This window comes from Limulus polyphemus, unplaced genomic scaffold, assembly GCF_000517525.1.
Source record: "Limulus polyphemus unplaced genomic scaffold, Limulus_polyphemus-2.1.2 Scaffold3876, whole genome shotgun sequence".
Classification (NCBI taxonomy): domain Eukaryota; kingdom Metazoa; phylum Arthropoda; class Merostomata; order Xiphosura; family Limulidae; genus Limulus; species Limulus polyphemus.
In genome coordinates, this window is record NW_013669486.1 from 8,930 (window position 1) to 72,034 (window position 63,105).

Here is a 63,105-nt window from a genome sequence, read left to right on the forward strand (position 1 = left end):
ACGTAACGTTAAACTTAAGTAAGGTAAGTTACCTTTAACTTTAAAGTTTTAAAGGGTTTTTAAGGTTTTTAAGTTAGTTACGTACGTACGTCTATATATATATATATATATATATATATATATATATATATATACGGAGGTTGAGTATATCATATTAAAACAATTTTGAAGCCTTACTACATTGTTACAAGCCATGCCACCACACCTGGTAATGCTGTATCTTGATAATAACCCTGCAGTGTATTTTCCGTTGCAAAAGGATCTGTTGTAAGGATGTCACTACTCCCTGTTGGCTTTCCACAATCTATCTTGTGTATGAGGAAATTGATTTCCAGTCTGATTGCACAGAAATTTGTAAGCATTGAGGGACTTGATTGGTACGTCTTCATATGGAATAGCATGAATATCCATTTCTTTCTCCAGCTGAGGTCTGAGACAGTTGAAATTATATGATGTGTACAATTGACTTGTGTTGCTTTTCCAGATGGATATCCTTCTTGATAATGTACTATTGCCTGGTTTATGTTGATTGTTTTTGCAACCAATCTTTGTATTCATGGATTCTCATCTGTTGTAAAACACTGCACTTTGCTAACCACAGCTGGTGCAAGACTCGTTTCAGGTCTCTTTTTTCTGGATGGTCTTGGTGCCAGTTCATCCATATTTCTTTGTTTTCCAGTGCTATTAAGTATGAAAGATATCCCCATCTATGAAATTCTAAATCCATGATATGAACACATTTTAATGAAATGAGTGTATTCATATTTTGCATCTGAAAGGGTTTTTACATACCCTTCCAAAAAAGCAATTAATTCCAAGCAATTTTAAAATGTAGTTCTGATGCATTCCACTATGACATTATATCAGCAGTAGTTGTCATGTGACTTGCTGATTTGCAGGCTTAAAATAATTTTAGTATAATATATTTATCCCTCTGTATAACTAATATAAAATTTAAGTGTAAGATTTTAGCATGCAAGTGTTATAGTTGTGGGCAACATTAATCTACGCTGTAGACTAAAGCTGGGATTGTTTAACAAAAGACTCATTTCCTCTGCTAAATGTTATGCATTTAATGTTACTTGTGTTGTGGTAATGAAACTTACATAAAATATTAATTAAAATTAGTATATAAGCTGAATTTCATTAAGATATTTAATTATATATATATATATATATATATATATATATGTATATTTTAGTTAAACATTTAAATTCAAATAAAACCAAAATCATTAGTTGCATGCAGTGTATATTGTAATTTTACTTTTAGAGAAGTCCTTGTTTACATAAAGGGTAAGATGAAAATTTTGTGCATCCTAAGAATTTTATTGTAGAATGTGATGTTTGTTCACATTTTCTGTTACGTCGTTATGTTGTATGGAGTCATAAACTAGAAAATTGGACCCACTTGTCAGGCTCACCTCTCATTTACAGATTTCCAATAGTTCTCTCTGATGTTTTATACTATATTATTTATAACCAATAGAAAGCCAAGGTTTTAATTTATCATATGATGTATTTTGTCTTCACTTGAAATTTTGTGTTAGATTCTTCAGATCAATGAGTAAGGTAATATTAAAGGTTCTTATGTTAAAACTAGAAATCAAGAAAAATTATGATAGTTATAGGACATTGTTTGATTTGTGCATGTTATCATTCTGTTTTCATAGGTGCATTGTTTAAGTAAATAAAAATTATTTGGTGTACTAGTACCATTAATATAAAAAAAAAAGTAGGTTTACATTTCATCAGTGACTAACAACAAAAAACAAGAGGTCATGGATAAGTGATATATATATTATTTTTTCATATGTTTTACTTATTTATTATTATAAAAGAACTAAAATGTAAAAATTAGAAACTTGTTAGATTAGATTAGGTAAGATAATGAAGAAAAAATTATGAAAATTCTTCACAATGTGTGCTAACGAGCAGTTTGTGAGTTATGTAATTCAATATGGTAACATGAGTTACACATTTGCCAAATGATGTACAACTTGTGTAGCAGGAATATTAGTTAGACATGGGTCAAACAACAATAAAATTAAGTATAAACAGATATAAACTGTTACAAGCTTTAAACTATTGTAGTATCCAGTTACAATTTTCAGTCATTCTAGAAAGGGGTAATTTAGATTTATTTCATATTTTTTATGGTGGTTACAAGGTCAGTCAAATTGACCAAATGCATTAAGAAACAAATAACAGATAAAATATAAAGTTTTACTGAAAATAAAAGTTTGATATTTATTTGGGAGGTTTTAGAGATCATTTAAATTTTACAATTTTCAGATGAAGAAAAGTATTTTAAATGTTAGCATGAAAATCACTTTGCACTTGGAACAGTCAACACTCTGACTTCATATATTCATGTACCAATTTTTAGTAAAATATTTGATTGTGTGCAAAAGACTAGTAAAGTGTACTGAAAAGCTTTCCGAGTTTCATGAACATATTAAAAGTTATAGTATGAACTTGGTCAAATCGACTGAGTGCCCATAGTGAGATGGTTAAAGGGGATTTTGAATCTTATTTTTTGATCAGTCAAGCAATATTTAGAAGTGTACATTTGCTTGTAAAAAAATATAAATTCCTGAGAAAATTCATCATCTTCACACTAGTAAGCACAGCTTTATGTTGTGTCATTATGCAGAATTATGCCTGATAACCTGGTTTGTAAAAACCAATCTTCCTGAAGTGCAGTAAAGGAGTTGGACTCTAACCCAGCATGAAAAATTAACACAAACGGTATAAATCAGGCAAAATGTATTTCACTTTACTAGATTGTTTTTGAGTTTTTTATCATTTAGCTAATGTAGTGGGTTTTTTTCAAGACCCTTAAATGAAAGTATTACTGGGACAAACAGAGTAATTTTGGATGATTGCTATGTTAATATTGCAGAAGTAATTTTCCTGTCATTCTTTGTGTTCCAACTATATTGGATTGTGTGTATTTTGTAGTTTATGACCTTAAATGTGATCTGGATTGAAGTTTATAGCAAAATAGGCCAGTTCTGCATATTTCTATCCATGATTACTTTTATTTTCGAAATATTGTTGGAGGTGGACTTTGATACGGGCTGAAGTATGATTTGACTGATGGTGATGTTGGTTGCCATGGAAAGTGGGCTAGCTGCTGAAAATAGTGATGTCATATAATGCAAGTATGCATTGGTTAATTAATGTGCAATTATGGATTTGTATGTGCTACAACATGAGCATATTTTCCATTACACATATATACCAATTTGTGTATATTTAATTATGTACATGAATGTGATACATGCACAAGTACAGCTTTGCAGGCTGATGAAGAATTTTGGTTTGAAGTATTGAGATGAGATACATTTGATGGAAAACTGAAATGATTAGCTTAGACTGCATTGACATATAAAACATAGGGTGTTCTGTAATTTCCTAATGCAGGTAAAGAATATGAATATTGAATTTGAACATTCATAAGTGTGGAATTTCTTTACTGGTAGAAAGATATATTTTGTGACCTATAGTTAATATTCTAACAAATCTAATACATACTAGGTGAAAAATGTGGTGGAACCATTATTTTCAATATTGCTGGTGAGGGAATATCTTTCAGTTTTGTTGAGATGTTCGTAGATTGTGTAACTCAGACTTTATAAGTTGAAATCACAGTATGATCACTTCAAAATGAAGTAAAATGGTGTATTGATTGTGTTTGAGTACTTTAGTACATTTTTTATTTGTGTGGTTGAACAATTCTTGAACTCTAGCGTATATCACTGAATGTTTTTCTTGGTGTTACTTCAGAACGACGTAGACATAGTTTACGAACTTTGTGTTCATTGTATTCATTATCATAATTTCAGTTTTGTGTAGACTGCATGGAATTTATTTATGAAGTCAGACATGATTTTATTTATTCATTCAGATTCTATTTAATTTTTATGTCAGAAAGCAGGTTGGATTTATGGACAGTTCACAGAACCATCAAGGTGAGAAGCTTTGGTCACTGCTTATAAAAAGTTGGCTTAAGTATTGTTTTCAGTGTATGCTACATGTTGCAGTTTTACATCCCTTTCCCATCTAAACTGGGTCCTGTCATTATGTCAAACAGGTAATGGTGGAAGAACTTGTGTGTCTGAGATGGCGGAGCTTGTTGATTAAAGACTGTTATCAAGGGCCAGGGGTCTGGCCAAGATGGCTGCATGTATATTGCTTCATACAATGCCACATAGATTGCATATCCAGGTGGCCTTTTACTAGTAAAAATTGTGGTGTGGCATGACTGATTGTGATGTTTAACCTTGTATTGCTAGCTGAATTTCTGACTCGTACAGGTTTATTTGCCTTGAAATTTTCAATTTTAATTTTTTAATGGAGTCACGAATCTTGTGAATTGCCTGAGAGTTGATTGTGCTTCAGAGAGGACTACCACCCAACAGAAGACTTCAGCCTGTTATATCAGGAATACACATTGGAAATGAGCATCATATGTGGGAAGCAACTTTGTGGATGACATGTTGCTGTGTCTACCCTATCATCTGCTGATGAGAAGCTGTAAGCTTGTCATGGTCAAATGTATGATAGTAATCCTGGTGAGATTTTGGCAAAACCTAAAAATAATGCCGATCACAACTAGGAGAAGTAACCAAGTGCAAACAGCCCATTGCAACAGCTGAAAATATTGTAAATGTATATATAATATTGAATTTGTTGTTAAATGTATTTATATTTCCTTTTAGCAATTATATATTTTGTATTTTCCTTTATTTTGTATACTTTATAGTGTATGAATAGTTATCACTGTACCTTTATGAATTAATTTTTATTTTCTCGATTTTCAGTTTTGGATTGTACTTATAATTTAATGTTTTTTTTTTATTTATTTTGTTTTGCTCTTACTGTTTGCTGGAGTCTGTGCTAACGATTTTGTTATGAACTTGTGCATGTCATGTGTGGGGAAAAGAGTACAGTATCTTGTGACCTATAGTTAATGTTCTAACAAATATTAAAAACATAATGTCAAAAAACATCTTCAATTATGTACGTTTTGGAATTGCTTCAAATTCCATCATCATCAAAATCCCCTCAAAAAGTTAGTTCACAATATTCTAACAAAAAACAACATTAGCTATTAAGCTAGTAGTTTTTTTTATACAGTCAAAGGTTTAGAAAGAACATATTTAAATGGTAACGATATGATGGAATGTATGATAAAACATGCAGCATATGTGTAATAATATTGTTAAGTGAAATCATTACTAAGAAAGGCTTGAAGTATAATCATTGTTTCCTTAAAAGAATAAAAAATCTAGTAAAAATTATGTTATTATTTAATGCTGGGTGATCATTGAAAATGGAAAGGCTTTGAGGGGCAAACCATTTTTGTGTATTTTCGGTAAGCCATACATAAGACTTGGATGAGAACTTGTGGGATAAAGTTCAACAGAAGTGGTGTTAGAGATGTGTTTACAGTTTTTTTTGTTTTTTTTCATGGGGAAACAAAGTTCTATACTCAAACATCAAGACATATTATCCACAAATTAAGCTTTAAACATTTGTGTAATTTTTATACAGATGTTCTATATGTAGTTATTATTAGTAAGAATTTCTGAGTGAAGTCAAGAAGAGTGTATAATATGTTAATCGCATTATATCTGCTGTATCCAATGCTGATGAGGCCTTTCATCCAATACAAAGGCTTTTCTTGTTAATCAAATGTCAAAAAACTGTAAACAAATATTAATCCTTTTACTCATTTAAAGGTTACAATGGCTAGAAACTTGTATCACTGGCCCTGTATCTGTCCCTCCTGGGAAGGGGTAGTAGATACTTGTACAAATATGAGTTAGGTTTTGTTTTTTTGCTTCCCTATAAATGTTATTTGGAACAGATAATGCTGTAAATTTTTCCAGGTATGGAAAATATTTAAGAAATCGTGTTAAAATACGACTCTTCTTTTCTTTCTTCCATAGCTTGATGAGGCTGGGACTATAAAGAATATTGCAATTGCCAAAGAATTAAATCTTCCACCAGTGAAGTTGCATTGTTCTAGTAAGTAAAAAATTCAAGTCACTATTTCTTTTAAAATTGTTAATTTTACTGGTAAGTTCAGGTACTTTGAGTTTTATGTTTCTGACATGTTAGTATTTATAAATCACCCCCTCCTCCATATCTTATTGTCATTGCATAAATGTAATATCCCAAAAACATTTTGGCCTGTACTTTCTTTCTCTGGTAAAGAATTTTACAGCAGTTAGCATGTACATTGTAGGATCATAGCAATGCACCAAAGCTCATCTTATGCTTATACTGGGCCTTATGTGGCAAAGCAATGGTGTGGTTCCTACAATTAAATGTCATTTCTATTCAGTAACAAGTTTTAATAACAGCTAATTTTGAATTCTGCTATGTAAAGATGTTAAACCATTCTGGTAGAAAATGATGTAAAGAAAGTAATTGGTTCAGTAAGTGCCATTTGAATGAAATTCTTCTTAGATGATGATTTATCTCTCTTTGTACATTAAATATTAAAAGGTACTGAAAAAAAAAGATTTATTAGGTAGAATGTAAAAGAAAAACATTTTGTAAAGAAACATTAATTGATGTTTATTTGAAATAATAAGTTTCATCATTTAACCTTTCCATTACAAAGTTATCAGACAAATATATATGGTCAACATTGATGTTTATTTGAAATAATAAGTTTCATCATTTAACCTTTCCATTACAAAGTTATCAGACAAATATATATGGTCAACATGATTTTATTTCACCACTCTTGATTGTTTTAAGTAATACATGTGTGAGATATAGAGAAAATAACCTGAGAGTTAACTTCAAATTCTTAACCTTTTGGTGGGTTCTCAAAGTGTCTATTATCCACTAAAAATGAAATTTTAGTACTTTTTCAATATCAAAATCCACTTGTTGCACTTTTGCTTGGTGATGTACAAACATGTAGTACTATGGTAGGAAATTCAAGGACATATGAGTATCCTAATTGTCGCACCATGAGGAAAAGTTTTTGTGACGTGGGGTAAATCTACTTGTCGCACCAAACAGCTATAAATGTCAAGTCTGATAAATCCAATAATAGCATCCAAAGTGTTAAAAGATATTGAATCAAAATGTTCTCATGTTAAATTGTAATGTTTTATATTATTCTTTATAGATAAATAATGAAAATGAATTAGTTTTAATCCAAAATGTCATTGTTGTTTTGGTATTTCTGTTAGGCATGCATAATTTCTGAAGTACAAAACTGTAAAGATTTAATATATTTACAAAGAATACAGTAAGTATTATTTCTGAGCACTTGTGTATAATGTTAAAATAATAAATAACACACAACTTTAAAATAGGTACACAATTAAAAACATTTTAATTAAGGACCACTAAAAAGTTGACTCAACATGTTTTGACGTTGCAACGTCATCTTCAGGAGTGAGTTGCAAAACATAATCGTTTCTTATATATTCTTTTTTTTTGTTTGTTATATAGGTCATATGACCTATGTACAGGTCTACAATTCCCACGTGAACAGTATAGAGAATGCCACCCCACATTTTTGCATAAATGTTCACCAGACCTTCATCTCTATTTAATAATACATAATCTTTTTTATAATTAAATGAAACTAGCAGAAACTAACCTTTTTTTTTCTAATTCATGACACTTATTTGTAGGAATAACTTAAGTTCCAGCTAATTACATTACTCCAAGATTTTATGCACTTTCAAAGATACCTAAGATTAATAACAGTTTTAGACCAATAGTGTCGAGTACAGGTACTTTGTCATATCACATAGCTAAACATATATCTCAAAAGTGTTCATTTTTGAGAAATAAAAATAAATATATAGTTAAAAATGCTTTAGAATTTGTAGAGAAAATTAAAAATGTAAAATTAAATAAAGACGATTTGTTAGTATCTTTTGATGTAATATCGCTGTTTACAAAAGTTCCAGTAGAAGGTGCTATCAAGTGTTTTGAGAATAAATTGTTAGAAAATAAAATCCCAGCAGTTTAAACTATAGATATACTTAATTGATCAAAGGTATGTGTGAAAGATCCATTTTTTCAAGTTAACAATAATGTTTACAAACAAAATGAAGGGTTAGCTATGGGATCTCCACTTCACTGTTGTTGTGTGACTTGTATATGGATGTACTTGAAACTAAAGCCATAAACAGTGCAAAATGTAAACCTGATATTTGAATAAGATATGTAGATGACATTATTGGTGTGGAGATATGGTAGTAAGTCAGTAATTGAGTTTGCGTGCTATTTGAATAGAATCGAACCATCTATACAATTTACTTGTGAAATTGAGAAAAATAACAGTTTGTCTTTCCTAAATGTTTTAGTAAAAAGGAATTTACAAGGTAATCTAGAAACATCTATTTTTTGGAAATCCTTTTCTATTCTTATGCCTTCACACCGTGAATCATGTCATACTAGATCACAAAAAATATCTGTGTTTACACTTATGTACACAGAATTTTGAAGATATGTACTAAACAAGAAGACTTAAAAATGAGTTATTGTTAATGAAATTTGTAGCAGTTGAAAGAGGATTTAACCCGAATATTATAGATAGAGCTATGAACAAATTTATTAGTGGTAAAATCCTAGTTATGAAAAAATTAAAAAGTAAGCTTTAATTTTGCCATATATTCCAGGTTTAACTAATAATTTATTATTTAAAGAGTTTAGAAAACAACAAATATTCTATCTTATATTTAAACCAATTAATAAGATAAAGCAAAATTTAGGTAATACCAAAGATAGCATACAGTTAATGGAAAAAAACAGGAATCAATAAAATTGAATGTGAAAATATTTAAATTTGGCAGACTAAACGTAATTTTAAAATATCGTTTAATGGAGACTAAAGAATAAGAAAGAAATAAAATAATTAAAAATTCAGCCATAGCAGAACATGTACATGAAACACAGCATAAGGTATTGTGGGAAAAAAACTAATATTAGCTCAACCAAAAGGCATTATAGCTAATAATATTTGAGAATCCTTAGAAATAATTGAATATAAAAAAATATAATGTATTATTAAATAGAGATGAAGGTCTGGTTAACATTTATGCAAAAATGTGGGATGACATTCTCTAAAATATTCACGTGGGAATTGTAAACCTGTACATAGGTCATATGACCTATATAACAAACAAAAAAAAAGTACATATTAGACACATTTATGTCTTGCAACTCGCTCCTGAAGAGGATGTTGCAACGTAGTGATCGTAGGTTGATCTTTATTAAAATGTTTTTGTGTACCTATTTTAATGTTATTTATTATTTTAAAAATACAGTACTTGTTTACAATTATCCAATATATATTGTTTTAGTGGCAGTGTCAACCAATCAAAATATGTTACACTCATATTATTGATTATTCTAGTGCTAGCTGAGGATGCTATTAAGGCAGCTTTGAAGGACTACAAGGTGAAACAGGAGACTCTAAAAGCAGAGAAGGAAAAAAACTGAAGCTTCAATTTTAAGTTTGCATATATGTTTTAAAACAAAATCCACTGGAGGTTACTAACTCACGGCAACAGTAGCACAAGTTGCCATGAACTGAAACAACTAGTATAGAAAACATGGTTAGTTTCTTTACTGTTATATGAAAGATTTGACCAGATGTCATTAAACTATTTAAAAAGAGTTATTGAAATATACAGTATTTGACAAACCTATCTAAAAATTGTTTTTAATGTAAATATAATTAGACAACATTCACCAGTGAATTTATTACTTTCTGAAAATGTAACAAGTGAACAATTGTAGATTATAAAATACACATTAAAAGCATTTAATTTAAATATCTAAAAAAGTGTGACTAATACTTTTTTCTTTAATTTGTTAAGGGATGTAAAAATACACAAGCCTTATGCTTGAGCCTACCAAATGTTTGAGTTTGAGCTACCATGGAATAATGTTTCCAACAAGCATCTTAGTTCACAAGATAACACATGATCTTATGAGATTTGATAAAATTGGGGGTTGTGTTCAGTATTTACTTTAGTACACAATTATGTTCAGTAGTTTCAAAATGTTGTACAAAACTTGCTGTAAAATGAACAATAAAGAATTAAACTACTCAGAGTTCTTCAGAATTTTTTTATTTCACCTTAATGTTTAACTGAGGACTTTTCAGTTTCATTTTCCAAAAACTGATGGTCTGGCACCACCTTTATTCTGGACAAAATTATGAAAGTGCACTTGAAATTCCTGCGACTACGAGACTACTTCACTGGGCGGCCACAGATGGCATTGCGTGTACACTTTCGGGAAGGGCTACTTGCATTTTAAGTAGGTACATCACTCTCGTGAAAATGTTCTTATAAATATTAAACTAGTGAATCAAAGTGCTTGAATTTTTTCATGAATGTTGCCGAGAATATGTAGTTTAACAAGATACAAATATTTAGTTTTGATTTTTTGTTCAATTTTTTACAACACAGAATGTTGATAATAGTGTATGAAAATTCAAAATATAATGTACATGAAAATAACAGTAAAATTCTAAAATTTGCCACTTTGGAAGCGGTACTACTGCAACATTCTTTGTAAGTACAGTAATTAATAAACCTTTTTCATTTATACTGTACTATTGTATTTCATTAATCATTTAATTTACATTTAATATTTGTTTCATTTAAGTTTCTAGCAGTCCATGGCGTTTTAGAGACACGGGAGAGATATAATTAGTAGGTCAGACGTGTATTGTTGAATTATTATTACGTGACCTCTGTTGGAACCAAGGGTGCACCTGTACTTAAGTAATCAAACTAAACCAACTATAAATGATACAAACATGACAAGACTCAAAAATCTGTGATTACCATTACCTTTCGTCGAGATCACTTTATATCTAATAGTTATCATTTGCTTTCTATAAACAAGAAGTTATTGTCTTTGTCTCACTTGATTTGTTTGTCATTGCAAGTCGAGCCTACCATATTTGCTAATAATGCATAGTAGATGATGTCTTGTTATGGAAGAATATTCCTCTAGTTTTCCAGTAGATATAGTGTCACATAAATATTAAGTACAAAAAGAAAATAACCAGAATATTTGGAAAAAAACCTGTTTTCTAAATGTTATATAAGTTTTTGATTCTTCGAACTGTTTCATATTGTTGACTAACTTTCAACTTTTCAAATGCCCAAGTGATTTTTTACACAACACTACTGTATTCTCATGTAAAGTGTGTGAAATGTTAAAATCTTTCTGAGTAAATATAAAGCTAATAAATAATATTATTCTACCATGAATTTTTTACTGTGATTGGCATATAGTGCACCTCGTGGTACTAAACATTTGAACTATTGCCTCAAAAAGTTATTCATCAAATCACATGACTGTTGTCCAGCTGTCAAAGCCGTTGACATGCATTCATGACGTTACAGCAAAACTTTGCAGATGACAGTTTTTTTGCAGCAGAGTGAAAACACATTGAGTCATTTAACCTAATTACAATCAGTTTTCTCAAACCCTTAAAATGAATGTGGACATATATTATGGCTTAAAACTTCAGTTACTCACAAGTGAAGAGCTGCAGTCTCATTGCAGAAAAGAACAATCAGAGTACTAAAAAGGAGCTGTAAAAGTATTTGAGGAATACTGCACTGCATGGAGGGTGTCTGTGGCAAATTCTGACAAGCAAGAATTAATTCTAGAGATAGAATAAAACAAATACCGGCTGTTTTTTAAGACTTGTAACATAGGTAAATTAATATGTAGAATTATACACAGGCTGCTCTCAACATTAATATACTTTAATTTATTTGCGAGGTTTTGGCCCTCTCGCCAAAGCCTTCAATAATGCATTGCTGCACGATGAAGGATTCAGTAAGAGGGCAGAAAGCTCACAAATAAATAATTTAACACAGAGAACAATCCATGTATAATTTTGCATACAAATATTGACAGATCATTTGTTACCAGTCAGTACTTGTATAATGGAATTTGATGGGGATAATTAAATATGAGCTTTGGAAAAAGCAAAAAATAAAAATTTCAAAGTGCGATGTTTGCAGTTCACATGCCAAGATGCACAACAGAAATGCAAGTTTCAACATTTGTTTATATTTTTTATTTGTGAAATAATTTATTCCATGTTATTAAATTAACTAATTTATGAAAATTTTGAGTAAACATTTTCTTGAAACAGTTACAATTAAATTTTTAACGAGAGTTGTGAAATTTGAAGCGAGTCTTGAGTGATCTTTCAGGCTGGAAAGTTACTTAAAGCAAAATTGTGAGATTGATAAAGAATAACATCCTTTTGCAAATAGTATAAGGGCAATAAGCACCAAATGCAATTTAACAATTTTTCATGTGCACTAGTAACATGTCATTTTTACATTTTGAATTAATCCTCTCTGAAAATACAAGAAAAAAAAACTAATATTTGTACAGCCATAAGATGCATGCATATTCACTTGTATTTCTGTGTATTCTATAAATGTACACGAATGGGCATGCTGATAACCACATGTACAAATTTAAAATTTGGATCTCCTTCAATCTTTAGTTGCTGAGATATAAATTTGTCAAACCCGTGAGAGAAGACCCTCTCCTCTCTCTCTGACTTTTTTGAGACTGTTTACTAATCAACTTTACGTGGCTAATGGCCATGTTTCTAACCAGTAGAAAGATCAGATTTCCCTTTATATGCATTGTACAATTTTGCATTCAGTTTTCCTGCTATTAATCTGCTAGAAACAAAATGTGTGGTCTTTCTTGATCACATTTAGTACTCTAAACAGTAATAGAATTTTTTTAATCTTTTCAAAAATTACTTATAAATTGGATAAACAACATTAGTTGGACATTATATTCTAATGAAAAGACATATTTTGGGGAATAAAATGTTATATACTTATGAGACTCAATTAGGCTTAAGGAGGAACATCAGATATTTTTCATTTGTTGTTAAAGATTTTTTAACAAAAGTAACTAAAATCTAAGAATTATAAGCTTATCAGCTTAGCCTAACAAAACTTCAGTAAAATAAAATATTTAAAATTCTACTAGCTTTGGTGATGGTGTGAAACATGACACTAGATTATGGGCTGTTTACATTAGCTAATGATCTCCACTGTGATTTAATGCTTTTGATGCAATGATTCCTGCTCCAGTGGATACAAGGTATGGAAATAAAACCATAGAGTTAAAAGAAAACATATATGGTAATAGTTTAAGCTGCTAAGATATGTAACTTAGAACTTTTTGATCAATTCTGTAGTCAGTGCAGAGAAAAGATGGTATAATTTTTATTTCATATTTTTCAACATTTCATTTCATTGTACATTGATGATTTCTCTATAGTTAATGTTAGGGCAGAAAAAATGAGAGATAAAATATTATGTTCAACCAAAGAAAATTTTGATATTTACTTTGGAGGTTATGCAAGTGAAATTTTAAAAAATTAAGATGAAAATTAACTTTAACAGACTCAGTAGAGGCTTCAGAAATTCACAGACAAATCTCTAGAAAAACTACTTCTATTAAAAATAGAATTGTAATGTTTACTAAAAACTTAGCACATTTCATTTAGCTACACCCAGCAAATTCAGAATTATAGTATATGTAGTTAAACAGTTCCAAACATTATTCTTACAAGAATAAATTACCCTACAAAATTCATGATAAACGTGTTTCACTTCATTGCTTCTCTTTCTTAAACAGCACCAATGCCTCCATGTTATCCAATCATGCATTTTCATGTACATTTGGGCCACACAAATGAAATAGAAAGTAAAAGCTGGATCTAATTGCAGTTTTGGTTTCATTTCTTGGAAATAGTTGAATGTCTATTGCCACTTATGAGCTTTGTATGATTGGTAGTCTGTTTATCAACAATACGCTAATCCATCATAAGCCTGGTATACAAACATATACGTGACTTGGTTATTGACTTGTAAGTTAAAATGTCCGATTACATAGCTTCAATTTCTAATCTATGTGATTACTTTTTTGCTGGGATTAGAATAATTATTTTTAAGGCAAAGTTGTCTTAACATGAGATGAAACAGCTGTGATTTATATCACCCACTTCAAACTTTAAAAATTATTTTGCTATTTCTAGTTTATTTTCCAGAATATGTTTTAAAATAGACATTAAATAAGTGTGAACAATTTTGGTTCAATCATTACAGTTCATATGATGTACACTCCAAAAAAAATATTTTATTTGTGACAGTATCTACTGCAACATACGTGAAAAACACTTGTACAAAGGTTCGACATATCTCTTTACTTATTGTGCTTTGTTACCTTACTTCTGTCACAACTGACATCACCAAGAAAAATATTTTCTAAAACAAGCATTTGATTCTTATGTCTGACAAAATATTTTTGAAAAACTATCAAAAATAAAAACAATGAAACTGGATGATGGAACAAAAAGCAATTTTTATCTTCAGAAATACTTAGTGTGAAGAAAATGACTAGACAAAAATATACATGAATGATAATTATCAATTACAGAATATAATTAAACATATGTAAAAAGAGTTATTTGTACAATCACAGTTTTAGCCAAGTATCTACAAGTGTTGATGTTTAATACGTTTTTTTAAATTAAACATACTATTCCTGTTTTACTGGTGCACATAATATTATGGTATATACTCTTACTTGTATAAGATAGTGCAATTTTAACTTGGGGTACATTCTGCAATTTAACATCAAACTATGTGCATAGAACCTGGCAAATAAGTCTTAAAATTTTAGCATGTCTTAAACTTCTACTCAATATTGTGGTGATAACTAATAGCAGTTGTGCCTGCAATATCTTTGTTGTGGAAGCCAAGACTGGTTATCATTATTTTTTCCTGTGTAAAGAAATGCCTGTGATTGAACTGCAGTCCAGTCTGTGATCACCCGTGGGTGCATATGACAGCACATGGCTAGATTTTGACTGTCTAAAAATACTGTTAAGGCTGATAAGCAGCATATTAACACAATTTCATAATTCTGTGCAAAATATCTCAAGAAATGCACTACATATTCCATGGACTTTCCCGCTTTTCATGAGATTAAGAGGCTATGAGAGATGGAAACATGTCTCTTGATTAAGTGCAGTAACAGATAGTCTACAAAAAGGATTGAATTGTAATTAGCATGACTTATTATTTTCACCGACTTCTTTGTATATTTTGCATAACATTACGAAATCATTTCAATATGCTACTTATTACCCTTAGTAGTAATTATAGGTGGTTATCAATAGGACCCCCCACAATCTATTGTATACTGAGGAAATATATAAAAGCAGTGTATTTCTGGAGTTTTGTTATGATACTTTACAAGTGATTAAACAATTTATAAAATTGGGTTAACCTTAACATTTAATAAATGATGCAGTTTGTTTCTCTGTAATATCATGTTATACAACTAAAATAAATGAATTAATACAAAACTAACTAGACTTACCCTATTAGCCACAACAACTGTTTACAAGAAATTGCTGGTAACTCACTTAAGACACCACCTATTGTATCATACAATTTTGTACATAGCATTAATTTTCTGTGTGCCTAGACCATTATTAACAGTTTCGAAGATGTAGATAGTGAAGTTACCAGGATTGGACATGCAATTACTTTGAACTTCAGATTCCTCATTTTAAGAGTAATGATATGGTAGATGATGTGTTTTAATGAAGAATAAATTTTACTTCTACCTTTACCAAATAGGTAAGATGCTGATCTAGAAGTACTAATAAAAAATAAGTTTATTGTTTTATTACACTACGAGTAACAAACTGGAAGTTAATATTTTCCTATGCTGAAAATATAATTCTGATAGATATTTAACTTTTCTCACAGTTACAGCTATTCTCGATTTCACTGCCCTCTAGTGTGCAAATTTTTGCTTGCCACTAACCTTGAATTCCCACCTAATTCGATGTGGTTCAGCTGCATTTAAGCATGCAACAAACATTTCTATCGCAGCTAACTCCCTCTATGCAACTGAGGTAAGTATTTATTGGAAATATATTTTCAGTGTAGGAAAATATTAACTTCCAACATAATTACTTACCTCCTTTCACAGTTACAGCTAGAATCCAGCAGGTGGAGGGACTGGTGTAAAATTACCCATAAGAGCACCCTTCAAAAGCATGTGAAGAGCACCACATCTGAACCAGGTATATTCTTTGCCCAAGTGGAGACAAATGGTGTTGTGCTGCAAGACAAGGGTGGAACAAGTTATCCATCCCAAATTCAAAAGGAAGAGGAATGTGTGCAGAGTGGCTAGGGTGCATCGGATCGTAATCGAGATCCATATTGTAAAAAGCAGACCATTCCCAATTCTGGAAATCTAAGGAACATTAGTCCATGAGTGTACGGTCCAGTACAAACATATTTATGACTCAATATACCATGAGGAAGAACCTGTAAGCAGTCTTGTGGAACACCCCATCCCAAAAGTGTGCATGATAGACCTTATAGATCTCACATTGCAAATGCTGTAGATCAATATTACTGTACAGGTACCATTCACCACAGAGCAAAATTCATAACATTTAAAGTAGATCCCTGAAAAAAAAATAGAAACTAAAATATCTTACCCAGTCAGAGTTGTACCAACACATGAAGAATGGCTACAGGGGGAAGACAATATCTGACTGATGAGGAAACAGCCAGATGATGTAAGTAGCACAATACAAAGGTGTGGAGAGTGATCCACATGCTGGCCTGGATAATCTCCTCTAAAGGATGATGGAAATGAGGAGCCAAGAACATCAGGAGGTGACAGATCTGATGGGATGAAATACATAACAATTGGCAAGATTCAGATGAAAGGTAGTGAGTCATGGAAGGATGCTGTGTGTGACACGTAACACTGTAAAGCACGGACTGGACACAGGAGACAATCTGGATCAAAGTGGTCAGAAATAAGGGAAATGGAAGGAATGGAAAAAGAGTGAAGACAAAATCTCTTTCTCTGGCAGATGATGTTTTTAAAAGGAAAGAAGGAATGGGATATAAAAGGCCAAAGGTTTTGTGGTACAAAACGAGGCGAATATCAATGGGGAACAAGTCCGACTGATGACATCCACAAGTCAAAAGGAGAAAGAAATACATGTTCAAGGAAAAGTGATATAAGGAACATGAGGATAACAGTTCGAAGAGAGTAAAGAAAAGGGCATGCAGAACAACATTTAGATTTCAGTCAATTGAGCAGTATGAGGATGATGATGAAAACACATAGACCGAAATAAAAGGGAAATAACTGGAGAGGAAAGGGAGAATTCATGCTGGATAGACCAACTACGGAATAGTCTCCACTCACGTTGATATACAGACATGGATGAGAAACAGTCAGAGTGTGACAACAGGGATGCTGCACTTGTGGATAGGCCCAAACTCCTTGCAAGGGACTGAACAAAAGACATGCATTAAGCCAGAGTGAGGGAATGGCGGGATGAAGTACCCCTGAGTGAGGTTGCTGGAGAGGGACCGGGAAACAGGGAGAGGTAATTCCTAGAGAAGGGACAGAAACCACAGTGGATTTGACCAGAAAGAAGCCACAAGAAGGACTCAATACGGAGTGAATTGGATGAAAGAAATTACTCAGGACAGAAGACAGATGGGAGGGTATGTATAAAGGAAAAGGTCCTTCCAATCCCGGCTGAATGCATCCACAGCCAAAGGATATGGAATTGGGGAGCAAAAGAGAGGAAGTTTGGCATTCAAATGAGTGACAAATGCCAGCTGGGAAGTATCCACGAACATAATCATCGGAATACCTGGGGGTCAAGGGACTATATCATGGGTAGAACCTTGTCAGGAAGGGACAGGCGAACCGTGACGAGCTTTAAGGCACCTTGTATGTAAAAATCTAGCAAATGAATTTGATGACTGTGAGCCCAGAAGAGGATCTCTAGAATGTGGGAACATATGTATCAGGATAGAGTGCCCCCTTTACAGATGATGTAAGGGACAACTGTCAAGTTATTGAAATAACTCATAACTGTCATGCCCTGCAGGGATGACAGAAATTGAACCATTGCTCAACAAATAACAAGGAGTTACAAACAATTGATGTGAAGACCTAACTCCTCCTGAGACTGATGGCCTAACATCTGCTGCATATTGCAGCATTCACCACATCTTCACAACAAGGATTCTTTGAAGATGTGGATATCTGGATGAGGAGGAAGAATAAGTACCCCCCATCCCCTATTGTGGTGTTGTCCTTTTCTAACCACCAGAGGAACCCAGATGGAAGGGATATCTGTAAATTTTGAGGGTTCATGACAGCCATTGTAATCATAATATTAATTTGTGAATTCATAACTATTGACTAACTACCAGTAACTGAGTGAGAAATAGAATTCACAATCAAATAAAGAAATCCAACTCGATAGTGGATTATAAACAATATTTCAAAATGCAAAAATCGGTAACTGAATATTTTCAAAATGCCCAAAAGAAGAAAACAACATTGGAAATGGAGCACTAGATTTTATCACTGTCATGTCAAATCGAGAAGGAGTCAACTGTGATATGAGGGTGTGTCACTCCTATTGGTGGAGGGTTGTTGCATGCTCAAATACAACTGAATCATGTGATATGCATGTGAAATTAGGTGGGAGTTCAAGGCTAGTGGCAAGCAAAATTTTATGCACTAGAGGGCAGTCAAGTTGAGAATAGTTGTAACCGTGAGAGAAGGTAGGTAATCGTATTGGAAGCAGCTGTTCCTCGTACGTGCAGAGAGCCGAGGATTTGTAGAATTAAACTTGGTTAACTATTCATCAGTGTTTTCCAAGATTTGATACTGTAAGACATTGTTGATTACATACATGTTTGTGTATGAAAGAGAGCTTTAAATAGCTGTACTTTAACATGAATTTTATATGTTTAAAGTTTCTTCAAATATTGGCTTTAGTATAGCCATGAATATTTCTTTACTTACAATAGTATCAACTCTTCTCTGATGGGAAATTGGTTAAAAGCTAGTAATTCATTACTGTTTCTTAGGTTCACTCATGTTAGATCATAGGGATCAGAAACCAGTTTTTGGGTAAAAAAGTGGTAAGCCATGAATATTTCTTTACTTACAATAGTATCAACTCTTCTCTGATGGGAAATTGGTTAAAAGCTAGTAATTCATTACTGTTTCTTAGGTTCACTCATGTTAGATCATAGGGATCAGAAACCAGTTTTTGGGTAAAAAAGTGGTAAGAGTAAGTTGTGCCCATGAATACTAATTATTGTTATACAGGCAAGTTATATTAATCTTCATTATGAAGAAACAAGTATGCAGAGATTCCCTTAATGATAACCTTTCACTTAGAACTTCAAATCTTATTTTGAAACAATATTTGTGGATTACAGATGTCATCCTTCAGACATTTATATGACTATTATTACAATTCAAAGTCAGTATACATGATAAAATCTGAGATATTAAATCATGTGACTGTCACTCAAGCAACAGTTCTAATCTTATTATCACACGAACCTATGTAAATTTCAAAAGCTTTGTTTATCTGTTACATTTTCACACCTTGTGAAACTAATGAACTTCTTGATTTTTATGAATCAGCTAAGTATTATATTTACACACACATTCACACAATCTGAACTGTACAGTGTAAAAAAATCCATCTATTTAAAGAGAGACAACTGTGGCATGTTAAAGTGGGCTTTTTAAAAATAAGAAATTTTAAAAATGTAGTTTTGATATTTCTATTTTTCCCATAAAAATGTATCATTCAATTGGATATATATACACACACAAATACACATAACAAATGATCCTTGATAGATGTTATTCGTTAGGTTTTGTGTACCTATAATTGTTTCTCTAATACAATTGTGTTGCTTATATAGGGCCTGACTACAACTTTTTTTCCATTAATTGCATATAAGTGAAAAATTATAAAACTAAAAATGACATATGACATAAAAAAAAACTAATATTAGTAATTCTTTATCACAGTGAATCAGAATATTTTAATTTTTCACAATCATCATGACAAATTGTAGTCTTAACTAATTAAATAATCAAAATAGAAATGATTAAAGGCTTAGCAATGAATGATATTATCCTGTAATGATGAGTATTCAAATCCATGATTTTGGAAACAGGAAACTATAATTTTACTTTAAAAATAATAAAATTACACTATATACATTTTCTCCATTCAGCTGACAGCAAATATTTGACATGTGAACCACTTCAAATCAGATAAATAATACTTTTCTTTCCCGATGATAGGTGTATATTCTAAATGGAACATAATTTTTAAATATCAAGTCACAAATTACAATTAATATAATACTTCTTGTCTGATTCCAGAAAGTAGAAATTATAGACAGACTTATAAGACTAGAAAATAAGTAGAAAATGGTTTCCATTATTCGTTTGAGACCACAATGTTTGTATTTAACGATTCGGCTACTGTCTAGTACTATAAATTGCATCCTTAACCTGCTAATTTTTTTTCCATAAACTTAAAATTACCTTTTCTAAAATGATATAAAACTACAGGTATTAGTAAACAAACAACGGGGAATTGCAATAAAACTGCACATTAATTTTCAAATAATTTTGATTACTTATTATTTCCATTATGTAGCCCACAATTTTCTATTCTCAATAATAAATTTATTACCAAAGGACAAAATGGCAAACTATTATGAAAATAATGCTTTCAGAAGAAACCTGCAACATTGATAATATTCAATTGTGGTTAGAGATTAACAGGCTTGTACTTTAATACGACACGTACTTAGAAAAAAACAAAAATTGTTTTTAGATTGTTTTTCTTTAGAGCAAAGCCACACTGGACAATCTGCTGTGTTCAACACAGGGAATTGAATCCTGGATTTTTGCATTTTAATTCCGTAGACTTATCGCTGTCATACCGGGGGACAACAAAAGTTGTACTAATTTTACTTATTTACTTTTGAAGTGATTTTGAAATGGTTAAGTACCATCTAAATTAAATTTAAACATGCATAGGTAATATATCTTTATACATCATCCTCAGTAGGTGCTCCTCGTCTGATTGGCTACACTATTTCTAAATGTTTCTCTTATGTATCTTGTTGGAGATGCATGAAGCACTGATATTACTATCTTTATTTATGTTTTAAGTTACTAAAATTTAGATAACCTTTAAAAGCGACAGAATTAGTTGTATCATATAATATGAATGATGTTTGCATATACATGCATATATATATATATATATATTAGAATCTATATACAATAGTCTCTCTAACATAAACCAATTATTTAAATGGTTCCTATGATACTACAACACTCAACAAGAAGTTTAAAATAATGTAAATCAAAAGAATAATAATTATCTTGCACACACACAGACTAGCAGATGTGTATATCACAAATTTATCTTACATCCCAGAGTTTGAGCCTGGACGGAAAATATTAACCTTGTATCTATAAAATCAGATCAAGTAACATCATCTATTAAGCCATTTTCTTTGTAATTGGACAGAACTCCATCCTTTTCTTTTTCTTCATAACCTTCTGCTATGAGGTCTTCTGCTAATGCCCAATTTATTTTTCCACCTTCTGTAAATAAATAAATAAATAAAAAAAAGAGAAAGCATACTTTGAATGTGTGCATCATTTCCAGAAATCTGGGTAATATATCCCACTTTCTACTTTTTTACATTGTTACAAAATCTAGCTTATTTGTGATAGTGTATAATGTAACACTCCAGATAAAAATTCACATATTCAGTTACTCAATGTTAATAATATATAATAATAATGTTACACATAATTTGTTTTCAAATAAAAAATACAACTTTAAATGTGGTGTTACTCTGTCAATACAGAAGACTTAGATAATGAAACTAGAACTATTTTTTAAAAATAACCTAACACATTAAAAATAAATTCAAAAGTGTATTTTTAAATCCAAGAGCTTAACTTCTGAAGAAACCGTTTTAATGATATTGCTTTCACTCTAGATGAAACCTGAAATCAGTTAAAAAGCAGATGTGACTTTAAGCTATTCGATGTTTCATTATACCACACCACAGTTTCATAAAATTTGTTGTTGCTTAAGCCCTTCCAGTCCAGTGTTTTTACAGAGGCAAAATGGCACAAGTATTCAAAAATTCTATGTTCTCTCCTAAAATTATGTACAAAATCAAATTATAACTGAAAGGTTGTGATTTAAAAATTCTTTTGGATCTATGCTTTATTAGCATTTGTTTCAGAAAAAGTAGATAAAAAAAACACCAAAGCCCCAGTTTTTTTATATTTTTTACCTAACCAATACAATGTTTATCAGGATGATGGAAATTGTTAAATGTCCTGCCTGCAGAGGTATGATTTGTCATTGTAGGAAACAAAGCTGGAAATCTGTAAACTTTCAACAAGTCTGTTGCTTATCTTTAGCTTAAATGGTTTGAAATAGTATATTTTGGAAGTTCATGATGCTAAAGACTATAAAACTCAACTTTATCCATGTTTTTTCTTTAACAATTTTCAAGTTTCTGAAGCTAATAAAACTATAAACATATCATATGAAATCTGTAATTATTTTCTTTTTTCAATTTATTCCCCATAGATCTTCATTTTTTTAACATGTATTGTAAAAGTTTTAAAATTTCACCGATAATGTCTCGAAAAAATGTTGGCCTTGTATTTTTAAGTAATGTAAATTATTAACGGTTTTAATATTTATGGAGTTTTTTAATCTTTTTAACCAACCATTTAGTAGCCTAAATTAATTTAAGTAGGTCAATAATACTGTGGCATTGTGCCAAATTTATTATTTAGTATTAAAGAGTAGATCAACTTTTGATGATTATATTAAATTTTTTTTTTTTCACCAAAGGTAAAATTGAAAATATAACCTTTGACCTGTAGAGTATGGTGAATCAAATAATACATTAGGCTTCTACATCACATATTATATTTTCCTTTGATGAAAAGAAAACAGTATTGTACTAACAGTTCTGTACTTTTTGTATGCCACACAAAACATAAAAAATTAACTTAATGGTTTCCCTGCATGTTTATTTATTTTGTTGATTTAATTGCTCTGGTAGTTCATTTTTAGCATACAAAAACTCCCACTGCTGTAAATTGAGATGAGTCATGAACAGCTGTTTTGCAAGAAGTCCTTCAAACTAACATGGAGACTAGGAAAGAGTGGAGTCTGTTTTATTTTTTCTTGAACAGCTGTACATAAATTAGTAAAAGAAAGATGTATATAGTTTCATATGTAAGATATATATTGAGTATTTATATTAGATTTAGGGTTTTGGATGATAAAAAAACCAAATTTATATTTTAAAATGTCCCCTAATTATCAACTGTATGCCTGAAGTGTCAGAGTTGGCCAGTATAATGCCAGCAGCATGGAAAGAGTTAGTCTCTTATAACTGATTCAGTAATTGACTTGTTCTTTCAACAGGTTTTGATACAACAAAAATAACTAAGTAGAAGTTGACAATTTATTTTAATATTTTGGTTCAGTACTATAACTATAAAGATAAACTTAATTATATTTACTAATGAACTTGCGTGAGATTATGTTTTGGCTCTTTTGCCGTAGAATGTTTTATATAATGGTGATTAAAGACCACAGTGTTAATCACTACCTTGTCTAAACAAGGGCAGATATTCACAGAAGATAAACACTGAAAAATCCATATATACAGTGTTTGAATAGTCTTTCTTTACTTTTTCCCCCCTCATCACTGCCTTATTGTTATGGATGTATATGTAAGTCTACAAAGAGGTTTGTAAAGTACCTTTGTTCATGCTTCATCTCATGTGCATCTCATTTTGTTTCAGTTACTGGTTATGAGTTCATTATCCTATGTTTCATACATTATACTCTAGCCTAGTCTATCATATTTGATACTTTTTTTAAATTAGTGTAATTAATTACTTTGAGTTTTTATATCCTAGTTGTTTACCATGTACTTTCTTTTTCTTCTGTGAAAATTAGTAGCTTCATAACAATGCAGTAACTTCAAATTATGAACAATTATTTCAATCATCTTACAGACTTTCTAAGTTCATTGAAAGTTTTTAATACTTAAAAGTAAAGCAAATGAACTGTAAAGGGCATTTCAACACAAAGAGATAAATTTATGCTACTAATAATTTTTAGGGTAATTGAGTATCTGTTACAGGTAATAAAAGTGAGCAGGTACATATCTTAGTGTTATTAAATTATAGCTGATGGTAAAGTGTAAGAAAACGTGAATATGCACAATGATTTTCTAAGTAGAAGCAATAATATATTTGTACACAATTTTTACGTGAATAATCAAGTTAGAAACCTTAAAAACAATACTTGAAAGTAATTAAGAGAACAAGAAGATGATGCGCACCTCTTCCCAGAGAAGGACTATGGGTAGAATTAGGCAGTGAAGGTGCATCGTTACTTAACCATACTGTTTCAGCTGGTTTGGTACTTCTAATAGGTGGAAGTTGGGCAGGTGCTGCCAGCTGCAAATGAGTTTCACTTCCAGGTGATATTTTATTTTTGAACCGTTTTCCCAGATTCTTCTTCTTTCCCTTTTTCTTTTCTATTTAAAAAACAGGAAATAAAACAATAATCACTTTTTTTTAAATATTTCTTTTATCATTACTAGCTTAAGCCTATGTAAGTATCACTTCACACTACATCAATTCAGAGGCCAGAATTCTCATATACTATCATTCTGAAAGTATGTAACAAAATCATTAATATTCCACATTGCTCATGTTGAAAATTTTACACACACCGTACATAAAAGTTGGGAGTTAGTGGAACCAGATAAGTTGATTAATCATCAACTCATTAGTCAATTAAATTCAACTAACTGATTATTCGCACAAGACTTGGGTAGTTGAAATAAGTGAAAACTGCAATAATGGAAAACACTCCTTTCAATTAGTTGCTTATTTTTACTAGTCATGACATCAATTGATTAAGCTGAACAACCTTGAATCAACCCGATATAATAATGAAGAATCATAATGAATGACTTTTACAGTTGAAATAGTCAAAAATAGTAATAACCAAAGAAAAAAAAAGGTGACTATAATTTTTGATAACGTAAGCATATCTTTACAAAATTTTGCAGATTATTAGCAAACATTACAAAGCTTTCATACACAAAATATCAGGTTTTTAAATTAAGTATTAAGATTTTCTTTATTAAAGATTTGTAAATATTTGTGAATTTTTTCTTTCAGAATGTTGACTATCCAACATGCAAAGTAATTTTATTTATCTGAAAACTGTTAAGTTTCATTATTGTAATCTCTATATCCTTCTAGGTAATCATCAAAAGTTTTTCGAATAAAATTATATATTTAATCTGTAATTTTATAAATGCTAGCTCTATATGGTGTTGGACAATTTGACTGACCTCGTAACCATCATAAAAATTAAGAAATAAATCTAAATTATCTTTTTTTTTGTTTTAGAATAACTACAAATTGTAATAGGAAACCACAAATGTTTATTCTAAATAACTTAAATCTCATAACAGTATACATCTATTTATATTTATAAATTTTTGATTTATTGACCTTGGAACGGTGTCTGATTAAAAATACCCTGGCACAAGTTATAAATTACATGAAATAGCGTAAGGCATAAGCTGCTGGCATGTATATCCCATGAAGGTTTATATTATTTTTCTTTCATTATCTTACCTAATAAGTTTCTATTTTTTACATTTTAGTTACTTTTATAATAATAAATAGTGAAACAAATGAAAAATAAAAACCTCGTAATTAAATATGAAACATTTATATTTTCAGTAAAGCTTTATATTTTAGCTGTTATTTTGTTTAGTGTAACATTAAACTTGGTTCTACAGATTTTATTTTTAGTATTGATCACAAGATTTCAAAGTACTTATGGTCAGAGTTTACACTACTCACCTTTTCAAACTTATTTTCTGTAATTATTTTATTGACAGCAGATGGCTACCAAACTAGAAGAAACAAAAATGAATAGTACCGTCTCTCCTTTCTAATATGGACAATGAAGTTCCAAGTAAATCTCCTGAGAGTTTTTTCTAATCTTTTACACCCATTTCCTATGTTTATTCTACTGTTAGCGGCTGAAGTAGAAAAGCAATGAATCACCATTCCTGTTTAGGTTTTACTGTACTTTAACACCATCAGCATCAAATAAGCTTTTGCTGCAAAAGTTCCAGAACTTTCCCTGCTTTGAAAACACAGTTGGGTAGGATTTATTAACTGGTTGACAGTATAAATTGTCTAAAGTATTATAAAATTCTTATGCCATGGCTTTGTAGAAAGTCTGGGCCGATCCAATAAACATGTTAGGTATTTGATTGTTAGTCTGAAAACACAGTGGGATATGATTCATCAGCTTGTTTACCAGTAAAGTGGTTGCAACAAGAATTGTCTAAAGTACTATATAAAAGTGAGTGAAAATATTCATGATATGGCCTGGTATACAGTTGTATCCAATCCAATAAACTTGGGTGGTTGGGATTTAGTAGTAATGTAGGTGTGAAAGAGGTTATGAACATTCTGTTTCCTATTTTACTATGCTTACACAGTAATCTATAAATGTGTAGTTTCCAATATTTTGTAAGGTACAGTGAGGTTTGGGTTACCATACATTATGTGTGTGTGTGTGTGTGTGTGAGTGTGTGTGGATATATATATTATTATTAACAGTAAATAAAAAATAGTCAGAAAACAATGACCTCCACTACTTACAATGTTTTGAAGCTCTCTTTTGCACTCGTGAGTCATACTTGCTAACCCTCGCCATAAGCCTTGTCCAAATTCACATGCCAATGTTAAAAAAAATAGCTTTGGAAAACTTTATATATGCATTTTTGATTACCAAAAATTATAAATAACTACACCAATATCACAAAAATCTATTGTAATTCATCAGGCTTCCTAACTATGCTGTATTTGGGTCTAAAAAAATCTAATTATGTTCAGAAAATAACATTGATCATAATATTTCTAACTCTCCAACAATATAAGAGCTTTCCTCTTGTAAATAATATAGAGAGACTAACAGAATTATGTAGAGGAAATGTAGAGTTTTTGATTGGTTATAAACTTATAGGGATAAAAAAAAAGCAAGTATAGATAAACAAGTCTTCTCAAATGATGAAGTGTTGGGCAGAACCAATATGGTGGATTTGATAAATATTATGATATCTCAGCAAATAGAACAGGTAGGAGGTTCTTATTTTATATTCTAGCTTGCCAATATTGGAAATTTGAGTTTATAATTTGCATGAAACAATAGAAAAGAAAAAAACAGCTAAGAAATAAAATATAGTAATGTTTTTATTACCATTTTTGGAGCTTTTATCAATTGGAGGAAGATACCCAACAATGGAGTTTCCACTAAGAGGATCACTGCTGTCAACATCAACTGAACTCTGGAGTTTTGGTTCACTGTCTGTTTCAGACTGAGCACCGATTACTTCCTCATTGCTTGGAGAGTCTTCAAGACTTTCATCACTTATCTCTGGTTTAGTAACAGGTGTGTGGGTGGGTGTAACCTGTATTATTTTGAATCCATCTGACTCATTTTCTAGTTTAGAATGTTCTTTTTTCTCCATTTCTTCCTGTTGACAAAAGTATGAACTAAATTTTTCTTCACAGTATTGAAAGTATAAATGGAAAATTTAAGTCAATAATGATCTAATATTTCACAGCAAAAAAGAAAAAAAAAAATTTTACTACTTAAATTAAAACCTTAAATAACCACAAAAATAATACACATAGTTGTAATGCACTGGATGCTGCTTATTGTGACCACAGATAATGTTATCAGAATTACTAAGTCTTGGCCAAACATATAAAAATACATAGGAAAAACATCGTTTATTGTAATCAGCGCTTCATTTTTTGTTATCACTTTTAATTGGCTTAACCATCTCAAGGTCAAGCAACCTGAAAAAGGTTAACCATAAATTATGGCATGGCTAAGTTGTCATTAAGATCCCTTACGTTCTTGCATTTCTTTTCCATAATTACAGTACAGTTTTTTCATTCCTTTGTGAAAGACGGTACTCCAACAAATTTCAATTTTTGTTAACCATCTTTAATAATGGAAGAAGTGCATAAAAAACATAAAAATATAACTCTTAAATTAAAGAAAAAGATGATAAGTTAACAAAAATGGGGCAACATAATGCAGCAGTGCAATTAAAAATTTCCCAACCTCTTATGCGTAAAATTAAAAAAAACTCGAGCAGACATTGAGAGGGGAGCAAAACAGAATGAAAACCTAAACTGTAAGAGAATGCGCAGTCGAAAAGATGACCAGGTCAAATCAGCATTAAAACTTTGGTTTACTAATGTTCGTGAACCAGATGCTCATGTAAATGGACCAATGATGCAGCAGAAAGCAGAAGAGATAGCTACAAAAATGGGAAAAGACAATTTTGTTGCAACGGATGGGTGGTTTAATCGTCGGAAAAAATGGGAAAAACGTTGTATACAAAAGCACTCATAGTGAGCAAAAAGATACTGATTTCTCAGCAGCAGTAACTTGGATTGAAGAAGAATGGCCTAAAATTATCACCGAATATTTGCCTGATAATTTTTACAATGCAGACGAAACTGGATATTATTATTGTGCCTTGCCTGAACATACTTATCTGTTCAAAAATGAGAGTGCACAAAGCTATTAAACTTTGAAGGAACGTGTGATAGTCCTATGCTGTGTAAGTTTGTCTGGTAACAAAGAAAGGCTTTTGGTGATCGGAAAAACCAAGAATCCACAGTGTTTTAAAGGTGTAAATAAACTGGATTGCTTGGATGACAACCCTGATCTTTAATGTTTGGTTAATGAAATAGGATAATGAGTTAAAACACAACATTGTTCTGCTTGTTGACAACTGTACTGCACATGCTGTTAATGTGCCATTAAAACATATTAAGGTTATTTTCTTACCCGCAAATACGATGTCACTGATCCAACCATGCAATCAGAGAATTATCCAACATTAAAGGCTTATTACTGTCGAGAAATGTGCACTAGAATCTTAGAAAATATGGTGGACACTCAACAACTGAGTGCAAATGATTTAGCCAAAAAACTAATCTCCTGCATCTATTAGCCAGTGTCTAAAAAGACAATCCAGAATTGTTTTAATTATGGGGATTCTCAAAAGAAGACAAAGAAACAGAGGAAATTGTAGACAGACCACCTGAAAAAAAAAGGTCAGAGAGAGAGAGAGAAGATATTAACTAACATTTAATGGCTATATGATAACATAAACCTCATTTACTATATATATCGTGTATATATGTATCGAAGTATGTGGCCGAAATAATAAATACAATGTAGCGCCATCTAATGAAAGGCACCACAAACAAAAAATCCACAAATAATTTCACACTTTGGTTATTGAAGATCAAGACAATTAGAAAAATAACTATGTTACGTGCAACAACCATTTCTTTATCACAGAACACAATTTTAAATAAAAGTACTTTCCTATAAAAGAACACAACTTTCACTAGGACTGTATGTGAGGGTTTATTATATCTTTATTGATACAATTTGTAAATATAGTACTAAAAAAACTTAGTTTTTCAATAAAGGGTACCACTTTTAATATATAAAAACATTACAGTTTATATCAGCACAATCCAAACACTTTCTCCATGCAGTATTTCCAAGTTAAGTATGAATACTAGCATAAACAGCCGCCTGCATGGTGGCATTTCTGCTAGTTTTTATAATAATTAATAAATGACATTTATTATATTGCTGAAAATTTTCATTAAAAATTATTAGATTAAATATCAAAGCCTGAAGATATATATGAATAAACATACTCGAATTTGCTTCACTGGTTTGAATGGATTCCCAATAACAACATCATCATCATCGTCATCATTGTCACTTTCTTCAACTTTGTTGCAGCCGTCCTTTAACTTTTGTTCTCGTTCTAATCTTTCTCTGGAAGAATGAATCAAATCTCTGATATATAAAAAAAATCATGAACTGTTTCATAATAAAATTTTATATCACAATTTTTATCCAATACATATAACTCTCATACTGACAAACTTACTTTATTTAATATGCAAAACATTCCACGCAAGGTGAATTTGGAATAAAAAAAATTACTAACATTTATTATTTTGCATGTGTGAGATGTGAATATATCACGCATTTCTTATCCCCTTTGATGCTAAACAAATTTTTCAAATTTTCAATGTATTTCAGAGTTTATTTCAATATAAAACACCAATCAATGGAACTTGTGTTTTGTCTAGCCTTAAGGTACTCTGCTTCACTTTTTTAAATTTGTAAATTTTAATTTTCTCCTTTTGTTTACTTAATTACCCTTAGCCCAATCGGCTCAGTACTCTGCTGACCTCTAAACATCATGTAACCTTTTACCACGAGCAGGGTGAAGGAGGATTGTTTAATCTTCGAGCACCCTAGATTAATAATTATTTCTTCGGAAATAATTATTTTTAAATCTAAATAACTGCCAATTCTTCTTCTTCTTCAACTACCAAGTTTCTCTGGTCTTGGTTATTCAGCAGAATAGAGTTTTGAAGGTTGTAGTATGTTCTTTCTTTAGAAGAGATTACTATAGCATGAACTATGGTATGAATAAAAGCAGTGGTCTGTTTTACTTACAAACCATGAAACTGCCTAATGGTATAATCCACTCCATTGTTATTATGAAAGTGGCACTCAGGTGTGTGAATAGCATATGCACTTGGCAAGCGAGAGAAAATTTTATATATTATGTAATACTTATTCCTTTGTTTGCCAAACTTAAAATTCAATATGGATTGGATTGAGATTTCAATCTGCAACTTAAGAGAATTCAGCAATGTAGACAGGCTACTTTTCAAAGAGATTCTTTGACTTGATCGCTTTTCTTGAAACACTTAAAATGTGTTAACACACCTTCTAGCTTTAGAACAAAGCAGTTAAAAAGCATAAATAAAACTCTCTCTAGTCAACACACATATATAAGCACTTTTCTAAGTGTTAACTAAAATTCAATTTGATTTGTGAATAAAAGCTGTGATTGTTTACACCCTGTAATACAATATTTGACAAATTCTCCTGTTTTTTCAGTTCCTACAGAATACTCTGAGAGAAATCAGGGCAAACTAAGAATACCACACAAGTATCTAAATTATAGCTCATAAACTATTAAAGAAAGTTAAACTTATTGTAATCTTAAAGTAAAATCATAACACACCAAGTTTTAAACAAAAAACTGCTCTGGAATGTTACACTTCTAATAGTTTGTTAGTGTCTACAGTTATCAAGTATATTATAATTCAAAGTTTACATTATTAAAGTTAATATTCCTTTATTTCAAAAGAAACCTCTGGTTGCTTATATTTTTGTTTAGGTTTGTCTCAGTACCTCTACAATACTCTATGTGGGTTCTACAAGTACTAGGTCAAAGTGAAAACATTAGTTTTATTTTAAAGAGGCAAAGAATTAGCTTATTACTTGCTCTTTTTTGGTAGATGCCACACTCACATTCCAAAGTAATCTGTTGCTAAGAAACAGTCTTTTCTAGACATAATGGCATGTTTATAACCAGGAGAGAGAGAGAGCAGACTTCTCACTTAATTTCTCCAGGCTAAAAGGAGGCATAGGCCATAAATTATACTTGAAACAATAAGCTAACTGCCACTTATTCATTGTTGAAATCGGTACACTTAGTTTGAACAAAAATTAATTTATCTTCCCCTCCACTTGAGAAAAAAACAAGGCTTAGCAAATATGATGTATAAGTACAAGTCAATTTTGTAACATTATAAGTACTAGAAATAATTGTTTTTCTACATATTTTATTCATTGTATTATGTTTTAAGAAAAATAACTAAACATTAAGCATTTATGAGTAAATAGTAATAATATATATACATGTTCATAAGCACTTACACACTTTGTAAACCTATACTGCTAAATTCTTACCACCCTGGGAGAATAAAAAACGTCCAAATACCTACCAAGTTTATTGGACTGGCCCAAACTTTCTACAGAACCATATCGTAAACATTTTCTTGCATTTTATTACCTTAGACAATTCTACTTGCAACCACTGTTCTCGAAACAAGTCGATAAATCATTTCCCATTGTGTTTCTGGAGCTGGAATTACTTTAAACTCAGTGAGAAAGTGTAACTAATTAATAGTTGCAAATGTTGATATTTGATGTAAGATGATTTAGTGTTAGCTTATGAAAAAAATCACAAAAAGTTTAATTATTTTTCAAAAGCTCTGAATTTTGTAAATATTTTAAAACAAATCTACACAAAGCTTATTTAATTTTGATTCAAAATGTTAACTTATTTTTTTTTTCTTTACACTAAACTTTATGAAATGCTAATTATTAAATGAGTAACTACCTTTCAGCTCTTGCCTTTTGTACGCGTTCAAGTCGTGCTTGTCTCTCTTTCTCTTGCCATTCTTTCTGCTCTTTGGTTTCTTGGTCAACCCGTTCTTTCAAGCTTTTGAAATTCTTACTGATGTACCCAATAAGCCATTTAAAGCCCATTTCAATCCCTGGATCCATTTTCTTTGCTTGTCGTTTGATTGCACAGGTTGTCTCCTATACAAATACATGTAGGAGTCATTCTATTTTAATTACATTGTAAAGTTTATGTTAACATAATTGTATAGAGTAGAAACAAATCTCAGCCAATTAAATGGGAATAATTAATATACCACTACTATTTAAACTCCTAATCACTCACACATGCATTTTTGAATAAATAACTGATGCTTTAACATACAAAATACAAAAACACCAATTTTTAAGGTCATGCTATGACTGCAAAACTTAACTGCATTCATAACCAACCATTTTCTCCAAGGATACTTAAAATGACAACAAATAACTGAAAACAATGATGCCTCCCTTAATAATCACAAAATGTCACAGATAAATGTGTTGAGAGAAAAAAAGTGTTTTCAATAATTCTGTGATTTTATAGCAATTAAACATACAGTGAGAATTCAGAATCTTGTTTTTAATCAAAAGTTTCTGACAATATTTTTGTTAATTAAATACATGCCACACACATTACTTATCTTTCACAAATAGTTCTATACAAATGGATACTAGAGAATATGTGCTTAACTGACAAACCAGTTAGAAAGATTTCTGTAGAAATGATCCATAATTTATGGGTTTAAAAAATGCCTTAAGTTACGTATGGTCTATGGTAATGTGTTTTTCTTTCCTGTGCTTCATCTCATTATAAGTCACTTTTCTAAAACATATATTTCCTTGTCTATAGTTTGTTTTATTATACAGTTAGAGCTAGGAAATTAACTCAATTATCTTGAGCATCAATTAATACATTAGTGTCGCATACAATAACCAATTAATCAATTAATGTTACAATTCATGAAAATAACAAGTAATCAAAATTTGTTTTTGGTTATTCCAACTACTCAAGTAATAGAAATATTTTCATTCTAATTGTTATTTTAAAATAATTCAAGTTTCTTCAGCTTAAGCAATTAATATAATTACTCATGAAAATAATCAGCTGACCAAAATTAGTATTTTTCGGTTATTCCTACTATCTAAGCAACCAAAAATATTGCTAATATGATTTCTCATTATTTATTTATTTTTGATGAATTCAAGTTTGTTCAGCTTTAGGCTGACATGAGTGGTTGTATCAGGATTTTGAGGGTCACTGGTTTAATTCCTTTTGCTACCAACCATACTTGGCCTTTCAATTGTGAGAGCGCAATATTTATTTCTTTGTTTTTGATTATGACATCATCCTTAATTTTCAACTGCCAACCTGAGGGAAGGAAACTGGTCAGCAGTACCTGCCAACAACTGTTACACTACACATTTACTACTGAAAAATGTGACTGAACATGACAGTTATTACTGTTTCTGTTGAGAGACTGTGCACTACAGTGTGGATGCATTCTGTTTGCACACAATGCATAAATATGAGGATGTGGCCATTAGTTACATAACTATTCACAGTCACCATTGTTTTGATTTACTTTGTTTGGCAAAACAATAATTGTAGCTATAACTCAATATATTGCTTACTTATTACAAGCTATAAACATAACCAGTTTTACTTATGATAAGACTGTTTTAAAAAAAGAGGAACATCAAATTAATATTCATTATATGCTCAAAAGGAATCTTCTTCTTTATTTTACCTTAATCCCATTTAAATTTTGGGGTTGTCTGCTTAGGTGGCTGGCTCTAACAACAACTCTAAAGGGTGAGCACGTTTAGTGATGGGGATTGCAAGTCAAGCACCCTAACCATCAGGCCATGCCACACCTTATAAGCTCAAATGAAATGTTGACTGCCAAATAACTTGCTCATTTAACGGAGTTTGTAAGAAACCACTAGACATGGACTAACAGCAGACTGATAATGTATATAACATCATTAAGTCATGAACCTATTTGCATGAACAGGGCTCAGGCTAGAGAGGAAGCACTGAAATAGAAAAACAAAAGTCTATCATCATGTGCCATTTAACCCTCTGTATATGGGCTTAGTTTCTTTGACCAACCTTGCAACTACTATGTAACCATGAAACCATAAAACTTTTAATGCAGTAAATGTATCTTCACAGAATTTGGCAAGTATTTTTGTACAGAAAAAAAATTGTAATTAAGTATTTTTACTAAAGATTTGTCTATGAGTTTATGGAGTTAAAAACTGACTCAAATTTTTAATAGTCTGAGCACAAAGTGATTTTTATATTGGGCTAAAAATACTTTTTTTATTGTACTGTTTTCAAAGTTAAAATTTTTCTACACTGAAAATATATTTCTGATGAATAGCTCAACTCACATAATAACTTTTCTTGTTTAATGCTGCCCTCTATATGCACAAATATTTCACTCGCCACTAGCCTCAATATTCTCACCCACCTCACATGTTTAATGTGGTACAACTGTATTGTAGCATGCAAATAATCATGCGACAACCCTCCAACAATAGGAGTGAAATACACTCTCCTGTCACAGCTGGCTATAGAACCCAATCTTCACTTCGAGATGATACAAAAAAAAAGCACCAGAAGTAGGGAGGTAGAGTAGGAAGTGTGAGAAGAAGTAAGTATCTATTGAAAATTTAAAATCTAAAGTCATTATAGTTTTGATACTACTAATTTTCAACATAGTATGTACATCTTCACAAAATTTGGCATGTATTCAGTAAACATTCTAAGTCTTTCAAATATAAAAAATCATATTTTTAGTGAAGTATCTTTAATAAGCTAAAAAACGATCTGTCCATGAAAATATCAAGTCTTTTTATTGACTAGTCCAAGTGCAAAGTGATTTTCATGTTAAGATTAAAAATACTTTTCTTCATCTCAAATTTCCTTTGCGTAATCTCTAAAACCTTGTAAAATACATTTTATGAATTTGTTTTCATTAAAACTTATATTTTATGTTATTTTCTCTAACCCAACTTTATACAAGGTTGTTCAATTTGACTGACCTCGTAACCACCAATAAAAAAATCTAAATAAATCTAAATTACCCTTTTTTCTTTCTAAAATGACTTCAAATCGTAATATGAAACTATATTTGTTTATCCTAAATAGCTTAACACTCGTAACAGTATACCTCTATTTAGAGTTCAATGTTATTGTTTCATTGCCCTTTGGACCCCATCTTACTTGGTTGAGGAAATCTTGAAGACAGCACAAAATGTATGAAATTGACAAAGAATAACTTAAAATTGATGATGAGAATGTGCAAGCCTCATAAAGAAAGCAGTAAATTGAAATATTATCTTTCTATTGGTTATAAATAATCAGACAGCAAATGTCAGAGATAATACTGACATTTTTAGCCTCAGCATAGCAGCTAATAGAATGGATCTGTATTGTTTTTTTTTCTTTTTTCCGAATATAAACTTTTAACTCATAGCTCCATCACCTCTTGACCGACTTGAGATCTAATTACAGTTTTTTACTCAGGAGGTCAAACCCTTTTGATTGATGTATTTGACCAGGCCCAAGATCTCATAGATTAATTTACTCTAATCATGCCTAAAAGAATTTCAATTTGAGGGTAGGCTGGTAGAGATCCTGATGAGTAATAAAATTTAATTGGGTGTATACGAGTCCCACGCTTGGTATTGCTGGCACACAAAAATATAGCTGATAAAAAGGAAAATAAATGTTTCATAGATTAATTACTCTAATCCTACCTAAAAGAATTTCAAGTGCCACTGCTATTGAAGATTCCCTCTTGTTTAAAGTAAGTATGTGCTAGGAGGAACATGGCATGTGAGTTTCAGTTTATGACATGTAACTCATTAAAGCAAGAATAAAAGCCATAAATTTTCCTTTTAGCGTGGGTATATCTGAGGTATAAGTACGTCCTTAGGAACTTAGAGCGAGAGAGAGAAATTCTAAGGTGGGGAATTCGGAGCAAAAACTTGTTACACGATACATACAAGTCAAGATTGATAAGTTATATTACCTTCTGAAATTAAAACTTATATAATATTGAAATTTCAATTATAAATTAAGTTTTGATGCAAAGTTTATTGACATACATTAATAATAAAGTAGTTTAATTAAATTTTGAATGTAACTCCGTAAAAAAAAGTTGTGACATGTGCACTTTGACCTAACATAGTACATAAGTTGTTTGATTTATTGCTCAGCATGTTTCTACAGTTCCTTCCAGACTGTACTGTAAAATATTAATCATTTTAATGTGCCCATACCAACAACTCCTCACTTAAAGTTTAAAATTTTTCACAGTGATGAAGGAATTAGAAAAAAATCTAAAATGCTGAAATTAAATATTTTTATAATACTTCAGTTTCCACCCTGTGAATAAGCTCAGTCTCTGTATAAAAGATCTAGCATCATCAGAAGTTTTCTTGCTAAATAGTAAATGTCTTTTTAGGATTTTTACTACATTTATCGGATGAAATCTATGGACAATTATTTTTAGGACAAATTAATTTAATTATTTTTAACAGAGCAATCTTGCACACATTTGTAGTGAGAATCCACGAAATGGTATCAATTGTATTTTAAGCTTGTTACAGGTTTTGTATTCTATTGTGCATATGATACATTTTCGTGTACAACAGTTTAGGATTCAGAAAGTAACATAATCCTAAATATTCTACCAGAAGACGTCTATTATAGTAAATGAAAGCTAGTTCAAAAATGTCTTTAAATAACCCAAAACAAACTGAAAATAGGAAGATTAGTCTCGTGAGGATAATCGACTAATGAATTTGATGACGAGGAACCAACTTTTTAGAATAAAAGTTTGGAGATGGCTCGACACAGTCAAGCTGTCTTCCAAACTTTTAATCGACTAATGAGTCTAATGATTAAGCAAGTAGCAAATTTCACTAATCGTCCACCTTTTAATTATAAAATATATACGAATACACGTATGTCTAGACCCTGAAGGACTATATACACAAACTTCTGCAGTTGTAAAATGCAAGCTCATCAATTAGAAATAGAAGAATTTGTTTCAATTATCAGAATTCTGTTCTCACTTATACTTTTTTAAATTAATTAAGTTCACAACAATGTGTTTAACAAAATATATTTTTATACAAACATTTATTCAAGATTTTGAAAGTAATATCAATAAACAAATTCTGAATGTCTTTGGAGCATTATACTGTCATTAGTACTACAAAATGTTTCAATTAAAGGCTAATGAGAGAAAAAACAAAAAACTCCAATATTAAATAAATCTAGCATCAGCACAATTTGAACACTGAAAACCTTACCACTCTTGTTGGGCATTTCTGGTCATTCACAACATTTTCTAGGCCAAGAAGACTACAGAGTTCAATCTCATTCACGGCTACTTCTTGATCTTGTTTATTTAATAACCTAAAAGCATTACAAAAATAACATACATAATCTGTGAGGAAAAAATTATTATGAACTCTACAAATTACTCAAAAAAGATTTCAAAATCTAAACTAACTGTTTTACAAAAATACGTATAATTTTATTCCAAATCAAAAGTTAATATATATATATTTGCCAAATTCAAATTATGCAAGTTTTTAAGGTTTTCAAAAATGGTATTCCTTCAAACGAAAAGTAATCCTGACTGAAATTGACATGCTTGTTGGTTTTTTTTAGTTTTAAAACACATTTTTAGCCATAGATTAAACTCAATAATTATTTGACAAAGGAAAGTTAAGAAAACTTTTCTATATAAAACATGTTTTCCACAACTACAATGGTTCCAGGTCTCAATATACTGTGAAATTTAAAACAAAACTGAGACTAAAAAAAATGTTTCTTCTTCTATATTGCAGTATAAACTAAACACTTGAGTAGGTATAATTATGTATCAAAAGCAAGTTAATATGTTTACTATCCATTCATTGAAATTCCAATTTTAAAATGCATTAAATGAAAGAAACCTTCATAGCTTTGATGTATAACAGTAATATATCTACACTGTTTTTAATTGATGGTGTTTTTGGCAAAAAAAACACCCTAAGTTACCCACTTCTAATTTCATTAGTCATTTATACCAAAAAAAGTGTGAATATTACATTTAATGTATTATACTTCTCTAAAACTTAAATAGATCAACTGGCTATTAGTGTGTATCCAATTCAATGATGCTACATATAACCTACTGCAATAAGCATTGTTAAAAAGACACAAATAGTAAAATAGGCTAGAAAATTACTGATTTAGTGACAAAGAAAACATCACAAGATTTAATTTAAATAGCCCTACATTTTTAAGGTACAGCGAACTTATTATAAATGATGTACAATCATAATGTACGTAATCCATCATTTTTTATTTTTTTCTAAGACACTTACACATTATCAATGTCTTAAAATTGTTTGTGTTTCATTTTGTTTCATTCCCCTACTACATTTTTAATAGATTTATGATGTTAAACATACTTAGTTTGAAAGAGAATAAAGATCTGAACTTTGTCCAGGAAAGAAAAACAGATGCAAATGATTGCTTTAAGGATACCAATATGAATTTAGATTTATCAAAATGCAAATCAAGTCATATAAATAATAAAATAAGAAAGTATACTGCAACTTTCCGAAAAGACAAAGTACCAAATGAGTAAACTATATAATTTTAACATGTTTCATGAAAATATACAAGTTCTGGTTTCTTGTAATACAAAAAACACACCAATGTTTTTAGTTTTACAAGTATAATACACACTTTTTAAGGTATATATGAAAACTTTTAAAGCATGGCCAATGTAAGAAAAAGAGAAAATCAAACCGTTCCTACAGAGGCTGGAATGTAGGTTGAGTGAGCTATAACTATCCCCCCCCCCTCTCAACATTAGAAACTTTTCCACAAAAAATCTTTATATGGTTAGATTCTATAAAATCTAAAACATTTACATGTCAATAACACCAATTGTAAGTTACAAAATTAAGCAAACTATGCTTACAAAATTTTGAAATGTAGATTAATATATAGAAACCAAACAAGTCACAAAAAACAACAATAACAACATGATATTCATGATGTCAGAAAAAGACATAGGTTCAATAAATCTTGATCCAAAATGATAAAAACCCTATAACCATAATGATTTCGAAAGGTGGACCATACTTCTTCATGGGCACACATTTTGCCCCTGAAGAAGAAAGGTCCACATTTTGAAAGTGCTTGGGTTATAAGGTTTTTATCATTTTTATCTATAACCGTTAAGATTAAATCAGACTCCAGTAAAGAAAAAGACACTTACATTAACACAGGTTTTCCAGCTATTCGGGGATCTTGCAGAACTTCTGTGATAACATGTTTCATTTCTGGAATTCTTGAGGCTTCAGTTGCATCCATCACAAAAACAATCCCATATACTAAAGCATAGTAATTTTTCCAGATTGCACGGATCTTACTTCCTCCTCCTAGATCATATATAACAAGACGGAACTTTCCATATGTCCTTTCTATGTTGGAAAACCCTACAGTTGGTACAATATCATCTGTTGATTCTGAAAAATATACACAATTACACAGTGAAGCTCCTTTTATCATCCATGGGTAAATGATACTAATTATCAACCAGTTTTGATAATGAATATTTCCTGTGTTGGTAGTGGCCAGGATTCAATCCTAGTTCTTCTTTGATGGAAGTCTGGTGCATCACCTACCCGACATAAGTTTCCCCCATTAGAACCGAAATCAACTAACTTTTTGAATGTTTTCAAGAAGGGTATCCAGGTGTTGCTGATTTCCATGCTAGGTTGATTAACAGTGTTAACAGTCAAGTGGATGAAGATCCATGTTGATTAGATAACATGCCAGACTTCAATAAAGAATTGGGATCAAATCCTGGCCATTACTAACAGGAAAAATAATCCTTCTTGGGACTTCCCTGAAGACAGCAGCAGATCAGCAGTAGTATCATATGATAAAATCTAGTTATAAGTATTAGAAGTGGGCTATTAACTGAATATACCATTAGCTTCAGGCCTTCAATTTTGCAATGGGTTCAAGATCCCCCTGTTAATGCACATTTTTAATTTTAATATAGGAGCAAACTATTATTGATAATCTTCTGCTGTGCCTTATTTTTACTACCAACATTATGAAAGTTACCACAATAATTGTAAGATTGATTTTAAGAAATCCAATTAATCTACTTAAACTTTCCTACAAGTTTTTTCCATGAAAAATTACTACAATAATATCAGATTGTTATTGCTTATGTCTAAATGTTTTTATATATTGAAAAAATACTGTGACACCATTATTTAACACATTTTTTTAAAACCAATTAAGTCTTAGCTATTACATGTCTCCCAAACAATATGTATAAATTTTGATAATTACAAAAATCTATTCAAAGCAATTGTTTTATCTTGTATTACAAAAACAAAAATAAATATAACTGCTATTTCTAAAAACTTCACTATGTTGTTATATTTTGTATGTATATAACACTTCCATTTTCTTTAATTTGCATGCATTGAGTGACAACTACATACATGTATCTATCACCTCCATTTAAAAATAACTACACTGTAATATTGTAACATTATATTAAACCTTTTCTTCAGTTATGATGAACACATTCATTCAATCCTATTAACCTAAAATCAGCATATGTGAAACTACATTTTATTTAATTGACAACGCACTTAAGAATATACTGGTATAATATAAATAACACTTAAAGCATGAAAATATATTTCATATACTTTAAAAAAAGTTTCTCATCTTGTTTCAGTCTTAAATTATAGCTTTTAATAACAGCTCTCTCACACAAGATTGAACTTTACATTTCCATCTCTAACACAGTCCATTTCAATGTATATACAGATCCATATAATGAAGCCTAGACTAACTGAACACTATGTGTAACAAAGTCCATGATAGGCAAGTTTCATACATAACCAGGAGAAAGCTAGTGAAGCTCCATTTATGTACATATAAAGGTTTGTGCTACTAAAGCTTCATACACACACACACATGTATCAAAATTAAAAAATTTTTGAAATAAAATAAATTTCAAAAAGATACTTACTCCTATATACAGCAATAACTTTCTCCAAAATTTTGACTGTTACATTAAAGTTAACACCCTTCTCTCCTATTCATCATTCTGTGATGGCATGTCCACATGTCTCTTCCTGAAAGAGACCACTCCTTCATCCAGTGGTTTTCTGTCACATGTTTGCACACACTCACAATGAGACTAGACAACATTAACCTTTTAAGACAATTGTTCTATCTGAGACCAAAACCAGGAATGGAGGGAAACACATATTGAGATGAAATAAATTTTGAAATTAACTTTAATTTGAAAAATGAGTCTAAAATTAGTCAACTTATCTTTATTTCATGAAATAACTACAATACCCACTTTAAAAATGGATGGTGGGATGCAGGAATAAATATAAAGCAGCATTCTTATAAATGGAATGAATGGCCAATTAGAAGCTCAAAGTTAAGTATGAATTACCCATCATAGTCTGTCCAGAAGTTCCAAGGGCATGAGAAAAGTAGAAAAACAAGATTAAAAGAGTCTAATGCCCACCTCTAAGCATGGGCCAGTGACAGATCCTGTAAAAAGGTGTATAGACATGCCTTCCATGACTACCTTGTTTGGCAGCATAGATATCAGATGTGTCAAGGATTGCTTAAGTTTAGAAGCTCAAATCCTAATTCCAGAGAAAATGCCATGCCTGGATCTTTTAGCACAGTCCATACAATTCTCATGACCAAAAGAAATAGTATTATGAGCAATCTGATCTAAAACAAAAAAGATTTCATTCTGATAAAAAAGCATACAAAGAGCATTTGGTATTTGAAATGCCTACAGAGGTAGAATCTTTATCCAATCTTCTTATGTGACTAATATATTCCCAGATTCTATCACGTAGATGGCGGCCTGTCTGTCCAACATATAATTTTTCATATTGTTTCCATAAAATAGAGTAAATCAAGCATTGAGATATGCAAGTGAAAAACTGTCATATGTTGAAGGAAAACTTAAACCTGTGTATTTCAGTACTATTGTTTACACATTTACAACTGATACACCTGGATTGTTCACACTGTTAAGTATCAAGTGCTGGATGAAAAAAAAGCTATGCACTTGACGGTTATGAACATTTGTGTCATGTCAGTGGGATATTAATGGTCAATCATTAAAAATGATGCTGGTGGACAAATCTTTTGAGAGTAACTTGTTGTTATTCATGATGATGTTTTTAACTTTTTTGTTTCCAGGATGATATGTCAAGACAAGAGGAGTGCGATTTGTATTGTCTTTTTGCAATTAGTCATAAAAGTGATCCATGGGATTTAAAATTCACTGTTGACACAACCTTGGATACAAGAGATTTGGGGTAATCTCTTTTGGTGAAAATCTGAACCATTTCTTGTGTTTTGATATTGATGTTACCCTCCTCACTACATAACATGGGAATTCTTAAGGTCTGGGAGTAAGGGATTGATTGTTTGATGCTATATGGATGAGAAGAACCAAAATGTGGGTAGTAATGAAAACTGGTGGTTTTACAATGAGAAAGTTAAATATCCAGAAATGGTAGTTTTTTTGCTGGAGATTGTTCATGTAAATTGAAGGGCAGAGTTAAAAGTAGCTAGATGAATCAGGAATTTTTCCAAGTTTTCTCTACACACAGAGGATATCTGCTAATAACATCATCAATTATCTGTACCAGACAGTCATCATTTTGCCAGTATATTGCTCGAAGATGTGTTTTTCAACATAGGTGACAAAAAAAATTCTAAATAATAGTCCCATTTTAGTCCCCATAGTGGCACCACAAGTTTGTTTATAAAAGTTACTATTGAAAGAGAAAGCAGTCTAGGTAAACACAAGTTCAGCTAAACAAACGAGAGCATGTGTTGGAGGATCTTAAATTTCACTGAGGTCCAAAAAATGATTGAGTACAAGATTGCCTTCATTTTGTGCAAGTTGATACAACAGGATGATCTGGTGTCTGTTCTTGGGTAAAAGATAAAACACTGGAGTTCTGGTGTTCTCTTCCATCAAATTCTTGGTGCTGATAGGTAATTCTTCAAGATCGACCAATTTTTCGAGGGTTGAATTTACAAGTTCACAGTAACTTGGAAGAAGGTCTTCCTGAATTTGTAGGTAGTAGCACCGATCATTTAATTGTGTTTGAGCTTCTTGTAAATATAGATCTTTGCACCAAACTACCCTTGTATCCTCCCTTGTCAGCTGGTTTGATTACAATGTCAGTTCTTTTTCTTAATTTCTTAGACTTGAAAGCTCAGGTTTACTGTGATTGTTGTATATAATTATTTTGTACAAATATAGGTTATTAACTTAATTTCTACACTTCTGAATGCAGTAATCTAGTGTAGTGAGTTGACCTGGAGGTGGAATCCAAGTGCTAATATTATGTTTAAACTTCAAGAAAGGATCTGTGGCAAAAAATACTGGAAATAGGTTATGAATTAAAGAAATGAGCTCTGTGCCTCAATTTGCAGAAAAACTTTTCAACATTGGACATAGTGATGAAAATATTGACATGATTTTGGACAGAAACAAACATGAGACAGAAAGATCAGATGGAGTTAGTTCCAGATAAAAGGGAATTGTAAGTACCAAGTTTGAAGATTGTTGAGTTTTTGTTTGTACATCTGATTGAAAATTAAACTGTTTATCTAAAGATTTGGGAAGCTACTATCAGTTACAGTATTGCAGATGTAATGTTATGTGTTCATTTTGTTACCTGTATTTAAATACGCATTAGCTTCTATTACTCTATATATTCTTACAGCAGGTACTGGTGAGCTGGCTGACTCAGAAGATTGCCGAGACATGACAGAATTGTGAGGTTCTTTTGTGGAATACTCTGTGTTAAGCTGACTTAAGCACTTTCAAATAAATACAGAACTGATAGTTTAATATATGAATCTTCTGAAGACTGTTAAAAGCTCATATCCCAAAAAAATTTGAGATTGTTATTATGTTTTTAATGTTAGCCAAGCACAATTCACACACAGTTCATGGTCTACGTTTCTTTGAAAATTCAAGAGCGAGAACTCTACTGGGTGGAAGTTAAATTGAAAACTATACAGTACAAAATGTTTACAAAGATGGGTGCTTAAGAAAACAACATGGCTATTTAACACTACCAATATGGGCTGGGTGGGATCCACCCAAATCATAACCACAAAAGTATCCATGAGAGTACTTGTACTATAATTTTTGATAACATAAGCGTATCTTTACAAAATTTTGCAGATTATTAATGAGCGTTACAAAGCTTTCATACACAAAATATCAGGTTTTTAAATTAAGTATTAAGGTTTTCTTTATTAAAGATTTGCTCTTGAATTTTTTCTTTCAGAATGTTGACAATCAAACATGCAAAGTAATTTTGATTTCAAGTTTAAAAATACTTTTCTTTATCTGAAGATTGTCATGTTTCATTTGTGTAATTTATATATCTTTCTAGGTAATCATCAAATGGTTTTTTTTTTAATAAAACTTCATATTTAAACTGTTCTAGCTCTATATGGTGTTGGTCAATTTGACAGATCTCGTAACCATCACAAAAATTAGGAAATAAATCTAAATTACCATTTTTTTGTTCTAGAAGAACTGCAAATTGTAACATAAAATCACAAATGTTTATTCTAAATAGCTTAAAATCTCTTAACAGTATATACCTATTTATATTCATAAATTTGTGTTTTACTGACCTTTGAATCATGTCTGACTAAAAATACCCTGACACAAGTTGAAAATTACATGGCACACATGCAATTTACATCACCATATCAAATAGCACAATGCACAAGCTGCTGGTGAGTATATCCCATGAAGCTTTTTATTATTTTTCTTTCATTATGTTACCTAATAAGTTTCTATTTTTTACCTTTTAGTTACTTTTATAATAATAAATAGTGAAAACAAATAAAAAATATAAAAAATTCGTAATTAAATATCAAACATTATTTTTATTTTCAGTAAAGCTTTATATTTTCTTTGTTAATTTGTTTACTGTAACACTATACTTGATTATCCAGATTGGAGGTAAGTGATCAAAGTATGATGAAAATAAAGGTTACAAATGCAAAATAAAATACCACTGTTAGTATTAATCACAAAATTTCAAAGTACTTATGGTCACCTTTTCAAACTTATTTTCTGTAGTTATTTTATTGACAGCAGATGGCTACCAAACTAGAAGAAACAAAATGAATAGTACTGTCTCTCCTTTTTAATATGGACAATGAAGTTCCAAGTAAATCTCCTGAGAGTTTCTTCTAATCTTTTTACACCCATTTCCTATGTTTATTCTACTGTTAGCGGCTGAAGTAGAAAAGCAATGAATCACCGTTCCTGTTTACATGTTACCATACTTTGAGTACTTTGACACCATCAGTATCAAATAAGCTTTTGCAGCACAATTCCCAGAACTTTCCCTGATTTGAAAACACAGTGGGGTAGGATTTATAAACTTGTTGACAGTACAATGGTTACAAGGACAATTGTCTAAAGTATTATAAAATCCTTATAGCATGGCTTTGTAGAAAGTCTGGGCCAATTCAATAAACTTGGGTGGTCAGGATTTAGTGGTAATATAGGTGTGAAAGTGCTCATGATCATCCTGTTTCCTATTTTACCATGATTACAACAGTAACCAATAAATGCATAGTTTCCAATATTTTGTAAGATACAGTGAGATACATTACATATATCATTACTATTTAGAAATAAATACTTAAGTTTCAGTTATTTTTCTTAAACATAGTTCAAAAAACATATTCAAAAAACAATGATTTCCACTACTTATGATGTTTTGAAATTCTTTTTTGCACTCAGGAGTCGTACTTGCTACCCCAACTTACCATACATTACATATGTATATATATATATATACACATGCCCTTACTATTTACAAATAAATATTTAAATTTCAGTTATTTTTCTTAAACATAGAACAGTAAATAAAAAATATTCAAAAAACAATGATTTTCCCCTACTTATGATGTTTTGAAGTTATTTTATGTACTCGCTAACCCTCGTCATAAGCCTTGTCCAAATTCACATGTTGATGTAGAAAATAATTTTTGTAGACTTTATATATATGCATTTTTGAATACCAAAAAATTATAAATGACTATATCGATAACACAAAAATCTACTATAATTTACCAGGCTTCCTAACTATGCTGTATTTGGGTCTAAAAAAATCTAATTTCTGTTCAGAAAATAACATTGATCATAATATTTCTAACTCTCCAACAATATAAGAGTTTTTCTCTCATAAATAACTTAGAAAGACTAACAAAATTACATAGAGGAAATGTAGAGCTTTTGATTGGTTATAAACTTATAGGGATCAAAAAGCAGGCATAGATAGACAAGTCTTCTCAAATGATGAAATGGTGGGCAGAGCCAATATGGTGGATTTGATAAATATTATGATATCTCAGGAAATAGAAAAGGTAGGAGGTTCTTATTTTATATTCTAGCTTGCCAATATTGTAAATCTGAGTTTATAATCTGCATGAAACCATAGATATTGTATTGTGGGCATCATGAAATGTAATTTGACCAAACGCAGAAGACAATCTTCCAGTGTGACACACAAAAATCAATATTTAGCAATTCTTTTTTGATACTTACTTTCAAATTAAGAAATAAACTAATGTATAATATCAAAATTGGAATTAAAATATACAATTTGATATCAAGTTTATTGATATACATTCGTAAAATAGTAGTTCAATCAAATTTTGAATGGAAGTCTACAAACGTAATGACATGCCCTCTGACCCCTAGCTACCTGTATCAATAGGGTTAAATGGGTTTTTCATTAAAGTGGCAGTGATGAGCAGCAAACTTGGTATCGAAATAGACTCCATGTAGGAGTTAAGGAAGACTCCCAGGTGGACAAGAAACTAAGTGGTAGTCAAATTGGACAAAAAAAATCAGCCAGCCCACGAAAGAGGCTTCCCAAAGAAGAATGGAGGTAGCAATAACCAATTGATGTCCATATTGGAAAACCACTGAGAACAAACTGGATGAATGACAGTACACAGTACAAATGTGAATGTGAAGGAAGGCATTTGAAATATTTGTCTTGAATAAACACAGCCTGGGAGGGAGGGCCAAATTCAGACAAAGAAAGTTGTTTATACGTAATCAAGGAAGAATGAAAAAGTGGATCAGAGCTGACAAGTTGATGACAAGGTGCCAATTCCCCCAACTTCTTGAGGATGATAAAAAGACAGGAATAAAAGACTTGAGTGGAGTGAGAGACAGTTTCTATAGCTCCTAGCACCAACTAAGAGTTTAACATGTCCTGAAGATGAAGAAGATTGGTGAGAAGAGGATAGGAAAGAGAATGATGAGGTAGAATATGAAAGAGGAGAGAGAAATGATGAGAAAAAACATGCAGAGTGCCAGGGTCACTGGAGAAGGTAGAACATGTGAAGGCAAAATGGGAGAAGCGGGCCCTGATGAGACCAGAGCCCAGGATAAGTTCCAAAAGAAAAAAAGAGTCACCACTGAAAGCCATAGTGACTAGCTGTGTAGGAGACAGGATAGAGAATAGAAGCAAAGAAGCAAGAGAGAGAAACGGGAGAAAATTAACCTAAAGTGACTCCAGAAGATGGGTTGCAGACAGTGTTCCTTGTGGGCCAGTGAGTTGGAAAATCAAGAAGATTGCAGGTGAACAACCCAAGTCCCAGGATTCCAAGGAGATGAAAACACTCCCACAGATCAGCAAGACAAAGGTCCTGGATATAAGCGAAATAGAAAGGGATGTGCACACCTGACTGAGGAGATACTCAAAACAACAAAATCAGGTCAAAATAGACACACAAGGGGAAGAAATGGAAACCAAAATGGCAAATAAAGAATAACAGGGAAAAATACAATAAGAAGACTGCTCAGTAACAATGATGAAAATGAAATAATGATCTAGAAAGGTGTATGTAGGCTGGTCTTATGCTGAGCATGCGCAAACTGGCAAGAGCTACTGAACTAAAAGATGGTCTTCTGTACAATAACATGCAATGAAAAGGACTGTAGATGTAGTAATACAGAGTGGTTAATGGGAGTAATGGAAGTTTAATGCAACAGTACAAAATTTAAGAAAAAACTATATCAACATACAGAAGTAACAATGTATTTTAAAATTTATACTAATCAAGATGCAATTACAACCAACTCTATGGTAATTGAGCTTCATTGAAAAAATCCATGTCTTATCAGCTCCATTTATGGTAACAATACTAAAGTTGGTAAAATAACATAAGTTTCTGGTTTATTGATTACAATATTTCTACTTTTAGATAAAAAAATATTGACAGTAAAATTGTAGTTAAAATGTTTGCTTTATACTGAAGTATTTTTCATCATTCTGGATGCATAATAGGAAAGTTTTATCAGTAAAAAAAATAAAAAAATAGAGACCAAGTTAGAAAATATGCAAATGTAAAATTCAACTATGTTGTGATATATTACAGTGAAGTGCCAAGATAAGTTTGGGATTGTATAACTGGACCAAATGTTTTATAAACAATCATAACTCATATAATAATTCAAGGCCCAGTTAAACGATCCAAAACCTATATTTGTTCAGTACTTGAGTGTAAACTTAAGGCCTTACAGTTCCCTGTCTGCCTTCAATTGCATGCTTCACTTTTTGTTTGACAGCTTTAATGCTGTTGGTAAGTCAAAAACATTTATTTAATTAAATAAAAAAACTTAGCAACTTTGACCATGAATATAACAAATCCTAGAAGGTTTCCTTCTTTCAACCAATAAATTATTTCAGTGTGAATAAGAGTAAATGGTTGGTCATACTTAGTTGTTGTTTATCATTGTTTCCTCCTGTCTTTTGATATCATACTTTTCTAACGTGGCTATGCCACTACTGTGGCTCTTGGTTTGAATTCTTCAATTTCGATACCATATGTTCATACAAGTTAAAATAATGCTGTGAAATGTATTTTTTTATTCTTAACTTATAAGTTAGTGTTGTACATACCACCTAGAAAGTGTTTTACTGTACAGGTTTTTCCAGCATTATCCAGTCCAACCATCATTAGTGTAATGACTCTGTAAAATAATAAGAAAAATACTTTAAGTTCAAGTCTTGCTTGATCATACCACAGATATAAAAATGCATGTTATAACAGCTCAAAAACACTTCTTTATTTCTCTAGTTCAGATGTCTCAAATTTATAACTAAATGAACATTCCTTACACATACGTACACAAACACACGTTTTAGCATGTCTTGTATGTGTACATTAAGTCTAGGTCAGCCATTCTCATTAATTATTTGTAAAAATGCACAGTTTCTAATTTAAAAACTTTAATCTTTAGTTCATTTAGTATATAATTAGAACATTGAATATACATTTAGGTTAGAGAAGGGTATAAATATACATTGTATGAGTACTTCTTTGACAAAAACTATATTTAAGTAGATTCACTATATCTTGAGCATATTGTTACCTGGATCACTAGGACTTTTTTCTTTCCAAGTTCACGGTCAAGACTTAAATATGTAATTAGACACGTTGTGTTTTCTAAACACAGTGTAAACTTAAATTCACTTAAGTAATTTTAGATGCACTTAAAATATTATACATGTTCTAAAAACTGATATAGAATTGTATAATTTAAAACTTTTTGAAAGCAAGTTCAAGTGGCTTTTATTTTGCACACCTCTGTGGCTTTCCAAGAAGCATTGGCAACTAATGAAAAACATTACCAGGTTTACAAAGCTGTATCATGACAAAGTACAAGTTTGCGTATGAACTGTCTCAGAGAATATGAAGATCACAAAGTATGTTTTAGTAGATGTGATAACATGTATCTTACAAATAATTGTACACATATCCCACAAATATAAATTCAGGCACAAAGCCTTCATATATAAGGCCACGCTCATTCATGCTAGATTACTAACACCACTGCTTTTTTTTTTAATAGACTAACAAATATCAAGACTACAAAAGACAGAAACAACTTGAGGCAAGACCATATTTCTTGGTGATCATGCTGTATCTGCTTTCCTGCTTTTTTAATAATTGCTTTGAAGAAATGTTTCCATGAAATCATGCTTCTCCAGAAATAGCTATGTCAATGATGTCCCATTCTTTCTGCACCACAAAGCTAAATATTAGTGGTTGCCTAATAACTCCAAAAAAGATAAAACTCTGACATGAGAAAGTAGTTTCACACCTTTATCTTTCTGGTTATTTTATGATTAACATGATATACTAGTAAAAAAAAAATTGAATAATGTTATGGTAATATATATTTATTTTTGTTCATCCATTTGAACATCACTCTGCATATCTTTCCAGCAAAAATGCATTACTTTATTGGCATGAAACTTTGATTAATATTTTATAATCCTTAGTTAATTGTATTTATCATCCACTTAAGGAACTTGAGGTAGGCTTAGTTAAGTCATTTTATGCTCAACTGTATCAAGTTTCATTAGGTCCTACTGACCTAAATGACTGCTTGAATGAGCAAAGAAAAGTTTTGAAAAAATGGAACAATAAAAAAACATACTTAAATTAGTAAAAACAGATTTAAAACTTAATATACATATATTAAATGAAACCTGATTAACAATGAAAAAGAATTTGGCTTCATTATTATTTTGGTATGTTAAAAAAGTTATTGTACACCAGTGATTGCAAACACAGTGAAACTGCATGTCTTTCATATCAGAACAAAAATTAAATTTACAGTTTTATAAAATAAAATGTTTATAGAGAATGATGTAAAAAGCAGTAATTAAAATCTGCAACAAAGATAAGTATTATTAATTGTTTCTTAAGAATCACAATAAAATATTTTCAAAATTTCAATGCTGTGAATTCACTTATTAAGTGCTTGAATGATCTATCTAAGGATGGTGTGTTTGAGTGGTGAAATGTGTAAATGCAAACTTGAATACTGCAATTAGGAAAAGCAGAAGTGGAGAATGATTTGCTTGATCATGTGGTATGTCTTGTCACTGTTACAAACAGTGTTAATCTTATTATTATTTCTGAGTGTTTTGGATAGTTATAACTTATTATACAGATATGAAGATCTACATCTAGTTCCATTTTCAAGCCATGGTTTACTGTTTTAATACTAGATAGATTGATGACTTTTTAATCAGTGGGACTACTTTTTGCTAATGAGTTTCAACATTTTTGCTTCAAGCTTAAATATAATTTAGTTAGAAGAAATATCGAAAATGTGTTGAGTTACTTATACCAACAACTTAGTTTTCTCAGAACAGTTATGTATTTAAAAAGTTTTGAATTATAATGCATTAGAATTGTCCTTGATAAGTTGATGTGTTTGGTTTATCCATAGTAAAATAAAAAAGTTGATTAACTCTTTTTGTTGGATCAACTAGCAAATGAAAAATTTATTATTCGTTTCTCTTAAAAAAAGTAAACTCTTTAAAGTTTTATTCCTAAGATTAAGAATCATTTGTGTCCTTTTTAGATTAGCATTGAGCATGTTGATTTTTTGCATTTCATTTTAAACTTACTGAAAACTAAAAGTGTATGTTTTGAAGTTCTGTCATTGACTCCATACAAATTAAAAGCTTAATTAATAAGTTACGTTTACTTTAGGTAATCACTGGGCAGACTTACCTTGATGATCGGTGACTTTTACAGCAGTCATTTCCCATACCTCTAACTGTAAGGTGGTGAAACTAAAAGTTAAGAGGTTTAAACCTAATAAATCACTGGTGTTTTTCTAATGCATTTAGACACGGGCGTAAACTTAAGTTTATTCACAAAATCAATGATGGATGATGAAACGAATTAAAACACTAGTGGCTTCAGTAAGTAGCGTAACGATAAACTGCCATTGCGGGGTACATGTCATATGTTAAGTCATAGGCCTATGCTTCAACATTGCTTAAATTTAAAAATTTCTGACAACCTTATTTAGTACTGTTAATTTTTCAAGTTACTTGGTAATAATAGGACATTCCGTTATTTAGCTTTCAACTGTTTAAGAACAACAAAAGAAAAACAGATTACTCTTTCTGATACAATGTTAGGCTTAGCTGTTTTGTTAATTAATGGGTTTCACTTCGTACAAGGCCTTGGTAACAAACAACGATTTCGATACGATTTACATGGGGCAGTTAAACTCTCGACTCAGAGTTCGTGAGTTGTCGCACGATTACTACCAGCATATCAAGTGCACTACTTTGCAATATAATACTTTATTGAATTTATTTTACATATTTAATCATTGAAGAGTTACCAATACTGCTGTCCCTAAGAATTTTTAAATTGCTATAACAGTTTATGTTGCTGCGAATTCGGACAAAACATTCGTGTCCACAGATATAACAAGACATGTCCAATAATAAGAAATTGTCAATCGAACAAGCTAGTTGTACCTAACCGTAATTATCATTTACAATTATTAATGCAATTATTCATGATATAGATATAAGGAACCAAGTAATATAAATATAACATAAAATTATTAATAAGTTATGAAATTATATAAAGATTTTGAAGTGTTATATGCATGTCAGGATGGCCGAGTGGTCTAAGGCGCCAGACTTAAGATCTGGTCCTCGTAAGAGGGCGTGGGTTCGAACCCCACTTCTGACAAATGTTAATTAATTTTTTTCTATTAGTTTTATTCATTTATTATATTTACGCGATCAAAATCTATGAAATATACGATTACTTAAAACTATTGAATTTGGTTAAAAGTTTCTTCCGTGTTAATGTTAGTTTTGAAACAAAACTAGCTACCTTCTTATCATCATCATCAAGTGCTGTGCTTTATAGGGTAAGCGATCATGTCCTTGCACTTGTGATTACATTAGTCACCCTCTCTAAGTGTAAACAAATTGTTAAACTGTTCAGGATCTTCTCTCGCTGTCTACCTCTACTTCTGTTCCCTACAAATTTCCCAGTTGTTACCAAGTGTTCTATCCCATTTTTCCTCATCACATGACCAAAGAATGCTGCTTGTCTTTTTCATACTTTACCTACATATAGTAAAACTAAAAATCAGCCTGATAATAAATATAGCTAATAAAATATACTGTTATTTTTCTAACTTTCATTTTGTTTGTTACCCTCGTTGTTAACAGTATTTGCGGCCATAAATTCAATAATATCTCATGGATTTAACCAGCTTAGAAGATTTTTGACTAGTCCTAAATCCACGTACCAAGCTAACAGTGCAAAACAAGCCTCTATAGTTACAGTGTGATAAAAATGAAAAATAACAAAGTTATATTTCTATATATATAGTTACGACAGCGGGGGTCACGCTAGTAACACGTCATATTCTCGAAGGTTCCTGAAGTCTCGAGCGTTTACTAGATATGCGGTATTCTTGTGTATATAAGACCGGTAAGAAGTGACGCCAACAATGGAATGTAATTGAACTGCAGACAGAGATAGAGATGGACAGTTGAGTCGAGCACGTGAGTCGTTCATTGTGAATTATAGCGTTTGCTTTAGCGTGACTGTGGAAATTAAGTGTATTGCAAAGTTGTATTCGAAAAGAATAAACCAGTTTTATTTAAGAAAGGACTTGTATCGCTAAAGTTTCTTCGGAAAGAATTTTTTACGGAAAATTAACTAACGACCAGAGACGTAACAATATATAACATTCTAACCAATACCGTTAAAGACTGTAACATTAAAGAAGTGATAGGGAAGACACAAACACCAGCTGCTAGTTTCAAGTACTATCGTAGATTTATTGTTTTTGAACAATATATCAGTATAACTGTGTATAAGCAAAACTTTCCACAATTCCTCCTAACAACATCTTGTTTTCCATGGCGAATAGGATGACCAGATTTCCAAAACGAAAAGTAGGACATCCCAGCCCTTGTCCCTAATTTCAAAATGGTTATTACAAATTCAAAATAATTTAACTTTTTTATTTAATTTACTTTAAATTTATTGAACTGTTCTACAATATTTCTAAATATATTAACATTGTTGTTGTTTTTAATGGGGGTTTCTGTGTTTTGCCCACCACGGGTATGAAAACCCGGTTTTTAGTGTCGTAAGACTATTGACTTACCACTGAGTCACTGGTTGGGGACTTATATAATAACATTAGTATTGTTTTCGAAATCGTTTCAACTACTTTTTTCATGATAGACACAAAACAAATGAGTAAAAATAGTCAAATTATACATCTGAGAAATCTTTAATTATTCACTTTATTCAATTCATCTCAAAATAGGCTACTTCATACCTGGATTTATTTAAGAATCCATAGACATACTACTTTTAGGTTTTAGCGTTACTTTGAAACTTCTTAGACATATTTTTGTGAAGAATGAATGGAACACACAAGTTCTGTTTTTTTTTTTCATTAAACAGTCATAAACTTCAGTACACGACTATGTAAAGTGTGTTTGAAAATGAGCACTGCCTTAACTGTCTCCACATTCAGACGTACACTGACCTGGGTTTATCACTATGCACAGACGGAATTTTCGAGAGAAGTGGCAGGAGAGCAAGTGTTACAACAATGAGCATATGAAGTAGATCTATTTCATTCAAGATTCCATGTGACTGGTAGTTTGATGTCTTTATCCTAAAACTGGGACATTTTGTGCATCCTCAGAACTTTTCTCGGGACATTGCGACAAACTATCAAAAAACGGGATTGTCTATAAACTGGCTTTCTTTCCATAATAGATCTTTCTGTCAAGTAACTGAATTAAGAAATCTGGTAGAACAATGTGAATTCAATGCTTTTTTCTTAACAGGAAATGTCAGATTTACTCATGACAGCAAGCAATAGCTATGTGACTGTACATTCTCATTTAACGCAGGGAAGCTATAACTTTTAGATATCATCTACATTGCCAGCAAAGAACATTACTGTCATTGGCCTTTTTGCAGAACAAAGTATTGTGAAGTATACTTTTATTCCTTTAATTTAGATGCCTAGTTAACATGACGTTAAGTTCTATAATATCTAGAATATTCAGAAATGTAGTGATTGAAAGACTTTGTGAGGTGTTTGTATCAGTGTTGGATATACATGTAATTAGTTGTTTGATTGATTAAATGTGAAATTGTACGAGAAATTTATTTTTACGTTAGTTCCCCAGATTTTACTGAGTCTCCATATGATTTATACCTGTAGCTTCTCTTGCCTTCTGGCATCCCCTCTGGACAACAGCCAACATGACTTACCCTTCAATCTGGCCCCCTTCCTCTCTCTACCATCTGGTTATTACACACAGGAAACAGCTCCATCACCACATGTAGAATTGACGTGCTTTCCAGATATACAGTGAGTACTAGGAGACATGCTCCATAGGGTTCTTGCCATTCAGCTAAATCAGAGGAGTGGTTCCCTAAAAATGTTGAAAGACGTTTTGCATGCTATTTAGTGGAATTTTAGGCAGAGTAGACACAGGAAGTTTGAGAACTTGGCATATTTTACCAACAAGTCAGTGAGTTTCTCCCATTGCCTTAAGTTTAGATTGTCTGTACATTCCTCAACTAGTAGTCTCAGGTGTATTGGTATCTGATTTTCTATTTTTGGACAGTATATGACAGACTCAACCCTAACATTACCACTAGCATCAGTTATTTCCACTTTTCTCATCATTCTGATGACCATTACAACTCTCATCTGGGTAACCAATTATCCATACTGGCAGAACAGCAACATGACTTTATCTCCTATTGTGCTAATGCTGTTTGACATCTGGATAAGAAACAGCCTACTCTATGTATGAGCTCAGTGACTGTATTACACGGCACTGACACACTAGACATTGTGTGTAGTAAACCACAGATCATCACTTGTGTGCATGGAGGATACTGTGACTTCCTTGGGTTCATCTGGCTGACAATGGATAACTTTCAAAAGAAACTGGCTGATAAGCTTCAAAGTAGATCAATTCCAAAAATGCAGAAGTCAGAACTAAGGTCACATACAACTACCTTTTTTCTGTAAGCAATCCTCCCCATACAAAGTTGGGGCTGACCTTTCAATTCACGTTTATCTCCATTTGCCAGAACAAAGTTTGTGTTGATAGGTCAGTTGAGTTATTATTCCAATTGTAGTGTCTGATATAGTGCAAGATCTACCAGTGTTCTGTCTGCTCCTATATCAACCAGGAACTGTATTTCTCACCTTTGTACTTTGACAGGCATGCATAAAGACTTGCACAACTCTGAAAGAGCTAGGCTGACAATACACTTTTCTGTGCAAATTGTTAATTGCATTCCCCAAGTCGGTAACCAGTTCCAGGTTGGGCTAATCTAGTATACCAAAGCTTTACACTGTTTTTTGTTGGCTTTCATGAACCTGTTGTACCATTGATTAAAAACAATAGCCTTTTCTACCTTGCTGCTCGGCAAGGTAGGGGCAGTTAGTTCACTTGAAAGTGACCAAAATCTCAATAGGCTCTCATTTCTCTCTTCTTGGATGATGTCCAGGTGGAGGCATCAGCAGCATGTGTTGTGGCAAATATATTGTGGTAGAACCAGGAAAGACTTGCAAATTCACTGGATACCAGTGTGGCTGCATTACATTGCTTTCTATAGCACCACTCTTCTAAGCTTTGAATTCAGTGTACTGTTTTCTACCAAGTCAAGCATTGGTGTAACTTGGTTATGACTGTCTTGCAATTCCATTGTTGCTCTTCATTTAAATGCTCGATGAAGTCTAGGGCTGGATGGTTTACTCAGAATCAGACATTGGATGGCCTGTTCTAAAACTTCAGCCTTTCCAGGCTGTTACCTGCCTCAAAAGATTCAGAAAATGGCCCAAGTCTTCTTTTGTTGTACTTATAAATGCCAGTGGAGTTATCAGCTTTGCCTTGGTCATGGCCAGAAACTCTCTTTTTTCACTTTAAAAACATCATCTGATTAAGATATCTTCAACATAGTCAACACATTGTGGTAGGAGTTCTAAGGGTTTCCAAAGCTCTGATGAGTGGTAGACTCCTGATACATGGTGATAGAGCAAGGAGTTGCTCTTGGCAATTCATTCATTGACTCTAATGGACCCCAAGCTCCTCTCTAGTTCATGTTAACCTCAGCAGTATACCCCCAGCTTGGGGAGACTCATCACCTCCCCATGAACCACTCACTTGGTTTGGCATCTTCTGGTGAAATGGCTCTGGTTGGTGGATTGTTTTTTTTCCAACAGTGCTACCAGTCTCTATTCATTCCCACTTGGCTCTGACCAGAGCTCGGGCTGAGCTACTTTGGTTAGCATTAGTTTGGGCATCCGATATAGATCATCCCACCTAGTCTCAGATTCACCAGATGCCAAATTACCTTGTCAATCCTCAGTTTGTGTTTCCCTCACACCGAAATCAATTTTCCTGGGTGCTCTAGAAGTTAGCTGTTCTCCCATGTATTACAGGTCACAACAAGATAAAAGTCATAGATTTTTAGCATTTATGAAAGTCTAACATTCAGGAGAGGGCTTCTCCTAGATGTTACAATTCTCACAGACAATTACCTCCCTTTGGAGACTGACTCTCACTCTAGGTCCTTCTAGTTGTAGAAAATTCATTTTATCAAACTTAGAAGCCCTCTTAAACGTAATAACAATTTAATAATTCAAGTAAAAGGCAGTAAACACTTCAGCAGCTAAGAGCAAACTCTGCAATGATGATGTCCTGTGGTCACAGCACTAAATTTTCTACCTACCTATCAACTCTATGGTATATTCAGGTAAAATGAATATAAGCCTGAGCTTTATTGGATAGTTTCAGAAAATAACAGGAGATATAGATTAAGTAGTAATATTACAATTCTTACTTAACTGAGTCATGATGTTAAATGGAATAACTAGACTGGACACAAGATGAAATACAAAATGCACAATCTTTATTACTACAAATGTGAAACACAAACACAGTGTCTGTATACTTGCTTTTATGTTGCTAGTACTGGACCATCTCTTTAAGATGCTTCTCTATCAATGATTGTTTTCCATATTGTTTAATCCAAGGTTTCTAAGATTTGAAGAAACCTCATATTTGTCTGGTGATTATATGTGCTACCAAATAACTGGTCACTCTCATTACAAATAGGTGGGGTCATAAAATCTATTTATCACCTGAACAACAGTGAACAACCTTAAAAAAAGTTGCATTAAGTAATGTTCTCCATAGATGGTAACAGGTATTACCTACTTTGAGAATAAAAAGAAAAATCTTGAAACAAGATCAATTTAACAGTTTTCTTGACTAGATGTTATGTGTTATAATACTACCAGACAGTATTATAGTATAGACACTATATTAATACACCACACATATAATTTACTTGGTCAAAAATTATTTTGCTTCTTTAAATTTCATGTAGATTATTCTTCAACACAGTTGTAATTTTATTACAATATATTGTTGCGTCAGCGAGATCACGTGCCTATTTTGACGCCACCTATTTTCTAGAAGTATCTTTTTTCTTCGTGAATGCCCTAGCATTTACTAGATATATATTTGTCTGGTATATATATATAAGACGCTCACAACGTGAGAATAATGTAATGTGTGTGTGTAGACAGTGAGCAATTGATCTGCAGTCAGAGAGTATTATTGAGCACGTTCGTTGTCATAGCGTTTGTTTTAGCGCGATTGTTGAAATTAAGTGTATCGTAAAGTTATATTCGGAAAGAATAAACCAGTTTTATTAAGTAAGGACTCGTGTCGCTAAAGTTTCGTCGGAACGAAGTTACGGAAAGTTAATTAACAAACGGAGACGTAACAATATATTTATATTTGTAATAATATGTTGCAAATATATAAGATGGGTTTAGTCATTTAATATTTTATAATTAAATTAGGATACAATATTTGTATGTCTTGAAATTTTTATTATGTAATATTTTAGTTGTTCTTTAAATAGAAAATTTTAGTTTAGCTCATATAGCTATAAAGTGATAAAAAACTTGTAAAATTGGATAACATCAATGCTCATATTTTATATATATCACTAGCTGACTAATGGTAGCATTTATTTCTATAGAAAATGCTAAAGGAAATCTTCATGAAAACGAGCTTCATATGGTGAATTATTCAGTTGAAATTGTTTAAGAGCAAATTTATATGTCCTGTTACATTTGTATGGAAGACAAATGATAAAGTTTCCTCCTTAAAAAACTATGAAACATTCATTTGTAATCTCAACGTTTTTGTGCTTTGAGATAAACAACTAATGTCAACATAGATAACTGATATAAATACAAGGACATTGAGCATTATTTTTACAACAAATATGTAAAATTTAAAAGACATCAAATTCTTGAAAATAAAGAAATAACATTGTGAATGTTGTCAATATTTTGTTTGATATGTACGAAACTAATACCAAGGTTAACAAATATATAAAAACAAAGGTTAATTTTACTTTTAAAATTTCTTTCCTATAAATCTTAAGTTTCAAATTTATTTCTGATACACACACATGTATAATACCACATGAAGCCTTTGTTTCGGATGCAAGAGAATCAACAAAATTACAAGTTCATGGCTGTTGACAGGTTCACAAAAGTTGTGTGTTTGTTATTCCAGATGAATGTAAAAAGATTATACCAAACTGCCCTTCTGACAAAATAATTATTCACTCTAACAGAACATATTATGTACATTTATATTTTATTGTAAAGTGATCTACATCCATTCAAAAATGTTATACCATTTCTCTCAAACATGTTATTTGTTAGCTATCTGTAATCTTGATGTTTATGTCCAATATTTCTATATTAGTTATAAAAAAAACAAACTTTTCTTTAACATTATATAATGTACCTTGGTTAGCTATCACTACTATCTTTTATTTTACCTCTGTTATAAAATGTTTATTTCAATCACTATAGCTATATAAATGCAGTTTTAAACTACAAAGTTCAGTTATTTAGGAAGGGAAATAATATTTATTACAGTGGAAAAGTAAAGATTCACCGACAGATATATAAACTTAACGTACATACAGGTATTTATATTTCTTATGTGTTATCTTGTTATAGACAATGCTGTCTCCTGGAAATTTCTTTTAATTTCTTCTTCAGTAGTTCCAAATCTACTCTGTGCTTCATTAAAAATTTTCCATTAATATGAAAAACTGGAATTTCATATTGATACTTTCCAAACCAATATCTGTTTTCTGGTTTGGTAATATCAACCTCTTCTAGCTGAATTTGATCCATAACAGGAAGAAGTTGAATTTTAGCATCCTCACAAAGTGAGCAAGGGTATTTTGTGTACAATGTTAGAATTGGTCTGTGATGATTGTAGGCTTCATCTTCACTTGGCCTATAGTACAGAGGGTTGGTGGTTAGTATTTAATATTACAATTACTACCTGGTTATTAAAATATATATATAGTTTATCAAGATTCTGCCATTCTTAACATTTAAAAAATTTGTGATAAATTAGAAATTGTTTAAGTGTACTAGTTTCTTCAGTTTATTTAAATGTTTGCATAATAACTGGTTTAAAATTGTTGGGAACTTTTAGTCTCAAAACATTAAAAATTAAATTGCATCAATTCTTAAAAATACTAAAAGTGCCCATTTCTGAAACAAAGTAAATGAATGAATCTAGTTAACTTTGCCTAAGATACCCATTGTTTCAAGTCTTATGAACTGCACCACGTGTTGCAAATTTTCTCCTTATGCATTCTTTCATCCAAGATTGTTGAACTTTAGAAGTACCCATTTATGCTTTGAAAGAATGTTAAACCATCTAAAATTACATTCATCCAATGTAGCATCAATTGTTCCTTTTTTTATTAACATTATTAAATATCCTAAACCTATGAAATACAGAAAAACTGGATAACTTGGATGATTTTACCTACAAACTAGTTTCTGATAAAACTATTCTGGTTTATGGAAGGTTTTCACGAGCGTCATCCCCCTGTATGGAGACATATTGATATACTAGAGCAAGTTTTCCTCAGTTCCACGACGATACATGTTAGCAGATCAAAATACCATCTCCAAACAGACAAGTGTTAAACCTCTTCAGATGTATGATAATACTCTGCCTAAACCTTAATAGGAGTACCATTTTATTTTTTCATTTAATTTGTGGATATCAGGTGGTAATTATTTATTTGTTCAATGTTTACACTTACTTCAAATAATGATTTCACATAACTATCTACAGAATAAATATAATGTAGATTTAGGAGCAGAGAGATAAAGGGGGTTTCAATCTATATTTTATTATACCACATATTACAAAACCTACCTATCACAGATAGTAAATAATATGTATCTAGTTACATATAAACAACATCAAGTGTAGTATTAAAGGTTACTGTTCAAGATACTCATGTAAATATAATGAGTCTCAACAGTCTCAAAACAGACACTCTACCTGTTTCGATGCTGAATCACATCACCTTCAAGAGTGTGAAGTGAGTGCACTCCATATATATGTGTGTGTGTGTGAATACATACAGATAAAGCCATTGATCACATGACTACTTAGTTTACATGCTGAATGTAAAGATCATGCCACCTGCATACTCTCCAACTTTCCAACACTTCATTTTTTATATAAAATATATGATAATTATTTTAGTATGTTTCATTACTTCTATAACTTCTCTGATATTTCTATCATATCATTCAGTTAAGCCAAAACAAATTTTTTCCCACTGAATGATATGGCTTGCATGTTCAATTATTGCAGAATTTTCATTATATTTTTAACATTTCTCTTATGTTTGTTTATTTTAAAATTTAAATTTCTTCTAATTTGACAAATGTATACTCAACTACATTCACAATCAATTTTATAAATGCCTGTTTTCTCCACTAGATTAATTACATCTTTAGTTTTATTTAATAGCTGACTAATTTTATTCAAAGGTCTACAAATTGGAATAATATTTATTAGTTCTTTTAAATTTTTGAAAAATTTGACATGACAAATCTGAAACATATGGTAGAAATAAAATTTCCATTTTATCAAATGTTGATTTTATTTTACTTTTTTATCATCATTTGAGGAAATTTATTACAATTACAGTTCCCAAAACAATGCACTTAAAAATATTAATTTAAAACAATGGCGATTTTTCTAATTAATAAATTTTAATACCACTTAAAACTACAGTTGGTGAGACTGTCTTTATCGAAAAAATTTAGTTTATAGATTATTTCCAATTTAAAATTTGTTGCTTCTTTTACAGTGACATAACCCTTAAATGTTTTATTGTGTTAATGCTAACCACAACAATTTATTTTCTTGTTATTTATAATGAAAATTCTTATAAAACCAAAATTTTAAACAAACTTTAAGTCAATCACTTTGTGAATAAATCTTGGGTAAGTCATTGATGGTATACAAAAAAAAATTATTGCACCCAACTTTGTTTAAAAGAAAACACTGAGAACTCAAAATGTATTATTTACATATTTATAATTATAAATATAATTTGGATGGGAATAACCTTAACAGTGTTATGAAGGAAAGGGATCTTGGTGTAATAGTCGATCAGTCTCTAAAGCCATCCACGCAGTGTGCTGTTGCTAGTGGTAGGGCAAATAGAATTTTAGCTTGTATCTACAGAAATACTGAATACAAGTCTAAAGAGGTGATAATTTCATTGTACAGGTACATTGGTTAAGCCACATTTG

The 63,105-nt window shown here is 31.3% G+C and overlaps 1 protein-coding gene and 1 non-coding gene across 4 annotated transcripts; one reads left to right on the top strand and one right to left on the bottom strand.

Moving 5' to 3' along the window:
* Positions 1–14,407: 14,407 nt before the first annotated feature.
* LOC106470205 (ADP-ribosylation factor-like protein 13B) lies at positions 14,408–52,600 on the bottom strand. 3 transcript variants are annotated; one of them, XM_013930744.2, is made up of 9 exons: positions 52,122–52,600; positions 49,490–49,560; positions 39,721–39,970; positions 37,751–37,856; positions 32,376–32,578; positions 29,818–29,941; positions 27,317–27,593; positions 24,360–24,557; positions 14,408–21,570 (listed from the first exon to the last, which is right to left on the bottom strand). In XM_013930744.2, exons 1-9 carry the CDS (start codon positions 52,157–52,159, stop codon positions 21,449–21,451), a joined length of 1,389 nt encoding a protein of 462 aa, XP_013786198.1. In that variant the 5' UTR covers positions 52,160–52,600; the 3' UTR covers positions 14,408–21,448. The 3 variants fall into 3 exon arrangements, with proteins under 3 accessions (XP_013786198.1, XP_022254518.1, XP_022254519.1); XM_022398810.1 differs by lacking the exon at positions 52,122–52,600 and adding an exon at positions 41,506–41,611; XM_022398811.1 differs by lacking the exons at positions 49,490–49,560; positions 52,122–52,600 and adding an exon at positions 49,306–49,452.
* A 421-nt stretch (positions 52,601–53,021) lies between these two features.
* Positions 53,022–53,105, top strand: Trnal-uaa. Its single transcript has one exon. It is a non-coding gene; the product is annotated as a tRNA-Leu (tRNA).
* Positions 53,106–63,105: the final 10,000 nt, after the last annotated feature.

Excerpts from the sequence above, each read along its gene's own strand:
- LOC106470205 (XM_013930744.2), bottom strand. The coding sequence starts at position 52,159 with ATGGGAAATGACTGCTGTAAAAGTCACCGATCATCAAG. Across the intron at positions 37,857-39,720 it reads GCTGGAAAACCTGTGTTAAT|GTTATTAAATAAACAAGATC; the intron begins GTAAGTGTCTTT and ends TAATGCTTTTAG. Across the intron at positions 29,942-32,375 it reads CAAAAGGCAAGAGCTGAAAG|AGAAAGATTAGAACGAGAAC; the intron begins GTAGTTACTCAT and ends TCATTCTTCCAG.